The sequence below is a fragment of the Lactuca sativa genome, chromosome 1, assembly GCF_002870075.4.
Source record: "Lactuca sativa cultivar Salinas chromosome 1, Lsat_Salinas_v11, whole genome shotgun sequence".
NCBI lineage: Eukaryota > Viridiplantae > Streptophyta > Magnoliopsida > Asterales > Asteraceae > Lactuca > Lactuca sativa.
Genome location: NC_056623.2, coordinates 3,968,295 through 4,040,383, shown reverse-complemented (window position 1 = coordinate 4,040,383; position 72,089 = coordinate 3,968,295). Strand labels below are relative to the sequence as shown.

Sequence of the window (72,089 nt, the reverse complement as noted above, 5' to 3'; positions counted from 1 at the left end):
ATGACACTTGTCAATCTATTGGCACTTGTAATTAATATCATGACACTTGTCAATCTATTAATTCTCCATTTCAAATTTCAAATTTCAAATTTCAAAATTTAAATCATACTTTAATTACATTAAATTAATATTAATAATATTAGAATAAAAATAAAATAAAGTTTATACAAATTATAATAAAATAAAATTTATACAAATTATAAGATGATATATTTTACGTATTTATTTGAATCAACGATTATAATTTTATATATAAAAAAAATATTTTAATTAATAAGTTATTTAAAATTATTAATTAATAGTTTTGAGTTTTTACTTACAAAGTTTAGTTTTCTAACCGTGGTTCCCACGAGTTATAAACTATAATATATATATATATATATATATATATATATATATATATATATATATATATATATATATATATATATATATATATATATATATATATATATATATATATATATATATATATATATATATATATATATATAATTTATTGTTTTGATCGAAGAAAACTCAATTTGTAGCGCACCCCACAGCCGACAACCTCCACAGTCGGCACCGACTTGCGATCCATCCGTGTCCATGATGTATTTATGTCATGCGCCTTAACTTTAACTACTTCTAAATGCAAAATAGATACAAAAGATATTGTATATTCTTATCCTTATAAAAATTTATTAATAACATACGTCGTACTTGTATTTTTTTTCATTTAAATATCTGCTTATCGAATATCTGGCATATATGCGGTCCAAAATCCCATTCGCTGGATTCTAGTCCGATCGACCAAAAAACATAACCTAAATTTTGCCCATTCATTTTTATCCGAATTTTCGGATCTTATATTGGATCAAAAAAATCAAAATATATAAGTTAATCCATTATATTCGGCATTAATCATTATAATGGTGGGTGTTACATTATCACCACACTTCCTATCACGTTATATTCACTACTAACCAGTATAGTGGTGAGTGTCATATCATAACCACATTTTCGACCACTAAAATGAGATATTTACCGGTAAATACATCATTCAATCTCATTTTTTAATTAAATTTAATTCAAAAACAAATAAATTACATATAATTTTTTTCGTACTACTTTTTCATTAAATTAAAATATCACATTACATTAAAAAAAATTACATTAATTAAAATAAAATTAAAAAAACCTAAAAATACCAACCATAAACTAAAATAAACTACTCCGTCTTCCTACGTCGAGCTCCAACGAACTCTTTCATCGTGATAAAAAGCTCCAAATCTTCGCCTTCGAAGTCGTCCACTTTCATTTTCAAGATTTTCATAGCAGTTTTTGTTTAAAATGTCGTTTGTGCCTTTTGAAATGACGTTTGCACTTCAATCATTTTTTCCACCTGATTCATTATCCCGGAATTGTTCTGTTGAACTTGCACATATCGATCAAATTTGTCTTCAAAATAATCCACAACACTAGATCTTGTAGAGGCCGAACCCACTTTTTTTTACTTTACTTCCTCCAACAGGCCAACGAAGAGGTTGCTCGTTTTCAAGATCGAGCGGATCATCGTTGATGTCGATGTGTCTTCGCCCGCCCGAATATTGGGAAGTTGCATTCGGGTTTCTTGAATTCTTTGAATCGGAAGAGGTTTGTGAAGTTCATTCTATTTGTTGTATCCATTAGAAGCATCTTTCAATTTTAGTCGCGATTTCACATACGGAAAAGCTTTACGGGTTGACGTTATTTTTTCAAATTGGTCCAAGGCCGTCTTGAAGACATCAAAATCATTTGACCCGCTTTTGCGTCTGTTTTGGAGGTTGTTGTAAATTCCTCCAAATTTTGTGTATTTTAGTTGAATATCGTGCCATTTGAAGCTAATTTGATCAGGATTTCGAGATTCACTTCCTATTAACGCATAAGACACGTTTCGAACTTTCTCTTAAAAACAATTGAAGGTTTGATTATCTCTTTCAATTGGATCTTGGGAAGCCGAACCCCACTGTAACAACGTAAATTTCAAAATAAAATTTTCATTTTTCATCAACCAAGTTCAAATAAAAACATTCTCAAATATTTCCAACAGTAGTTTTTGAAACATAACATATCCCAAGATCATAAAAATCAAACACTCTCACTAATGTGTACGAGTCACGACGGCGCCTTCCCACGGTCCTCGCTAGTACCTGAAACACATAACACGACAAATGTAAGCATAAATGCTTAGTGAGTTCCCTAAAATACCGCATACAACACATACGCCACTTGAGGCTATAATACGACCCTCCGGTCGACGTGTCTCAGCGGGACCCTCCAGTCCTGTAGCTCGTTGGACCCTCTGGTCCGGTCATAGCTCGTTGGACCCTCCGGTCCGGTCTATAACATCATACAACATACATATATCACATAACACATAATCTCATACGTAACACATAAGACCCTCTGGTCAACACATAATACCACTCTAGGTAACGTATAGTGAGAAGACTCACCCCAGGTGTCCCGGTAAGTCTCTGACTCGGTATAAATGTGATCTAGCCTCCACCTAATCACATAAAGCAAATACTCTCATAAATATAACTATACTCAAACCTTTCTTAACACCCTCAGAAGGGTAAAATACCATTTTACCCCTCTCTTGGCTTAAAGGCCTCACTGTTGACCAAACCCTAAAAGTCAACCATAAGTCAACGGTCAAACTTTAACCCGAATCATCGAGTGCACTAGGGTGACTCGGCGAGTCTACACGTGTCTACTGACTCTCTTAGTCCCTCTTGGCACGTCGAGTCCTTCCCCTTACTCGACGAGTCACACCAGGCATGAATCGCGGGGCCACCCCGACTCAACTCGCCGAGTCTCAAGAACAACTCGGCGAGTTCCGCTTTGAACTCCAGTCCCCTAGCTCTCCCTGACTCACCGAGTTATTTCCCCAACTCGGCAAGTCTACTCACTGAGTGATTTACGGGAAACCCTCATCCTACTCGCCGAGTCTGATCTTCGGACTTGGCGAGTTCATGCCATGCACAAACTCCATAGACCTCCTTAGGTCAGATCTGTTCCTTTAATCCATAGATCTGACCACCCCAAGCATGATAATCACGTAAAGTTCATACCTTGACACTCAAATAGCATCTAGATGGTCTTACTTGGTGATTTAGTCCCAAAATAACATCCTAAGTTCATGACTCCCAAAATAACTCCAAAAAGGCCCAAGGGTTAAGGTCTCTGGACTCCTTTGAGTCCAGATCCAAAGCATGAACTCGAGAAGGGACCAATTGCTCCACAATCTTGTTGGAATAGTGTCTAAGGCTGCAACTATATTAGGCAAGTATTTGATCCGGTTGTGCATGGTCCTTTTGGGTTGCCTTCACCATAGCAACTTGATAGGATGATTTATTAAGAGAGAGTAAATATTATTAATATATTATGAGAATAATATAATGAATAATATATTTGTTATTTGATTAATATAAATCATCGAATTAATTAGAATTAATTTGGTGACTTAAAGAGATTAATTAAATAAAGGGGTATAAACTGTCAATTGGTTGATAGTTAAGCTTTAGACTGTAAATCCATTGGGATATGGTATGGACGAATTCTAAGAGCTTTTGGATAGCTAAAATCGTCCATATGCTTATCTATGGAATGGATTTGGATAGCCTTAAGAGAAGATTATCCAATTAGGGTTTAGGTTGTAACCCTTAAGGAGTCTACAAGTATAAATAGACCCCATGGCATAAGGAATTCGACACATCTCCTAAAGTAAGAGAACTCTGGTCGAAATTCCTCCCCTCTCCTCTTTCCCAAATCATCCTCCTTGCATTGGTGTTTGTAAGCCATTAGAGGAGTGACATTTGTGACTCTAAAAGCTCCAAGACCTCAAGATCAACAAGGAACTCAAAGGTATGATTCTAGATCTGTTTCAATATTGTTATGTAACCTAATTAGTCATTAGAAGTCTTGGATTCAAAGCATGTTTATTAGAAAGCCTAGATCCAAGCATTAGGGTTTTGCATGCGCACATAGGAAAGTTCTTATGGCTAAAACCCATCAGTGGTATCAGAGCCTAGCTTGGTTTTCTTTAAATTGTTTCTTGATTAACTGAAACAAACCTGCAAAATTCGATTTTTAGGTTTCTGAGTCACTGACTCGGCGAGTCCCTAGGTGGACTCGGCGAGTAGGCCTGACTCGGCGAGTCCCCTTGTGCACTCGGCGAGTCCAGGCGTCAGGAATGACCAGATTCGGGATTTCTTTGTGTTTGTCTTATGGAAACTTACCTTAATCATGATAGATCAACCTAAATCCGATTTTATGATATATATGACTATTATCTTGATCTAGCAAAAGATATTTATCAACTAATTAAATATTTAATTTCCTTATATGATAATTAATTAATTATTTTAATTATTTTGGTAATTATCTTTCAAAGAAATCTTGAATAAATCAAATATAGATAATTAGGATATTAATTGTTAATTGGAATTATTTGTTATTTGATCCTCCATGTTTTAAATGTTTAAAACCTACCCTCATGTTTTGAAATTTATTTTTGTGATTAAAAGTTTTAATTTAGACAACTTAAATTTCAAACCCTAGATTTTAAAAGTTTTAAAATACAACCCTATACTAATATGATATTACTAGAATAATATATATATATATATATATATATATATATATATATATATATATATATATATGTATAACTACATGCTAGTCTTACCGTTAGTAGGCCTCATTCACGAAGCCGATCTATAAGGTGGGTATAAGGTTGCGGCCTATAAAATGGCGCTTAATGGGTGTACACTCACACCCACCGCTTGCTTGATTGGTGGAGGGTCGTTAGCCGAACGGGTAGGATAGAGCAACCTCATCCTCTCATTAAAAGTATAATAAGAAATACAAAGTAACTACACATATTTTTTAAAATTTCCCAATCCTAGTTACTTTAGGAAAAGTGAATTGATGCAATCCCATGAAATTACACTTTGCACCTTGCCAAGATGTTAGTGGAGCGTGTGTGGTTTACCGGCACACTAATTGGTTCTAAGCGAAGGTGGCAAAGGGTGATTCATTGTTTATCATAGTTCGATGGAGCGTGTGTGGTTTACCGGCACATCGAATAGGTGATTGTTACAATGAAGGCACCATGTGAATTTGCATGGTAATTCACACCCGCTTTGTGATCCTCGGCATCCCAGTCACAAACAAGAGGGGCATATCGAGATTTAAACATGCCATTGAATAGTTTCAATGAATCTCATCCGAACCTAGGAATTCTCAAAAACACTTAGGACTAATAGTTTAAGTTTTGTGATGGAGAATTAGTGAATCATCATTCACTTACCTTCAATTTATTTACATGTTAGATTACGGCATCCCTTTTCTAGTATGTAAATGTTATTGTTGGATCCTAGCCCTAATTTTCTTATTGGGTGATAATTAGGGATTCTTATTCTAATCTATCTTTGTCCTTTTCTAATTGTAGATGTCGAACGCAAACAACGCTGCTGCTAGTTCCTTCACGTTGATGAGCCTTTGCCAAAAGGTCACCTTCGATGGAACGAACTTTAGCGAATGGATAAGATACATTCGCACCATTGCTTGCTATGAGGACAAGGAGTATGTCCTTGATGAGAAGCTCGAGAAAATCAACACCGAAATCGCTACTCCCGCCGAAATCACCGCCTTTGAAACTCATGAGCGAGATGCAACGAAGGTACATTGCATCATGATCGCCACCATGAACTCCGAATTCCAAAAGTCCTACGAGGACATGTACCCGTACAAGATGCACCAAGACTTATTGGAGAGATACCATCAGAACGCGAGACAAGAGCGTTATGAGATTTTCACCAACATGATTTCCGCGAAGATGGGTCATGGAGAATCTCTTACCGTGCAGTTGCAAAAGATGCAAAGGTATGTCGACCGCCTTCGTAAGTTAAATGTTGACTTCGGTGAGGACTTGGCGATCGACATGGTGCTTCACTCTTTGCCTTCGATGTACAACCAATTTAGGATGACCTACCACATGAACAAAGAAGAGGTCACCCTAAGCAAACTCCAAGGTCTCTTGAGGGTCACTGAGAGCAACTTCAAGGACAAGTCTGTTGCACCTACTCCCAATCCGCCCGCTGCTCCTGTCTTGGCTATTGGTCAAGGGAAGGGAAAGAAGAGGAAAACTTCATCGAAGAACTATCGCAAGGTGAAAGCCCGAGATGGTACCTCTTCTAGTGGGACCAAAGTTGATCCCGCTAAGCCCTGCTCTAACCCGAAGGAGGCAGAGTGCCACCACTGCCACAAGATAGGACATTGGAAGAGAAGCTGCCCGGATTACCTGCAAGCAATCAAAGAAGGAAAGATCAAGCCATCTTTCGCAGGTATATACACAATTAAATCTAACGATTCTAATCATGTTATTTCTTGGGTTCTTGATACCGGTTGTGGTTATCACATTTGTTCTAATGTGCAGGGACTAAGAAGAAGTAGGGATGTGGAGCAAGGAAGGATCAATCTAATCATGGGGAACAGAAGATCGTCGCCTGTGACCAAGATTGGAGTGTATTCTTTAGTGCTTAGGAATAGTTTGGTTTTAGATTCGAACAATTGTTGCTATTCGCCAGAAATGGCTAGAAACATCATTTCATTTCATGGTTTATATAGACAAGGATTTAGATTTTCTTTTAATAATGAGAATGGTTCTATTTTGGCTTATCTAAATGGTGTCTTTTACTTTGAAGCTATACCATGTAATGGAATATATGAAACCGTTATGATTGTTGATAACTTAGGAAATGATGTTTTGAATATTGATTCTTCCACTAGTATGGATAAAACATCCTTGTGGCATTGTCGTCTTGGACATGTCAACAAGAAACTCATAGCCCAACTCCAAAAGGATGGAGTGTTGGAGTCATTCGACCTTAGGGAAGATGACACATGCGAGTCTTGTTTGCTTGGAAAGATGACTAAGTCACCCTTCACGAGTACATGTGAAAGGGGCGAGGGTCTATTGGACCTTATACATACCGATGTATGTGGACCGTGTAGATCAACCACGAAGGATGGGAACCGCTTCTATGTGACTTTTACCGATGACTATAGTAGATATGGGTATATCTACCTAATCAAGCAAAAGTCAGACACCTTTGAAAAGTTCAAAGAGTTCAAGAATGAAGTGGAGAATCAATTGGGCAGGAAAATCAAGATGCTTCGATCCGATCGAGGAGGAGAGTACCTAAGTCTTGAATTCCACGATTATCTCAAAGAGTGTGGAATAGTTTCACAATTGACGCCTCCTAGGACACCGCAGTTAAATGGTGCGGCAGAAAGGCGTAATCGAACCTTATTGGATATGGTTCGCTCTATGATGAGTCGTGCTTCGCTACCAATCTCTTTTTGGGGGTATGCCTTAGAGACTGCCGCCCATATCCTTAACCGAGTCCCTACTAAGAAGGTTGCCAAAACACCTCACGAGATGTAGACAGGGAAAGCTCCCTCGTTGGCACATATCAAGGTTTGGGGTTGCGAGGCTTTCGTAAGACGAGATACTCACGACAAGCTTGAACCTCGAAGTGAGCGATGTATTTTCATCGGCTACCCGCAGACATCCTTTGGATATCTCTTCTATAGACCGAAGGAAAATGTTGTCTTCGTTGCGAGGAGAGGAGTTTTCCGAGAGCGAGAACTCATAAGCCAAGGAGACAGTGGGAGGCAAATCGACCTTGAAGAGATTCAAGAGTCGATAGATGAAGGAACCTCTACCGCTGGCACTCAACCCGAGGAGGAAACTCCGGTTGAACCGATTGACGAATCCTTACCTCTTAGACGTTCCGATAGAGTTAGAGTTCATCCCCAGTTTTATGGCTTTCATATTACTACCGAAGGGGACACGTATATTAGTGATGGTACACTAGTAAACCTTGATGAACCTAATAGCTATAAGGAAGCCATGGCAGGCCCGGAGTCTGCAAAGTGGAAAGAGGCAATGGATAGCGAGATCCAATCCATGTATGATAACCAAGTTTGGAATTTGGTTGATAATGTGCCCGGACGTAAGACCGTTGGGTGCAAATGGATCTTCAAGAAGAAGACCGACGTGGATGGGAACGTACACACATATAAAGCGCGATTGGTCGTGAAGGGCTTTACTCAAACTCCTGGAGTTGACTATGATGAGACCTTCTCACCAGTTGCGAAGATTAAACCTATTAGAGTGATGCTAGCAATTGTTGCATTTCATGATTATGAGATTTGGCAAATGGATGTCAAGACCGCTTTCCTTAACGGAAAGTTGGCTGAGGATGTTTACATGGCTCAGCCAGAGGGGTTTGTGGATCCGAAGCATCCGAATAGAGTGTGTAAGCTTGAGAAGTCCATTTATGGACTTAAGCAAGCGTCTCGCAGATGGAATCTTTGCTTCGATGAGAAAGTCAAAGAGTTTGGATTTGTACGAAGTGAAGACGAATCTTGTGTATATGTCAAAGCCAGTGGTACTATAGTAAGCTTCCTCGTTCTATATGTCGATGACATATTACTCATAGGAAACGACATCCCGACTCTGCAGGAAGTTAAGTCCTGGCTCGGGAAGTGCTTCGCTATGAAGGACCTCGGAGAGGCTTCTTACATTTTGGGAATAAGGATAGTAAGAGAAAGAAGTAAGAGACTAATTGGACTTAGTCAGAATACTTACTTAGAGAAAGTACTAAAACATTTTAGTATGGAAAACTCAAAGAAGGGAGAACTACCGATACAAAGTAATGCCAAATTGAGTAAGACTCAAAGTCCAAGTACCGAAGCTGAGATAGCGGAGATGAGCCGAGTACCATACGCTTCCGCAGTTGGCTCAATCATGTACGCTATGACTTGTACTCGCCCTGATGTAGCCTTCGCTTTGAGCATGGTTAGCAGATATCAAGGGAATCCTGGCAAAGCACATTGGATTGCGGTGAAAAACATCCTTAAGTACCTTCGGAGGACGAAGGAATGGTTCTTAGTCCTCGGAGGGAGTGATGACTTGAAGGTGCGAGGGTATAGTGACGCCAGCTTTCAGACCGACAGGGACAACTATCGTTCGCAGTCGGGCTGGGTCTTTACCCTAAATGGAGGAGCAGTGACATGGAAGAGTTCCAAGTAGGAAACCGTAGCTGATTCAACGTGCGAATCAGAGTACATTGCAGCGAGCGAAGCGTCGAAGGAGACAATATGGCTAAAGAACTTCATCGGTGATCTTGGAGTCGTACCTGCCATAAAGGAGCCCATGGAGATTTTCTGTGATAACGAAGGAGCGGTTGCCTTAACCAAGGAACCGAGGGATCATGGTAGATCAAGACATATCGACAGAAAGTATCACTTCATTAGACATCGTGTAGAAGAAGGACAACTCGTAGTGAAGAGGATATCATCAGAAGATAACCCAGCAGATCCGCTTACGAAGGGACTGAGTAGGGTTAAGCACTTGCAGCATGCTAGGAGTATTGGGCTGAAGGATGATATTAGCATAGATTAGATAGTATTAGAAACGTGTAATAGATAAATGTAATTGACATTTGATGATTAAATAAAGGATTTTTATTTATGAGTAATGTTACTGTCTTATGTTAATTGTTTAGCTATTGTTTCACTTTGCATGTTTTGACTTCCAGAATAATTGAGTTTATTAGGAATAATCGAATTATTCAAATGGTCCACAATCGTTCATATGTTGGGAGTAGATATGAATGAAGATTGACATGAATTGGTGTGTAGAATGTCTAAATGGTGTTAGACATAGCAAAGGATTGCTGCTACGTTCATGAGTGCTTATGAACTAGTTTTGAGCATTGGAATAAACTCGCGCTTGCTGGAATCACCTTATGGAATACGATATAAAAGGTGATCGCAAGACGATAATATCATATAGTCTTAAAACCCAGATATATGGTTTATTATTTGTTAATTGATTGTACATTGATAATATGAAAACGCATCAGTAACTTGGTGTTATAAAATGTATTGTTGTGTATAGTTGGTTGATGAATAAATAAATGCATATAAGTCGAAGTTTATCTGTAACTTTTATCTAAGAAGGTAAAAGCGATATCTCGGCCGCTCGATGATTTGATTTGACTTATGTGCCGGGCCCGGTCAGAACTGAATTGATGTGTTCGATTAAGTTCTATGTCAAATAAATCAGAGATCGAGAAACCTAAATGCTTGACTAACCATTCCATAGGATTGTCAGCATGATATCTAACAAAGGACTGTACGTTCCCTTATCTAAAGGACAAGATTGATTAGATCAGAGTTGACAGCGTCTTTGAGAGCTACGATTGCAAACCGAATTGTACTTGTGAATATAGTTACTAGAATTATCCAAGTGAAAGACTGTTGGAATAGTGTCTAAGGCTGCAACTATATTAGGCAAGTATTTGATCCGGTTGTGCATGGTCCTTTTGGGTTGCCTTCACCATAGCAACTTGATAGGATGATTTATTAAGAGAGAGTAAATATTATTAATATATTATGAGAATAATATAATGAATAATATATTTGTTATTTGATTAATATAAGTCATAGAATTAATTAGAATTAATTTGGTGAGTTAAAGAGATTAATTAAATAAAGGGGTATAAACTGTCAATTGGTTGATAGTTAAGCTTTAGACTGTAAATCCATTGGGATATGGTATGGACGAATTCTAAGAGCTTTTGGATAGCTAAAATCGTCCATATGCTTATCTATGGAATGGATTTGGATAGCCTTAAGAGAAGATTATCCAATTAGGGTTTAGGTTGTAACCCTTAAGGAGTCTACAAGTATAAATAGACCCCATGGCATAAGGAATTCGACACATCTCCTAAAGTAAGAGAACTCTGGTCGAAATTCATCCCCTCTCCTCTTTCCCAAATCATCCTCCTTGCATTGGTGTTTGTAAGCCATTAGAGGAGTGACATTTGTGACTCTAAAAGCTCCAAGACCTCAAGATCAACAAGGAACTCAAAGGTATGATTCTAGATCTGTTTCAATATTGTTATTTAACCTAATTAGTCATTAGAAGTCTTAGATTCAAAGCATGTTTATTAGAAAGCCTAGATCCAAGCATTAGGGTTTTGCATGCGCACATAGGAAAGTTCTTATGGCTAAAACCCATCAAATCTATCCTCTAAAGGGGGTTAGAAAACCCTAACTCTAGGAAATCAACACCACAATTAAAGAAGGTCCAAAAAATACCTCAAGATGAAGTCTATGAGCTCTGAAATCACCAGAATCGCACCTCATTTAGCCTCCTCTTGGCTTGGTTTCCTCCTTCTTGCAATTTCACACACAAAATGATCATAAATGGCCTCTCCTTCCTTACAAACGCTCTAGATCTCTTAGGGTTTCTCTATGGGGTTTGGTAGCCGCAAGTGACGTCCCTAAGGGACTTTTAATAGGTTCCAAACCCAGGAAATTAGGGTTTCATTAAACAGCGTGGACTCGCCGAGTCCGGCTGTGACCCCGGATACGAATCTGCGACCATACTCGGCGAGTTTAAACACCAACTCGCCGAGTCCTCTCACAACTTCCAAAAATAATGAATAAAGTATTATATCTGGGAATCCAGATGTTACAATTCTCCACCACTAGAATTAGACTTCGTCCTCGAAGTCTTACTCTGCAAACAACTCTGGATGTTGCACCCGCATCTCACGCTCCGGCTCCCAAGTCAACTCTGGCCCTTTCCATTGCTGCCACTGGACCTGCACCAGAGGCACATCCTTGTTCCTCAAAACCTTGATCTTCCGATCCCTAATTGCCACCGGTCTCTCAAAATAATTCAGGCTCGCATCCACCTGAATATCTTCTAATGGCACCACTGCCGACTCGTCGGCTATACACTTTCGCAGCTGCGACACGTAGAAAGTGTCATGAATCGGACCCAACTCTACTGGTAACTCCAAATGGTAGGCTACCCTGCCTACCCTTGCGATCACCCTAAAAGGACCAATATATCAGGGCCCCAACTTGCCCCTCTTCCTGAATCGAATCACTCCTTTCCAAGGAGAGACCTTCAGGAGCACGAAGTCGCCGACCTGAAACTCGAGCTCGGACCGACGTCTGTCCGCATAACTCTTCTGACGACCCTAAGCGGTCAACAACCTCTGTCCGACCTACTGAATCTGCTCTGTCGTCTGAAGCACGATCTCGGTACTACCCATCACACGCTGCCCTACTTCTCCCCAACAAATAGGGGTCCGACACCTCCTCCTATACAACAGCTCAAAGGGCGGCATACCAATGCTCGAATAATGCCTGATGTTGTAGGAAAACTCTTCCAAGGGAAAATATGTGTCCCAACTCCCACCAAAATCCAACACACATGCTCGGAGCATGTCCTCGAGCGTCTGAATCGTCCGCTCACTCTGGCCGTCAGTCTGTGGGTGGTATGCGGTACTAAAATGAAGTTTCTGATGGGTTTTGAGCATTCTAACACTTCCTAAATGTACATGCAACCCTAATAACCTTGGATCTATGTTTGTCTAATAATCATCCAAAGTTGTTTTCCAAGGTTATGAACCTATCTAGCATACATGGGGTATAATTTTCTTTGTATAAAAGATAGAACTACATACCTTGTTGTTGAAAGTGTTCCTTGAAACCTTGTGAGCCTAGCACCTCAAGTGTGATGCCTCAAATGCTTCACACAACACCAAATGCAAAGAATAAACTTGAGAGAATACTCTAACACATGGAAAATCGGCCAAGCCCTCTTATTTCTAGTGTATCCGATCTTGGGGAGAGTTACATTGCTTATATAGTGTGTTGCATTAGGTAAACCCTAATGCTCCATGACTCTTCATTTCTTGATCCATGGGTTAACTCCATGGAGCATCTTATGGGTGGAACCCAACTTGATAATCCATGGAGCCTCTTAGCCCACTATATAATATATGGAAGATTTACATAATCTACCCATATATTTAATTAGTTCTCTTTTGATCACTTAATTAATTCTAAATTAATTCTTGATCAAAACTAATTAAACAATATTATTAATATATTAAAACTTATAATATATTAATAAATCGTATGTATTATTTCTCTCATTTAGTTTATCCAATTGCATGGTGCCATGCAACCCAAATGGACCATGTTGGGTCGGGTCAAGTATTTACCAGAAATAGTTATGGACTTAGACACCTTATCCAACAGTCTCCCACTTGGATAATTCTAATAACTATAACTGCAATACTTCAGGAACCGATCGGCAATCGTAGCTCTTTCAAGATCTCTCGCAACTGAGAAGATGTTGATACACCATTTAAGATAAGTGATCACATAATCCTCTGTTCTAGATATCAGCCGGACAAATACATGGAACAATGTCTTACTTATTGTCCAACAGTTTGTTTCCCGATTTCCGATTTGTTTGGCAAAGAACTTAATTGAACACATCAACTTAGTTTTGACCGGGCCCGGTACATAGGTCAAAACAAAATCATCGAGGGGCTCAGATATCAGCTTCTAATCCAAGAAGGAACAGATAAACTTTGACTCATATGTTTGTTCTACTACTAGTTGAATTATACACAAAAGCATGTTTTATAACATCGAGTTACCAATGCGTTTTCGTACAATCAATGCATAATCAATTCATAGGCAACAAATCATATCTCTAGGTTTGAAGACTTATATGATATTACCGTCTCACAATAACTCGAGATAAAATTCCATGAAGTGATTCCAGTGAGCGTGGGTTGATTCCAATACTCAGAACTTATGAGCACTCATGAAGTGTTGTCTTATATCCTGACACCTACAACCAACTTCATGACAGTCTTACTTCATATCTACTTCCAACATATGACCGACTGTGGAGGTTTGAATAATATGTTATACCAAACATAATTATTCTGGAAGTAAAAACATGCAAAAGAAATTATAGTAAACGATTGACAAAAGATAGCAACACTTTACTCATGAATAAACACAACTTTTATTCATCATCAAATGTCAATTACACTTTACAAATTTCATAATTTATCTAACTACTAAAACTTATATCATCCTTCAGCCCTATGCCCCAAGCATGCTGGAGATGCTTAACCCTACTCAGTCCCTTCGTGAGGGGATCTGTTGGGTTCTCATCCGATGATACCCTCTTTGCCACGAGGTTTCCTTCTTCTATGCGATGTCTGATAAAATGATATTTTCTATCGATGTGTCTGGATCTCCCGTGATCCCTTGGTTCCTTGGCTAAGGCAACAGCACTTTCACTATCACAGAAAATTTCCATGGGCTCCTTTATAGATGGTACTACTCCAAGGTCTCCTATGAAGTTCTTCAGCCATATAGCCTCCTTTGCTGCCTCGCTCGCTGCTATATACTCTGATTCACAAGTGGAATCAGCCACTGTCTCCTGCTTGGAACTCTTCCAAGTAATTGCTCCTCCGTTTAGGGTAAAGACCCATCCCGACTGAGAGCGGAAACTATCCCTATCAGTATGGAAGCCAGCATCACAATACCCTACAACTCTCAAGTCATCACTCCCACCGAAGGTAAGGACCCAGTCCTTAGTCCTCCGTAGGTACTTGAGAATATTCTTTACCGCAGTCCAGTGAGGCTTGCCAGGATTCCCCTGATACCTGCTAACCATGCTCAAGGCAAAGGCTACATCAGGTCGAGTACAAGTCATAGCATACATGATCGAGCCTACTGCCAAAGCATAAGGCACTCGACTCATTTCTGCTATCTCAGCCTCAATACTAGGGCTTTGTTTCTTACTCAATCTGTCGTTACTCTGTATGGGTAACTCTCCTTTCCTGGAGTTATGCATGCTGAATCACTTCAACACCTTGTCCAAGTAGGTACTTTGACTAAGTCCAATTAGTCTTTTACTCCGATCTCTCAAAATCCTTATCCCTAGAATATAGACAGCTTCTCCTAGGTCCTTCATAAAGAAACACTTCCCAAGCCAGGACTTAACTTCCTGCAGAGTTGGGATGTCATTTCCTATGAGTAGTATGTCATCCACATACAATACCAAAAAGCTAACTATACTCCCACTAGCCTTGACATACACACAAGATTCATCTTCACTCCTAGAAAAGCAAAATTCCTTGGCTTTCTCATCAAAGTAAAGATTCCATCTGCGAGGTGCTTGCTTTAATCCATAAATGGATTTCTCAAGCTTACACACTCTATTAGGGTACTCGTTACTGACAAAACCTTATGGCTGACTCATGTAAACATCTTCAGTCAACTTTCCATTAAGGAAAGCGGTTTTGACATCCATTTTCCATATTTCATAGTCATGAAATGCATTTATGGCTAACATAACCCTAATAGACTTAATCTTGGCTACTGGAGAAAAGGTCTCATCATAATCCACTCCAGGAGTTTGAGAGAAGCCCTTTGCAACCAGTCGATCCTTATAAGTGTGTACATTACCATCCATGTCGGTCTTCTTCTTGAAGATCCATTTGCACCCTACAGTCTTACGACCTGGTACATTTTCAACCAAGTTCCAAACTTGATTGTCATACATGGATTGTATCTCGCTATCCATAGCCTCTTTCCATTTAGCAGACTCAGGGCCTTCCATGGCTTCCGCATAACTGTTAGGTTTATCCAGACCTACTAGTGTCTCATCACTAATAAGTGTCTCACCTTCCGCAGTAATATGGAAACCATAGTAATGCTCAGGTGCATTCCTAACTCTCGTGGAACGCCTCAGAGGTACGGACTCGTCAATTGGCTCAACAGGAGTTTCCTCCTCAAGTTGAGGGCTAGGGTTTGAAGTGCCTTCACCACTTAACTCTTGAAGTTCTTCAAGGTCAATTTGCCTCCCACTGTCTCCTTGGCTTATAAACTCTCTCTATCGAAAGACTCCTCTTCTTGCTACAAAGACCATATTATCACTAGGTCTGTAGAAGAGGTAACCGAAGGATCTTTGTGGGTAGCCGATAAAAATACACCTCTCACTTCGGGGTTCTAGCTTATCATGAGACTCGCGCCTCACAAAAGCCTCGCAACCCCAAATCTTGATGTGGTCTAGTTTGGGCACTTTATCATTCCACATCTCGTGAGGAGTTTTGGCAACTTTCTTTGTAGGGACTAGATTAAGGATATGGGCAGCAGCCTCTAAGGCATACCCCCAGAATGAGATTGGTTGCGAAGCTCGACTCATCATGGAATGAACCATATCCAACAAGGTTCGATTACGCTTCTCAGCTACACCATTCAACTGCGGTGTCCTGGGAGGTGTCAATTGTGAGACAATCCCACATTCCCTAAGATAGTCGAGGAACTCTGAACTAAGATACTCACCACCTCGATCGGATCGAAGCATCTTAATTTTCCTGACCAATTGGTTCTCGACTTCCTGTTTAAATTCCTTAAACCTTTCGAAAGTCTCTAACTTATGCTTGATTAAGTAGACATACCCATATCTACTATAATCTTCAGTAAAAGTCAAATAATAACGATTAGCATCCCTTGTGGCATGTTTGAAGGGTCCACACACATCTGTGTGTACAAGGTCCAACAAACCTTCAGCCCTCTCACAAGAACCTGTGAAGGGTGACTTTGTCATTTTTCCAAGTAAGCATGATTCGCAACTATCATCTAACTTTAGGTCAAATGAATCCAAGACTCCATAATGATGCTTTATCCAAGTTATTATTATTAGGAGAATCAATACACAAAACATTATTTCCTAAGTTATCAACCACATATACAGTTTCATACACACCATCACAAGGTAATGCTTTAAAATAAAGAATATTATTAAAGAAAGCATTAATCGAACCAACTTCATTATCAAATGAAAAGGTAAAACCTTGTTTGTACAATGCATGAAAGGAAATAATATTTCTTGCCATTTCTGGCGAATAACAACATTTATTCAAATCTAGACTAAACCCACTACTTAGCGATAAAGTATAAACTCCAATCTTGGTGATAGGTGAAGCCTTCCTGTTTCCCATGATCAAGTTTATTCTTCCTTGCTCCACATTCTCACTTCTTCTTAATCCCTGTAAATCAGAACAGATATGAATACCACAACCGGTATCAAGGACCCATGAGTTAGAATGGGGTGAGTTATTATAGAAGATAGTGTAAATACCTGCATGGTTGGGTTTGACTTTCCCATCCTTCACATCTTGCTGGTACTTTGGGCAGTTCCGCTTCCAATGTGCCTTTTCATGGAAATAGAAGCATTCAGCCTCTTTTGGGTCAGAAGAAGGAGTGATGAAACCTTTCTTGGTTCCACTTGAAGAAGATCCTTCAAGGGTCCTAGCCTTGGTACCCTTCGAAGAACTCTTTCTCTTCTTCCCTAGTCCTTTCCCGATTGCCAAGACAAGGGTGGAGTTGGTAGGAGTAGGAGTAGTAACAACCGCCTTACCCTTAATACCACTTTCCACGGTCTTCAAGAGTCCTTGAAGTTTGCTGAGAGTGACCTCTTCCTTGTTCATGTGGTATGTCATGCGGAATTGATCATAACATGAAGGTAAGGAGTGCAAAATGATATCTATTGCAAGCTCCTCGGGGAAGTTCACATTAAGCTTCAACAAACGGTCCACAAATCTTTGCATTTTCTGCATGTGGCCCGTGATGGGTTCACCATCCTTCATTCGGGTTGTTATCATGGAGGAGATGATTTCATACCTCTCTTTTCTTGCACTTTGATGGTATCTTTCCATCAAATCTTGGTGCATTTTAAAAGGGTAGAAGTCCTCGTAGGACTTTTGGAGGTCGGCTGTCATAGTGGCCATCATGATGCATGCCACCTTGGTGGCATCCCTTTCATGTGCCCTAAAGTCGGCGATCTCTTAAGGAGTGGCAACTATCTCATCAATCTCCTTAAGCTCCTTATCAAGGACATATTCTTTGTCCTCGTAGCGGGTAATCATTCGGATATTTTTGATCCATTCATTAAAGTTGGATCCATCGAAAGTGACTTTCCCACACAAGTTCATTAGAGAAAAGGAGCCATTAGGATTAGAGCCAGAAGCAGCGGTGTTTGCAGACATCTGAAGAGAAGAAAAGTTTAGTTTAGAAATAGAGATAGTCCTTAATAAAACACCCAAATGTAGTATTAAAGCTAGGACCCAATCACAATATATTATACTTAGAAGAGGTATGTCGTAATCTAAGTAATAACATATTTGAAAGGTAGGTGAATGACGATTCACCAATTTCCACCAAAGACGAAATATTAAAATATTTAATTTGGTTCTTAGAAACTCCTAGATTCTTTTGAGATTCAATGAACTTTTCAAAGACATGTTTCAATCTCGAGTGTGCCCTCCAAGTTTTGTGACTGGGATGCCGAGGATCACAAAACGAGGTGTGAAGTAACCATGCAAATTAATTGGTACCCTTAATGTATACCCCTCAATCGATGTGCCGGTTAACCACACACGCTCCATCGATATTATGATAAACATTAAGTCACCCTTTACCTACCTTGTTAAGTTCAAGTTAGTGTGTCGGTTAACCACACACGCTCCACTAACGACTTATACAAAGTGTAAAGTGTAATTTCATGGATTAGCACCTTATTCACATTTTTCCTAAAGTAACTAAGATTGGGAATTTAATAAAACATTTAGTTACTTTATAATTATCATTATACTTTTAATGAGAATCTATAAGTCCTTGTCCTACCTGTTCGGATAACGACCCTCCACCAGTCAAGCAAGCGGTGGGTGAGAGATGGACACCCATTAAGTTGTCATTTTATAGACAACAACCTTATACCCACCTTATAGATTGGCTTCGTGAATGAGGCATACTAGCGGTAAGACGACTTTGATCTTGAGGACTAGGGTTGAATTTTAACTTATAATATTATAAGTATAAGGGTTGAATTTTAACTTTTAAAATTCTAAGGGTTGGAACTAAAGTTTTAATCAAGGCTTTACTTGTTCCAAAACTTGAGGGCAAGTTTTGTAAACTTTCAAAACTTTTCATTTCTTGTAACTTATGAAGTTAATTGAGTATTAAAAATGAAGACTCTTCATTTTTATAACCCATGTGTTCTTTTAATGGTTTTAAAACAAAGTGACTTTTGGTTTTCCATAACTTGAGGACAAGTTATGGACTCCATTAAAACACATAATGAATATGAACACTTTCATGAATTAATCTACCACATAGGTTACAAACAATTCCTATGATCATCTAAACATCAGAAGATCAAGAACATGAATATGAACACTTTCATGAATCAAAAATTACACTTAAAAACTTGTAATTTTGATGATTTGTCATTGTAAATGGATTAACATGAACATTACACCAACTAAAACAAGTTTTAAAACACCAAAACAGTTTAGGGTAATGTTCCTAGTCCATTTCCAGCAACAAAAATCGAAATTCTGAAAACTGCAACCTCTACTCGTCGAGTGCAAGAACAGACTCGACTAGTAGCTTGCATTTGGTCATGGGCTCGTCGAGTCCCCCCATGGACTCGGCGAATTCGTACGGGCAGAAAGCAGAAAACTCGATTTTTCAAGCAGTTTGCACCAAAATCAAACAAGCAAGCCTAGGCTCTGATACCACTGATGAGTTTTGAGCATTCTAACACTTCCTAAGTGTACATGCAACCCTAATAACCTTGGATCTATGTTTGTCTAATAATCATGCAAAGTTGTTTTCCAAGGTTATGAACCTATCTAGCATACACGGGGTACAATTTTCATTGTATAAAAGATAGAACTACATACCTTGTTGTTGAAAGTGTTCCTCGAAACCTTGTGAGCCTGGAACCTGAAGTGTGATGCCTCAAATGCTTCACACAACACCAAATGCAAAGAATAAACTTGAGAGAATACTCTAACACATGGAAAATCGGCCAAGCCCTCTTGTTTCTAGTGTATCCGATTTTGGGGAGAGTTACATTGCTTATAGAATGTGTTGCATTAGGTAAACCCTAATGCTCCATGACTCTTCATTTCTTGATCCATGGGTTAACTCCATGGAGCATCCATGGAGCATCTTATGGGTGGAACCCAACTTGATAATCCATGGAGCCTCTTAGCCCACTATATAAGATATGGAAGATTTACATAATCTACCCATATATTTAATTAGTTATCTTTTGATCACTTAATTAATTCTAAATTAATTCTTGATCAAAACTAATTAAACAATATTATTAATATATTAGAACTTATAATATATTAATAAATCGTATGTATTATTTCTCTCATTTAGTTTATCCAATTGCATGGTGCCATGCAACCCAAATGGACCATGCCGGGTCGGGTCAAGTATTTACCAGAAATAGTTATGGACTTAGACACCTTATCCAACAATTTTGTACCCAGTTCCTCATGAAACTTCTTCAAGAATCTAGAAGTGAAACGTACATCTCGAACTGAGACAATCGAGATCGGCACTCCATGTCGCGATACCACCTCTCTCACGTACATCTCTGCCAACCTCTCCGCGGAAGAGCTCTCACTGATAGCCAGGAAGTAAGTGCTCTTCGTCAACCTGTCCACAATCACCAAAATTGCATCGGCACCTCTCGCAGTCCTTGGCAATTTGGTGATGAAATCCATGGTAATCTGTTCCCATTTCCACTCGGGAATCTTTAACGTCTGCAGCTTACCATGTGGACGCTGGTGCTCGGCCTTAACCCTACGGCAGGTCAAGCATCTCTCTACAAACCATGCGACATCCCTCTTCATACAGGGCCACCAATACTCCTTTTTTAGGTCCAAATACATCTTAGTGGCCCCGGGATGAATCGAGAACTTCGATCGATGAGCCTTTTCCATCAAAATGGTACGCGTTCCGCCCACCGACGGTACCCATATCTGACCCTGAAATGTCATAAGCCCCCGGCTATCGGTAACGAATTCCGATACCAGCCCGACAACTCACTCTCTCTTCTGGCTTTCTGGCCTCAGCCTGGGCCCCACGAATAGCGTCCAACACCGGGGTCATCACTGTCAATCTCAAACAAACATCTTGCATCGGGGCGCCCTACGACCTACGGCTTAATGCATCGGCTACAACATTAGCCTTGCCCGGGTGGTACAGGATCTCACAATCATAATCATTGACCACATCCAACCACTTCCTCTGGCACATATTCAGGTTGGGCTGATCCATCAAATACTTCAAACTCTTGTGGTCCGTGTATATCGTACACCGAACCCCATACATATAATGTCGCCAAATCTTGAGGGCAAACACTACCGCTCCTAATTCCAGATCATGAGTGGGATACCTCAACTCATGAGGCTTAAGCTGCCTCGATGAATATGCTATCACATGCCCCCTCTACATAAGCACCGCTCCCAATCCGGATATCGATGCATCACAATATACCAAAAAATTCTCCATCCCCTCCGGGAGGGCTAACACTGGGGCTTCGCAAAATTTCTGGCGAAGTGTCTCGAACGAGGTCTGCTGATCCGGACCCCAAGAAAATGCAGCACCCTTCCGGGTCAACCTGGTGAGTGACACGACGATCTTGGAGAAATCCTTAATAAATCTCCGATAATAGCCGGCCAAACCCAGAAAGCTCCTGATCTTGGTGGGTGATCTCGGCACCTCCCATCTCATGACCGCCTCAATCTTGTCCGGATCGACCAATATCCCATTCTGGTTGACGAGATGCCCCAAAAACTGAACCTCTCGTAACCAGAACTCACATTTGGAGAACTTGGCATAAAGCCTCTCCGATCTCAGAACTCCAAAGATCTCCCTTAAATGCTCCTCGTGCTATTCTCTAGACCTCGAATACACCAAAATATCATCAATGAATACGATCACCGACCGATCCAACATCGGCCTGCACACCCTGTTCATGAGATCCATGAACGCAGCTGATGCATTGGTGAGCCCAAAAGGCATCACCACGAACTCGTAATGCCCATAACGAGCTCTGAACGCTGTTTTTTGGATATCTTCATCCCGAACCCTCATCTGATGATAACCCGACCTTAAGTCTATCTTGGAAAACCAAGACGCTCCTTGCAACTGATCGAAAAAATCATCAATCCTCGGCAACGGATAACGGTTCTTGACCGTTAGTTTGTTCAACTCCCGATAGTCAACGCACATCCGATGTGAACCATCCTTCTTTTTTACAAAAAGGATTGGCGCTCCCCAAGGTGAGCTACTCGGCCGAATAAACCCCTTCCCCAACAGCTCCTGAAACTGCGAGGATAACTCCTGCATCTCTGGCGGCGCGAGGCGATAAGGCGCCTTGGCGATAGGAGCTGCTCCCGGAACCAAATCGATACGGAACTCCACTTGCCTCTCGGGAGGCACACCCGGTAGTTCCTCGGGAAAAACATCTGGAAACTCGCACACTATCGGAACCTCATCAATCGAACTTGGCCTCCTAACGGCCACTCGTGTGTCTGTCACATAGGCTACGAATCCACTGCAGCCTCGCTGTAAACTCTGCCTCGCCCTGGCGGCTGAACAAAACGCCGACCCATATCGGGTTCCTCACCGAACACTGTAAGTACTCCCTCACTAGGGTCTCGAATCGTCACCAACTGAAGCTCGCAGTCTATCACAGCTCCATATCGGCTCAACCAATCCATACCCACTATAACACACACATCCCCCATCGCAATCGGAACCATATCTATCGGAAACTCCACACCGAAGATCTCAAGGACACATCCTCGAATCACATCTGAAGCATACACTGCTCGCTCATCAGCTATGGAAACTCGCAGAGGTCGATCCAACGCCTCTCGACGGATACTAATGTGCTGACTAAATGCTACGGAAACAAATGACCGACTCGCACCCGAGTCAAATAATACCAAAGCAGGCACAGAACTCAAAAGAAAAGTACCTACACACATCATCATATAAGCATAATAACTCAACTCAAATAAAAGATGAATATAGGATACATTCCAGCCACAACATCGGGCACCACGCGGACCTCCTTCGCGGTCAACTAGAAAGCCCTCCCATGAGCCTTCGGTGCCTCGGCCTTCACTGGCTGAACCTCGATAGCCCTAGCAGCAGGCGCAGATCCCTGCGCTGATCCCTGAAGTAGCTGAGGGCACTCGGCCTTCTGATGGCCGGTCTGGTTGCAATGAAAGCAAACCGAAAATCCCTTGGGGCAATCCCTCGCGATATGCCCCTCCTTCCCGCACTTGTAGCATCCTCCAGCCCTGCACGACCCCTCGTGACTCTTGCCGCACTTCCCACAAGTACAGCCCTTCGCACCTCGAGATCTCGAATTGGCGGGTCTAGCCCGCTTGGCTGCCGGCTAAGACTGAGCCGATCGCCGATCCACCCTCTGTGACTCAGCCTCCTCCCTGGCCTGAGTCTCCAACTCAATCTCCCTCTTCCGGGCATTTTCCTGGAGCTCAGCAAATGTCCGATAAGTCGAGTTTGCCACGAACTCCCGAATATCTCTCCTCGGAACACTTAGATAACGGCTCATACGAGCCTGCTTAGAAGACACCTGCTCAGGGCAAAACATCGCCCTCTCATGAAACTTCCTGGTAATCACTGCCACAGAATCAGTACCCTGCTTGAGGGTCAAGAACTCCTGAATCACCCGTTCCCTCTCCACCGGAGGAACATACTCGTCTCTGAACATAGCGGTGAACCTCTCCCAGGTCACCTCAGAAATCTCTGCCAAAGTGAAATTCGCCGTCACGAACTTCCACCAATCCTTCGCTCCCAAGCGGAGCTGGTTCAGAGCGAACCGTACCCTCAAGTGCTCTAGACAAGAACACGTATAGAAACATCCCTCGATGTCATAGATCCATCTTATCGCAACAATCGGGTCCTATGTCCCATCGAACTCTGGTGGCTTCGTGTTGCTGAACTCCCGAAACAACAACGAGTCACCTCCCTGAGGTCTAGCAGCAGCAACAGCAGCCGTAGCTGCAGCTGCCGCAGCCTCAGTCAGTGCTGCATACTGCTCATCAAAGGTCTCAATCAATGTGGTCTTGATGTCCCCAAACATCTCAAGAATCTCAGCCCGGATGGCAGCAGCCACCTCCTCATGAATCAATCGACGGATCTCCTCGTCGCTGACACCACTGCTCTCAGGTGTGTGTCGAGTCCCAACCATGATGCTTCTGAAATACAATAATAAATATAAGAGACTCGATCGAGCATACTCATGCTTGATGACGCAACCCTACTCGTCCTCCGTTGTCCAAAGGATTCTTACTTGGAATGCCCACTGATCCGGTGTCTTCAGTAGCATGGGCCCTATACTACTGACCATACCGCATCAGCATTCACCCCAAGTCCTCCTCCTTGGATCCTGGATCACAAGTACTCTACTCTCATCATTCATTGGCTACCCTCCGATAGACCTCTCATGAGCTCCTAACTGCTATCTACTCGCTCTCAAAGCAACTCAACAACAGAAATCTCCTAGGCTAAGGCATCACAGATCAGTCCACTCTAGTCCTAATATGAATACCTAGCCTACTCTAGCATTCACAATGTAACATAGCATATCTCATAACACATAATGTAAGGGTACTTTTGGGGATTCACTGTTCGGGCGTTGGCTGATCGTACATACGGCTCTGCTCTGTTTGTCTCAAAACTCTTTTTACTATTTTCAAAAAAAAGTTACTTCATTATCAAAATTTTTCCTCAAATCCTCAGTTTGAGTTCAGATACGCCCAAAGATGCATCCGAATCCCTCAAACCAAGGATCTGATACCAACTTGTAACAACGTAAATTTCAAAACAAAATTTTCATTTTTCATCAACCAATTTCAAATAAAAACATTCACAAATATTTCCAACAATAGTTTTTGAAACATAACATATCCCAAGATCATAAAAATCAAACTCTCTCACTAGTGTGTACGAGTCACGCCGGCGCCTTCCCACGGTCCTCGCTAGTACCTGAAACACATAACACAACTGTAAGCATAAATGCTTAGTGAGTTCCCCAAAATACCGCATACAACACATACGCCACTCGAGGCTATAATACGACCCTCCGGTCGATGTGTCTCAGCGGGACCCTCCAGTCCCGTAGCTCGTTGGACCCTCTGGTCCGGCCATAGCTCGTTGGACCCTCCGGTCCGGTCTATAACATCATACAACATACATATATCACATAACACATAATCTCATACGTAACACATAAGACCCTCTGGTCAACACATAATACCACTATAGGTAACGTATAGTGAGAAGACTCACCCCAGGTGTCCCGGTAAGTCTCTGACTCGGTAGAAATGTGATCTAGCCTCCGCCTAATCACATAAAGCAAATACTCTCATAAATATAACTATACTCAAACCTTTCTTAACACCCTCAGAAGGGTAAAAGACCATTTTACCCTTCTCTTGGCTTAAAGGCCTCACTGTTGACCAAACCCTAAAAGTCAACCATAAGTCAACGGTCAAACTTTGACCCGACTCGTCGAGTGCACTAGGGCGACTCGGCGAGTCTACACGTGTCTACTGACTCTCTTAGTCCCTCTTGGCACGTCGAGTCCTTCCCCTTACTCGACGAGTCACACCAGGCATGAATCGCGGGGCCACCCCGACTCAACTCGCCGAGTCTCAAGAACAACTCGGCGAGTTCCGCTTTGAACTCCAGTCCCCTAGCTCTCCCTGACTCACCGAGTTATTTCCCCAACTCGGCAAGTCTACTCACTGAGTGATTTACGGGAAACCCTCATCCTACTCGCCGAGTCTGATCTTCGGACTCGGCGAGTTCATGCCATGCACAAACTCCATAGACCTCCTTAGGTCAGATCTGTTCCTTTAATCCATCTGACCTTCCCAAGCATGATAATCACGTAAAGTTCATACCTTGACACTCAAATAGCATCTAGATGGTCTTACTTGGTGATTTAGTCCCAAAATAACATCCTAAGTTCATGACTCCCAAAATAACTCCAAAAAGCCCCAAGGGTTAAGGTCTCTGGACTCCTTTGAGTCCAGATCCAAAGCATGAACTCGAAAAGGGACCAATTGCTCCACAATCTATCCTCTAAAGGGGGTTAGAAAACCCTAACTCTAGGAAATCAACACTACAACTGAAGAAGGTCCGAAAAATACCTCAAGATGAAGTCTATGAGCTCTGAAATCACCAGAATCACACCTCCTTCAGCCTCCTCTTGGCTTGGTTTCCTCCTTCTTGAAATTTCACAAACAAAATGATAACAAATGGCCTCTCCTTCCTCACAAACGCTCTAGATCTCTTAGGGTTTCTCTCTGGGGTTTGGTAGCCGCAAATGACGGCCCTAAGGGTCTTTAAATAGGTCCCAAACCCAGGAAATTAGGGTTTCATTAAACAACGTGGACTCGCCGAGTCCGGCTGTGAACCCAGATAGGAATCCGCGACCATACTCGGCGAGTTTAAACACCAACTCGCCAAGTCCTCTCACAACTTCCAAAAATAATGAATAAAATATTATACCTGGGAATCCGGATGTTACACCCACACATCCGCTAGCTTTTCTTCTTTTTTCTTTTGTCCATGCCACCCATTCTTGGGTAGTAGTGGGCCGCGCTGGTTTTTTTTCCTTTATTTTTTTTTGGTTGAGGTGATAGTGAATGTTGCGTTTCCGAAATGAAATCCGATGAATGAGGTGATTGTGAAAGTGGTGGTTGTGATTGATATGGTTGTGATGATTGTGGATTGAATTGTTGTTGGAATTGTCGGAATTTTTGAAATTTGTGAAATTGTTGCTGAAAAGTTGGGAAAGGTTAGTATTGTTGTTGGAAAAGTGGTGTTTGTTGGATAGGGGAACCGTTTTGAAGCAAATTGACAAAACCACTTTGAGATGATCCCATGGTTGGGAATTGGCGAGAATTGGTATCTAACGCAAAAGCGTTATCGGGTTTGTGATTTCTAAAGTGTGGGAGGGGGGTGGGTATTTTAGTTGGGATTCATTTTTGATGGTTGTGAAAATGTTGTGTGTATTTTGTATACAGAGAAAAAAAATGGTGTAAGAAATGAGGGTTAAAAGTTTGGTATTTATAGGCAAATATGTTGTTTAAAAAATTAAAATATAAAAAAAAATTAGCCGTTGAACGGCTATTTCCATTCCAAATCAAGAGATGCCCTGATTGGGCGTTTGTTTTTTTTAGTATGCATCACAACCCACAACGAGCACGCCCGACCACGAATGGTGTTGAAAATTCAACTAATAAACACGCGAGGAAACTGACAAATAATATTGAGAATTATATTTCGAATAATTGCGATAACAAATCCAAATATTATTATGCTTACCAAGTTTCATCTAGAAACCAGATCAATCATTCTCGAATAGATCTGATTATATGAAAGGTAGAAGAAGAATGTCATGTTGTTGGACGAAATTAAACGCAAGATAGGAAGATAAAACCGACCTGTCGATGGCTGATTGGAAACTGAAAGAAAAAACGCAGAGAGAGGGAGAGAGCTTCGATTTTCGTGAGTGGTCAATATAGCTCCTAGGAGGAGTATTTATAAGTGTTGAAACCCTAGAAGGCATGAAACAGGCCCTTATAGGCGGCCCCTAGAAACCCTAGGGCAACGAATTGCTCTCCAAGCAAGCATACGACTCCTAGGAGGAGTATTTATAAGTGTTGAAACCCTAAAAGGCATGAAACGGGCCCTCATAGGCGGCCCCTAGAAACCCTAGGGAGACGAATTGCTCTCCAAGCAAGCCGTTTCCTGATCCTTCTAGAATCCTCAAAGTCAACAACGGTCAACCATTTGATCGGATCAGTCAAACCGGCTTGATCCGAACTCGTCAAAAATAAAAGCTCCTCGGTTCCCGACGACCGATGCGTTTTGTGCTTAAATCGCGCACTCGCAGCGTCAGATAGTGCTAGCTAGGCGCACGTGTGGGCTTGACTCATTCCTTTGATTCACTAAAGCCTTTAGTGGCTTATTAAGGGAATAAGCTTATAAATTCATTAAAAGTTTTTTCCCCCACCAATATGGGATAGAGGAAACTTACCAACTTGCAACCTTTCCTCTTTGATTTCCAACAAATGGTCGGGATAGTATGCACTCCGTGATTTCGTGGCCATGTCGACCACGATGACTTTCGTCCAATGTATAACGTATGGTCTAACCATTTGATGACACAAAATTACCTCCAGCTTTTACTTATAGTCTTATATTGCATGTTAAATTCTATTTATATTGATGGTGTACAAACTTTAATTAAAGAAATTGTCGACACTTTTGATTTAAGAAAAAAGAAACCAATTTTGCCCGAAATCAAGTTGTTAATTTCAGCTATATTTTTCAAAAGTTATATTTCATGTATTGAATGAAATATAAACAACAAAATAATCCAATAAACGGTTTTTTGTAGAGGGGGCGATGAATGAATGATCATAATGACAACTTTATTATACTTAGAGTAAATTACACGAATCGTCTCTGGTGAAGGTGTCAAAATACACGTTTGGTCCCTATTTTTTAAAAATTAACTCGGACCATCTTTGGGTTAGATTTTTCTTGCACGCCGCACATAAGAAGACCATTTTGCCCTTATATATTTATTATTTATTTATTTTCTTTTTATTTTCTATTTATTTGTTATTATTTAATTATTTATTAATTTGTTTACTGTAAAAGAAATGGCCAATACATTTGATAACTTCTCAACCACCTCCCACCACCATCACTTCCGGCCACCATCGATCTCCGACAACCATCAACCTACGACCACATGTGATCTCCGGCCACCAAATACCTTTGACAAACACCACCATTCATCTTGAAAATAAAAAAAGAAACATGAATATAAACCCTAAAATCAAATTCATATCCTAGATCTAAAAACTCATCAATCCATACCCCAGGTTCGTCTCCTCTCCATAGTTCAGACAACCACCACAGATGGATAAACAACACCACCATCGGTCAACACTAACACCACCATAGGAGCAGCAGAAGTTGCAGTGGAGGTTCAAAAACAAATCCTAAATCGCCGTCACCATCTAAAGGTTCGAAACCCAAACCCTATTTCCCCGTCGCGGTAAGGGTTACCACTTACTAGAGATTTAAGGAGACCAGAGAAGAATCGATGGCGATGCACAGGTGAAGAAGAAGGCGGCGAAGGTGCAGATTCAGCTATGGAGCTTCGATTCCGACTGTGGAAACAATGTCGGATTGGAGGCCGATGTACCTCTAGTGGTGACGACTTCACCGACTCTCTGACTGCAACAGAGCCATCGATTACGAGGAGCACGCATGTGCGAACTAGGTTTTCCTTATTAGAACAGTAGGTTTCAACCTCAGGAATGAGGGAAACGTTGAAAGATCGCATGAGCTTCTTGTTTCCGACTTTAGATGAACCTCCAATGGGTAGATTTTGAATTCATAGGGGAGGTGGCGGTTGCCAGAGTTTTAGAGGTGATGGCGGTGTGTGATTTTCTTCATGTTTAGAGAGAATACGGGATACAACTTGGGGGGGGGGGGGGGGGGGGGGGGGGGGGGGGGGTGACATGAAAGTAGAGGATAAGGGGTGGTGGAAGTGGGACCTATTTTTTTTTAAATTAAAAAAATAATAAATGTTATTGGATTAACGGAAACAAGGGTATTATGGTCATTTTAAATCTAGAACGGACTAAACCTGTAACAAATTCGTCTTTGAGGAATGAAGCGTGTAGGTTTTAAACTAATGAGGGATGATCCGAGTTAATTTTTGAAAATTGGAACCAAACGTGTATTTTGACACCTATACCAGGGACGATTCGTGACTTGAGGATGCTAGTAATGACAACAAACTTTCTAGCCCAGGTAGTGAATAGAGAATTTATATGACATCAAAAACATTTAGCCACATGAATTTTAATGAATTTCAAAACCCAAGATAATTTGGCTTCGTGGGAAGAAAGAAACTGCAATTTCTAATTCTAGCTCTCATGTCCCATAATTTTACTAACCATTAAGCTTCTATTGCGGATTTTTTTTCTTCTTTTAATAGTGGACCAATATTGGAATGAATGTCAAGATTCACCTCGAACCACGAAAGTATGCGGTTTTTTTTTTTTTTGAAAAAGAATACTTGGATGACATAGAATTGATACAAAAAGCTGTTTCATGTGGACTTCTAGCACCATGCGAGCAATCCATTCTCTAAAGAAGAAATTACACTTGGATATCGCCTCCAATGACCGAAATAATGAAGGTGACCTTCTCAGTGAAGAATTAAACATCGTCCAACAATATTAAAAACTATATTTTATTTTCTAATTTTTTTTTTTTTTTAAATCCGGTTTATATGCGATCCTAATCCAGTTACACGGGATCCTTTATTTCAGGCCCAAATTAGGATTTTTGAAAAATCCAGTTTGGTCATTTCAGATTAAATATTTAAAAAATTCTGGCATGTGTGCACCTCTACCATGACAGCACCAGTGAAACTAAAACATGATGCCTAACACATTGAGGTGTAAACATGAGACAAGTATGACAAAAAATTAAAAAAAAAAACATGATCTTCTTGTTTACTATAACGTCTTTTTTTCTTTATATCTATAAACAACTGGCTAACATGTTCTTAGTACAAGATAATCAGATACAATGATTAAATGTTTTTTATATTCACTTAGAAGAGTTTAAAAGAATAAATAAATAAATAAACCAAGGAGAAAGGGGTTTGAGAGAAATAAACCAACCCTGCCACTGCCAGCAATAATGACAGAGCACAGTCAAAGACCTAACACTACAAGTCAACCAACCACCGAATAAAATCTTGAAGTGGTTGGACTTTCACAAATGAGTAACATGTCACTATTCAATGATACCCACAAAACTCTATATATTATTAATTCCATTGGTTGGGAAGCAAATCCATTAAAGATACCATCAATCTTGCCATTTGATGATATAACATGAACATGATGAAAGAATAAACTAATTAAACAAAATAAAAACCGAGATCTGATGTTGCTCTATCAAATGATAACTTTGACCGTGTATTTGTACTACCAGAAGAGGCCAAAAGTCATTGTCTGACACATCTACATCTACTAACCTAAACAAACGTAGAACAAATAATAAGACCCGAGGGAGTAACTATAAATAACCCATGAAAAAATGGAAGTTGGTTTGGGCCAAGCATGCTAAGCCCACATTGGGCCAAAGTGTTAGGGCTGGTCTTCAATGGGCCGTGAAATTTAAAAGAAATTCCAATTTGTCACGAGCTAATAATATTTTGAAGTTTTCCATAAGGCCTCCAAACCTAAACTTTGTGAAATTATACTTTATCCTCTAAAAGTATATATATAAAAAAAAGTTGGCCCACATCCCACAGTTTTAACAAAATTCATTATGGAACGGTAGCTTTTGCTGTTATCACATTTGGGCACACTAAGTACTAAACTCTCTTTAAATATTATTTAGCCGCCCATATTGTGAAAACTTTATTACACTTTGTTCCAAACTACTTTAAAAAAAAAAGTACAAAATTCTCTTTCTTTAAAAACTTACACCACGAGTAGGGAGCCCACCACAAACGAATCACATTAACACAGCCAACATGAGACAGATAAATCATAATGTATCAAAAGTATGTATAGCGATGTCCAAGTTTGAACCTTGTATTGGATTCTCACCAGCTTACCAGGACGACAAGCATGCACACACATACTAGAAATACATAGTGGTGCCTTGGAGGGTTAGATAATAGCATTTGATCCAATATTATTTATAATATCTACATTACCATACTTATGCCAATGTATTTAATATCTCCAATATGATAGCATTAATTTGTTCTAAGTCGATAATATTTTGTAACTTGTACAACTAAAGCACTTATTATATAGCTAACAATAGCTGGTTCTGTATGGTGATCCAAAAACACTCTTTGATGCAAGATCTTTGGCGTGGAACCTATTCCACAAGCATTAAAAAAACATAATATTGTTAGACACCCACCCCTTGAATCTTTCTTGTTTTCAAAATTTAGTTTCATAGATAATGACCAATAAAATTAAGATAGATTAACAACTTAAACTCGTAACTAAAGAATATAACTAGAAACGATCTTCAAGTTAATTAAAAGTTATATGATGATGTGAAAGAATGAGGGTTGAGTTGAGATATTACCTCTAGTCAAATGCATAAGGGTCGTCTGCATATGGATTCAGTGATCCTTCCGAGAACAGATCGCCTATATTGGCAGGATTTGGCTGACTCCCTCCCTTCATTTTCTGTTCAATTTTGCATTACAAATGTTAAATACATACAAAAAAATAAAAAGGAGAATAAATTAAGCGATGAAAGATGAATGGAATAGTATTACCATGATAGCATTTCTAGGGGTGTTGACTTTTGGTGTTTGCCTCTTGCTTTTTCTTGGATCCTTCAAGAAGACGCCATCAAAATATCAATACAAATTGACAATAAGCACAGATATGAGAGGAGTAGGCATCATATACCTGAATCATGATTGTACTTTTTGTCTTTCGGCGCTTTGTGATTGTACCATGGGATGTTTCAACTTCATACTCATGATGAGTTACCTGCCAATGCCATCCATTTCCCATGAGAAGGAGTTGACTTGACTCAATTCAATTGACCCAAGTTTAGTAAACCGGAAAAAAATGAAACTACAGATTTACCTTTTTACTATGCTTGGGAATACTAATTACACTTTTGTCTGGTTTCTTCAACATCTTTGGGACTGGTGTTTCTGCTATGTTCACATAAGCCAAATCCTACATTCAAGGGAAAACATATCATCATAACAATAATTATGTGTCTATAATAATAATAATAATAATAATGTATGAGATACATACCTTTCTTGAGGTGGCTTCTTGGTCTTGTTGGGGCTCATCACTCATTACTTTCCATTGCATCTGCAACAAAGCCTTCTGCCTCTCTTCCTGTGACAAACAGCACCCATCTCATTGAGAATGAAAATCATAATGAATCACAACGAGTATACAAATAACATACCTTGGTCTTCTGGATATTCAGCTCCTCTTCAAGATGCTTACAGTCTTCTTCATGTTGAGACCTCAGTTCCTTTAACTCTGCTTCATGTTGATTCTTGAGCAACTTTGTTTTCTAAATAATAATAAAAAAATGTCAAGTTAGCAGATTAGAAGCTTATGTATGCTATGCATTCATCAAGGTCCCACCTCTTTGAGTTCATTCTCAGCCTGGAGTTGCATCCTTTTTAACTCTTCAGAGTGATTAGATTTTAGACTTTCTTCCTTCTTATCATTCTCCATCCGAATTTTATTAATCTGCAAAATGAGAATGAATAACGTTAAGCTACTATTAATATTACTTGAGCTGAATCATATTCCACATGCATACCAAAGCAGTGTGTTCTCTCTCTATCTTCAACAATTGCTGCTTCGCTTCCTCTTTGCAATCTGAAACCTTCTGTTCACTTTTCTTTTCCATATCTATAACTGCTTTTTCAGCCTGAGAATAAATCAAAATAATCAAATACAATTCAAGATCAAACACATCAATGAACAGAAGATATATATATATATATATATATATATATATATATATATTAAATGACCAACCTTTTCTTTCTCAATAGTGATGCATTCCTGCTTCTCTGTTTCATACTTCTTTCGAATAACATTAATAGCCTAATATAATATAACCCATTGTTAGTTTGCCTCATCAACTATTAAGTTTGTTGACATAGACACATGACAATTGACCTTACCTGATCATTTCTTTGAGAAATTTCCTTCAAATGCCTTGAAAGTTCCAACTGTTTACTTTCTAACATCTGGTTGTATTGTTTCTTAGCTTCTGCCAATTTATCCTCAGCTTCAACCAGTGACTTTTGAGCCTACAGCATCATATAATGTTTATATGGCATGAATGTTAAGATAGAATATAAATAACAGCTATAGACGTGTAAAGAAATAAAACCTCTGTTAATTGATCTTCAATCTGTTTCTCTTTTTCCTTTAGTTCCAAAACAACCTGTTCCTTCTCCTGTAGCAAGCTTTGAAGCTGATTAAGTTGTTTCTCCTGTGAGTCTTCATTCTGTTCATGATTCACCACCTCCTTTTGCAGATTATCTATTTCCTCTTCCTTTTTTTGTATCTCTGATTGAAGGTTTTTGATAATCTCTTTATTCTCAGTTTCGGATTCCGAATGCTTCAACTGAAAATCTTGCTGCATTTTTAACAAGACATATTGATTAAGCATTATATGATAATCCAGAACCTTTGTAATAGTCGGATACATCCTTACCATTTGCATCTCTGATAATCTAGAAGCTTCAGATAAAGAACGAATTTTGTCCTCCAATGTGATGATCAGGTTTTCCATTTCAGTCTTCTTTGAAGCAAGAACTTCTGTTTCAGACTCTAACTTCAGAACCTTCTCTTCTGCTATGCGGCATTCTTCTGCATGCTGGGCTATAGTGGATTGTTGATCATTCTGGAGCTCAGTGATCTTATTATTCAACTCCTGATTGACCATCTGCAATGCATCTTTTTCTGATGTGGTATTTAAAAGCTGACCATGAAGCCAATCATAACGTTGTTGTGCCTTTTGTGTTGCAAGCCTTTTTTCCTCTTGTAACAACTCAAAGCAAGAATCAACAAAAGCATTGGCTTTAACAACCTTCTCACAAAAGGCTACACTCTGTCTATCCAAATCTGCCAGTTGAGAAGTCAACACCTTTACAAAATTCTCTAGGCTCTGGTTCTCCTGCATTGCTTTGTCTAAATGCTCAGCAAGCTTCTTGTTACAGGCTATAAGATCCGTATTCTCTTTCTCTTTTCTTTCATTAAGGTTCTGCATGTCATTAAGCCTATCTTCCTTTGATGTTAGCTCAAGTTGCAACTCGCTCAATTTATAAGTCAAACTCTCTATGGTTGATTCATTAGCTGCTACAGTCTCTTCAAAGTTCTTGATTAGACTATCTGCAAAATATATACATATAACATATATACTGAGATGGAAACAAGTTGAAATCTCTATTTTGTCCCATATCCATACTTCGATTAAAATAGAACATGCTTCTACATCCTATCTTCTTAATACACAATACCCTTTTCATCTGTGAGACTGAGAACTTTGCACTGTTCATCTTTAAGTTGTTTCTCTACATTTTCCTTGCTGACAACAAGTTCCTCCAACTCCTTTTCACCTGCAAGCACAATTCCACAAATCCAAAGAATTAAACTGAATTATGAAAAGCACACAAAGCGGCCCTTATAGGATCCAATGTAGTGAATCTTAAAGCAGAGAGATTTAACTTACGGTTCCTAATAGTTTCTTCTGATGATTCCAGCTTCAGAGACAGAGACTTCATTTGTCCATGCAGATTGTCAAGTGCTAATGAAGTTTCAGACAGCTTATTGGCAAAAGAGACTTTATCTTTCTCACCTGTGGAAGAAGAACCATGATAGTTGCATTCATAATTGTCTCATGATAATGTAGGAATCAAGGATCAATGGTGAACCTCTTACCATCCTGAACCTGATCGGATAAAAGCTGTAAGGTTTCAGTAAGTTGATCACATAAGGTCTTTGTAGAAAAGAATTTCGACTCTAGTCCTTTCCAAAGTTTCTCATCTTCTTGATGCTTCACTTTAAGCTTTGCATTTTCATTATAAGCATTCTGTAACTTTTCTTCCAAAGCATGAATATGCTCTGATAACTTCTTCAGCTTAGAATTCTGCATCCATTGCAAGTCTTTGATCAGAGTAGGTTTCACACCCAATACATCGATATAAGCACAATATAACACACACACGCACAAATGTGCATAGGGTTTCATGGAAGCCTTTATGTACAAACAGCTTATGCATAGTAATGATGAAAAAACATTGCCTCTAAAGGATATTGTTTGGGTATCAACAGCTACCCCTAAGGCTTGGTTTTTACTAAGGCTTTACATGCAAAAGGGGTGGCAACCATCAACAACATGCTCAAGAAGGGTGGTTTATTCCTAGCTGGTTCTCTATACACGAACAATATGGAGTCAGCAGAGCACTTTTCTATGGTCTATCCTTTGGTCTTCAGAATTTGGACTAGTATTCTTGGCTGGATGAACTGATCATGCACTCCACCCTCCTCCCTAAATTTCATCCGAGGTTAGGGAAATTAAAAGAGCTGTCTGGTGAAAAGAGAGGTGCACTAAGCAACAAGGCCCTGGGCATCGTATTAAAATGGTGCAAGGAGCAAGATGAAAGACTTTCTGTTCTCAGAATTTCAGTCATGGTTTTAGCCATTGTTTTTCAGGTTTAGGATGTACGATGTTCTTGTATCTATAGTAAACTCCATGAATAAATCTTCTCCCCTTTACTTCACCTCCTATTTTAATATAACACTTTTGGTTCAGCATTTTCCTAACAAAATACACACACACACACACACTCCTATGCGTTAGTATACTATTGTGACTTTGATCTTCTTAAACTAATCATAATCAATGCCCTCGCCATTCAATTGGACTATAGTTATGGGACATAAGCAGCAGTATATAACTATAAATGCACATTAACTATAATATGATTATGGATAGGAATGTCTCTGTTTGTTTCTACAGGACTTCATCTAATGTAAGCGACATTATTCATGAAAGAACATAATATTATAAGTAGAATACAACTAAACTGGAGCACTTACAACAATCAAGCACAGAAATAGACATACATACGTCCAATTGAGCAATAAGAGACAGAAATACATAGAGCAAGAACGATTAAGTATACCGCCAAGTCAAGATCTGTTTTCGCGGATGCTTGCTCTTTGACCAATTTCTCTGCAACAAAAGGAATCAATCGCATAATATAAAATAATTTATCTTTGAAATCATTAGAATCAATAATCTCAGTCTCCGTAATGAAAAACCTGCAGTGAGCTTCAAATTAGCAAAACTTCCTGATGAATTCGAATAGGAAGGTTGTCGTGTAGAGATCTGGAAACTTTTTGCAGTTGCCGAACTAGACGATCCTAACGAAGATTTGAACTGATCGAAGCTCTTTAAGCCTGAAAATCCTACTGGCTTGCTCATTTTAGGATTCAAACTACACGATTTCACGGAAATGTCTAAGGTTTTATGATGATCAACAACTTCGGCAACTGGAGTTCTACGAATCACTAACTAAGAATCGATGAAGGAAAGCTTCAAACAATCAGTAGAGAAATCGTACGGAAACCCTAGAATTTGTGCAAACGATAACTTGTTTGCAAATGAAACAGGCGCCAAATAATTTATCCTTCTCTGGTATTTATAGGCGTCACAATGAAGGCGGTCGTACCGGTAAGTCGGTAACGGGTGAAGTTGGGAGCCCACACGCATAATATTTGAACCTTAACATCATTTATATTTTTTTTATATTAAAGTAAATTACAGTTTTAGTCCCTGTGGTTTTTCCTTATCTGCATATTTTTTGTCCAACTTTTGATATTTTTTTACATGGCTGGTCTCATTTCAAAATATTATTAATTTTGAATTAATAATTTTTTATATTAATACGTTATAAAACATTTTAAATATTTGATAAAATGTATACATATGAAAACTACATCATATCAATAGTCTTTACATACAAGATTTTACATAATAATAAAACATACTCTTAAATTATATGTAAAAAAAGTTAAATATAATTTTTAATTTCGTACTTTTTTTAATTTAAAAATTGATTATTTAAGCATATTTTTAATTTTGATCATTAATTATTATTTCAAACATCAATATTTTTTCCACCGCAACATTTTGCAAATTTATATGATTTATTTAGTAATTTAAAAATCTATTTGTTAGTTGTTACTATTAAAAAAGAGTTTTTGATTGAAATTTTTTTAGTTTAACATTTTGATCTATGTTTTCTATATTTAATATTATTATACTTAATGAATTTAGATAGGCACCGTTATAATGCCTCTAAATAGAGAGTAGCATGTTTGGGGTTTATGATAAAATCTATATTCATATTCAAGGCATGGCGATGATAATATTGGTTTTTTCTATAATTGTTTCAAAAGGAGTTTATTATTAACCAGTTAGTTCATCGATAATAAGGTTTGTTTAAAATGAATCATAAGAAAACCCTTACGTTTGCAAAACATTTACGGTTTTACCCTAGTTATGTCTTTTTTTCCATTTATACCTCGCAGTTTTCATGCAACTTTGTTGATTTTACTTATTTTTATCTTTTTTATTTCATTTTCCCCTAATAAGTTGAGACTTAAGAGGGTCAGAGGGTAAAGCTATTGGCCCAATACATTATGGGCTGCACGTAGCCTATTGAAAACTTTAATGGGCTATAAGTTCAATATCTCAGTGAAGTACAAAAGTAGTAATGTACAATATATCCATTTCTTGTTTTTTCACAAAAATCGTTGCTTCGAATTATCTAGAAGTTAGGATTATTTTCAAAGGTCATTTTCAAATTTATATGATGCACACGTTTCCTTAATTCAGTTTTATTAACAGGTATTATATGTATTTAGATTTTTATTTAAACATTTATATAAAACTACTTATCGGGTCATACAGACAACACAAATATATAAAACTTTAACAAGTTAAAATCTCACAATTGTGAAACCAATCTAGAAAATGGCATACTGTGAAGTCTTTCAACAGTGATCCCCCAATGTATATGTTAAAGTAATGACTGTCTACCACTTGGTATTTAAATTAGAACCTATGCAAATTATAGGGAATCAAATGAAGGAGCAGCATATAGATTACAAAATTTATGCTGCATATTGTAAGCAACGACTTATATAACATTTTGGACCTCAAGGTCAAGAAATAGCTATGTAGCTTGATTCTTTGGTTGAAGTATCAAGTATCAAGTATCAAGTATCAAGTATGTATGTTGTTAATCTTTGTTTGAGTTAACTGGGGTAGAAGTGGAAGTGGAACATGATGAGATGTCTATTCCTGCAACCTCCATTGCATTGCAGACCCATTCTGGAACATCACCTTTTGGAAACTACAAAAAAAAAAAAATCGCTTTCAATATGTTTTCTGAAATATAAATTGATGGATTAAAAATGCATTTAGTGAAGTGATGCCAAAAGTACACATACCATTTTCCTCAAGAAGTTGCATACAAATCTGCAGGAAAAAAAACACATTGGTGGCAGATAAGAACTTGTCTCCCAGATTCAAAAAAATACTACCCAAGGGAAAAACTGCACAAAAAGTTAAAAGGAAAACATACTCTGGAAATGTTCCTTCTATAATTGACGAATGAAGATTTCTACTAAGCTGCAAATTAAAATGGTTTAATGTTTAATTATGAGAAAAAGATAATGAAGTTTAAGAGATACTATAAATTATCAGAAATTCATTACCTGCAGCATGTAGTATAAATTGTGATAAGAGAGAAGCTGAGAACCCATGGCATCTTTTGTAACAAGACAATGAAGGTAGGCCCTTGTGTATTTTTTGCAAACCTACATTATTAATTTATAATCAACAAAGGAAATGAAGAACATGGGAAAATCAAAGATATGATCTTAATTTATAGTAATTCATAAGCATACCATACACTCGCATGTTGAGTCAATTGGTCGGGTATCCTCAGCCATTGACTGGTGTTTTAGTTTTAAGACCCCCTGAAATCAAGACATGAGAGTGATGATAAGCTTTTAAGAGCCAGGGGCAAAATTGTCAATGAAATAGGATACCTCAGGCACAAGAGCAGTGCCAAATCGAGCTGTACGTGTAGGATATACACAGTCATACATGTCAGCACCCAAAGCACTGCAAACTACAATATCAAGTGGATACCCAACACCCTGGCAAGATATAATCAAACCACTATATTAAGTTAAGATATACCAAACAATGTCATTTTAAAAAAAAAAAAAAAGGTGACATAAAGTACCATAACATATCGGGGTTTGCTTTCAGGAAGTGAAGCTGTGCATTGTGCAACAACACGCCAAAATGAATCTTTATCTTCACCCCCTGCAAGCCCACCAATAGCATAGCTATTGGTTGGTTGCACAAGTAAAATCCATATATTATTATTATTATTATTATTATTATTATTATTATTATTTTAAATAACAAAATCAATTTTTAATCAAATAACATTCTACTTGTGCTGTGTTGGTGTACATACCCAGGCAAATTCCTTTCCACCAAACCTTGGACACATATATCCCTGATAAGTAAAAGTTAGTCTTTTGGTGATAACTAATTTATATATGAATGGAATGGACTATGGAGTGTTACTATTATTAATCACCTTAAAACAGGATCTAAACCACCCTGTACAATTCCAAATAAATTCTGCTCATTTGGTCTCTTATGAGCTGCATATCAAATTATCAATAAAAATAAAATTGAAAATTGAAAATATTGTTGATATTAAAAAAAATGTACCTGCTATGCACCTGTCTATCCAACGCAAAGTTCGATGCATGGCTTCTTCAATCCTCGGACCTGTAATGGTGGTTTTCACTACATCATCAAGAGCCATAATAATGTCTGCTCCAATTCTGTTCTACAAAAGTAGATGGATATATGCAATACACCATAAAACATGAAGGTTAATTACCGAAATAACTATATATATTTCAATTTCCACATTGTCAACTTATTTCCACATACATCATAGGTGTTAAGTTTAATAATCACTTAAACTTACTTGGATTTGGATTGATTCTTCAGGGGTTAGGAGCATAGGCTTTCCATCAACTGGTGACTGCAGAATGAATTATCAAAGATTAGTTATGGAACACTAAATTCCATATAGAGCTTGTAAAAATGTGTGTGTGTGTGTGAGAGAGAGAGAGAGAGAACCTGAAATGTGACACCTTCCTCGGTGATGTCAGCTAAATGCAACAGTGAGACCTGAAAGTGATGCACACTAAAATTTTATAATGACAAAAAAAGAAGATTAAATTCCATTAGGTAGATAGAAATTATATGATAAGCAATGAATTATGTTGTTGAGTTGGTGATAAAGAGATATATGAGAAAGAAGAATTACCATCTGAAAACCACCAGAATCAGTGAGAAGTGCCCTGGGCCAGTTCATAAAACTGTGAAGGCCCCCAAATTCATCAATTAGCTCAGAAGTTGGACGAAGTGCAAGATGATATGTATTTCCAAGTATAATTTCGCACCCAATCTCCTCCAGTTGAGGGGTTGTCAAACCTTTTATTGTCCCTGTCTCCAACCATAATTAAAATACAACAAGTATTAACTCAAGAAAACTAATGAACGTAAATTTAGGTCAAAAGTTGCAGCTTGATAAATACTATCACACGGAATGAAATTCAAATGCTCTAACCTTGTGTTCCAACAGGCATAAAAAGAGGCGTGTGGCAGGTGAAGTGAGGGAGTGTCAACCGAGCTGCACGAGCACGATTGAACCTCCCAAGAACCTATCCAAACCAAACAAAAAAAAAAACTACTAGATCAACTTTCAAAATTCCCATACAAAGTATTGTTCTTTGAATGAAAAATTAACTATTGATCACATTTTCAATGCAAAAAGCCACCAGCGGAGCTTTTAAAATCAAAATTGGACCCTTGTGTTGGGAGATTAAAATGGATTTTTAGTTGTATAGCTACATTATATTCATGTGTACATTATATCATTGGAATCCGATTCCTCTCATGATTCTTTGCACCTTTAAACACTCTACGATAGCAATGTGGAATTACAGGTTAATGAAACCTTTACCTCGAAACGAAGAGCCATCATACAACCCTATCTACCCTTTATAGCAAGTGAATATTACAAACTGAACTACAGAACAGACAAGAAAAGGGAAACACAGCAGGGATGTCAGAATGTCAGATATCTGATTTGTAGAAAAAGACACCGGAGATGATGAAAAGGAGCTGACGGAGATACGAAGAGAGAAATCGTCAGTGAATAGACGATGGCACTGCGGCCAGAAAGACGAGCGCGTGCCCTAATTCAATGCAGAATGTAGAATAGATTAGGAAGGAGGCGCCGGCAAATTAAAATTACGTGGTTTATATACCGTGTTTTCCCAATTCCGTACGTTATTATTGCTAGGTTGAGCTAATTATAGAAGTAGCCCTTCAAGTTTCTATTTTTGTAGTTTTTATAACTTTTAACTTTTTCCATCTTTAAAAATATGCGTATCATATATACGGGGGGAAATATTAAAGTTTTTGTATATTATTATTATTATTATTATTATTATTATTATTATTGTATTAAAAATATAAACAAGTGTACTAATTTTAAAATTCGTTATTATTAATATTTTTAATAATACATGTAAATACAATTAAAAAAATATTAAAGAAATTTTTTAAAGGTGAAAGTGGTGGTGATGGTAATGTTTTAAGCATTGAAATCATGACTATATGTTTGTATGTTCTATTTTTTATATAATCATTTCACATTTCTTATTATTGTTTTCAATTCAGAATATTAACACTTAACAATTTAAAAGAAGTTGTCTACTTGTAAAATTTAATGAGATTTAATGATATTTTAGGATACTAATATGACAAATGTCATAATTTAAATGAGTATGAGGATTGGTAGGATTAAAAGGTAAGAGGATATTTAATTTCTCGTAATGGAAATACCCATATAACTTTTACATATTAATAGAATTAACATAAGTTTAAAATTTCAATTTGGTCAAATTACGAATATATTACTCTTGTTTTGTGTGGGTCGGAATATGTAAATTTTTATTAGGTATGAACTACCCACTACCAACTAACCTCCATAAAATGTGTAACCATAAGTACCCAGATGTGAGATAGCCACCCGGACAGATCATTCTACTCTAGAGTCACAACCAAACAAGGAATAAGCAAGAAAGCCTAGTAAGAGTTCTCAGGATATCCTACATTACTACATACAGTCCCTAGGGCACTCCACTAAATGATAGCCAGTAAGTACAGATAGACACACAGATTTAACATATCACTACAGCATAGCAACATCCTATATACCATGATACAGATATAATAGATCACTACAGTCTAACAACATCCTATATACCATGATATAGTTCTAACAGGTCACTACAACATAGTAACATCCTATAGACCAGGATACAAATCTAACAGATCACTACAACATAGCAACATACTAAGTACCAACAATCTAAGGAATACATGACCGTATATACTCATATGTGAGAAAGACACCCGAATATGTGATCCTACTTTAGATACACAACCAAACGAGGAAAAGGCAAGAATGCCTACATCAAGAGTCCCCAGTCTATCATACATGACTATATACAGTCCCTATGACATCCTTCTACTAAAAGATAACCAAAACTAATGGGCTGACATTGGTGCCTTCGACCCACGGGTACAATGAGGCAAAACTCACCTGAAATGAAAGAACCCGAAAAACTGAGACATGTTTCTCTTTCTGCGATACGTGCTCCCGCGAATTCACTAATCACCAAAACCAAGTAAAACCTTAATTAACAGTCCAAAACCCTTAATTTTGAACTAAAGTCAAAATTGGTCAAAATTCAACGGTCAACGAAAATCAACAAAGTCAAAGTCCATGGCAGCTGTGTACGCCCAGCATATGCGACCTGATCTTATTTCTCCATTAAGTACTTTATCACTTGAGACCTTTTGTCTAGATTTCAAATCTAGACTCAAAACATCGACTTAAGTCATAAAGTTTCCACCTTAATGAGTTTCTATGGCTAGAAAAGGTCCAGAAGCCAAAACTTTAACTTATGAATCCATTAAGACATCATAACTCTTGCATGCAAGGGATCGAAGGACCAAGATCACATTTTTATGGTTCCTAATAGCTTCATAATGGAAAAGGTTTCCAACTTTATCCATTAGAATGGTCCCAACAAACAAGATTTAGTCATTAAGTCTCAAAGGGACCAAAATTGTATCTTTTTCAACTTAATCCATTAAGTCCAAGTCTCCAACCTTCATATCTGAATCAACATGATGTTTAGATGGATAAAGTTTCCAACTTTATCTATAACAAGGTCACAAACTTTCAAGATCTAAACTTTACGCACTTAAAGTGACCAAAAACTCATAACACCCAAAATTAGCTAGATCTAACAATTTCATCATCAATATTCAAACTTTATACCTCCAGAAGAAAGATCAAGGTGAACAACGTCTGGATCTACAAGCTCCAATGCAACCAAAACTTCACCAATGAGCTCCTTCTTCTCCAACATGCACCAACAACACTCTAAAGCACTTAAAAACACCTTTTTTTGCTCACAAGGCTCAAACCAGGGTTAGGGTTTCAAAGGAGGATGTTGAAGGGTGGAGGCTGAGAATAGAATGGGGTTGGGGAAGTTAAGGAGCTAAAGTAAGGTTCAAACCACGAAAATAGGGTTTGGGTTTTGATCGCGTACGTCCAACGTACGTGGCTAACCCAAAATCGTCTTAACTTTAAACGGTCGTAACTTCTTCGCTCCAACTATGTTTTCGACGTTCTTTATATCCACGGAAAGGTATTGAAGAGCCCCCACGATATTTTCTAGATATCTTGGAATAAAAACTTCTCGAACAAAAATACATTTTTCTTGCAAGAACCCGACCTATGACTTTTTCCTTTTTACCCTTCGGCCCAAAACACAATTCAAGGGTAAAATCTCTTAACTATCATTACCTCCTTCCACAAGGACTAAACTTTGCCTCCTTAAGACCCAAAACCTTACACAATCGACTTCCGACCTACGAATCAAAAATTACAAGAAACAGGATGTTACATAAAATATGATAAAATACCCTTTGCTTGATTACGGTTAGATAAAGTAGACCCCTCGTGTTTGACATATTTAAGGACCGCAACAACTTCTACAAACAAATTCAACAAAGTTACAGTTGTTCTAAAATGTGAACCTCATCTAGAATTTCCAGCTCGAACAAGAGAAATATCTTGATTCAACCCTCTTCATGTTTCAGTTTCACCAATACCAATTTTGGTTGCCACTCTTTCTTTTCGCATCTCTCGTATCATGTCTTTTCTCTTACAAGACCCACAAATGACAGTAACCTCCAAAGCTAGTTGTTCAAAGAATTCTTCAACATCATCATGTTTCTTTGCAACTGCCACAACCACCAATTGAAGTTGGTGTGCAAAAAACAATGTATATAATGTGTGGAACTGATTTCATTTACAATCAAAGATTTCAAACCGTCGAATGCACCACTCATATTACTTTCTTCATCATAACCTTGCCCCCTCACCTATATATTTGAAAAATTAACAAAAAAAATATAAGACATAAAAAAATAATTAATATCATATTAAAGGAATAAATATTCTATGATTTATCCCCTGAGCGATACTCAAATTGTTATTGGAAAATACGGTTTTGTTGGTGGCTTTAATAGTCAAAGAAGATGTATCCAACACGTGAACAACTCCAATAAATCTTTTCATTACATTCCTAAGTCTTCAACATATCTCAAAACTACAGTCAATTGTTTTTTTTTTTGAAACATCACTAGACTCATCAACTAATATACTGAACACATCTTTACCAATTTCATCACAAATAGACTTGATTATCTCTTTTGAAAAACAATTGACAATATCTTTTTGAATCGTCGGAGAAGTCAACTTTTTATTTTTCTGAACATTTTCTACAGTAACTTTAAAAATATTCTCATTATCTTCTCTAATAAAAGATAATACTTTAATGAAAAGTCCTTTATTATTAGACTTTTCCGTCTCATCGTGTCCACGAAATGGTAATGCATTTTTTAATAAAAATCTACAACTACGGATTATAGCACGTAATCGAATTTCATAATTACTTTGTTCAAGTTCCGTTTGCTTATGCAAGACTTCACCAATATATTGGTTTTTTCTCAATAGCAAATCACACTTTTCTTGGGTCTTATGGTGATAACTTTGAATATTACCCATATGTTTCCGGAATGAGTTTTTTTTACTCCAATTGTCAAAGTCTTCGATTATAAATGCATCTCTTCCACCTTGTTCCCCTACCATGTCTCCAAACAAGTAGCAACAAAAACAATACGCTTTCTTCTTTTTTACGTTATACTCTAACCATGAAAATCAGTAAACCATTCCACAACAAAATGTATTGGCTTATTACTAAATAAGGTAAATTCAAAATTATGCCCCTTTGGTTGACAAAGGCCCTTTAATCAAATATGCCCTCCATATTTCATCATTTTGATTAGGATTATAAGATGTAATCTTTGGCCCATCCCATGGGTTCAAAGGAAAACCATTCAAATCAAAAGATTGTGTTACTTTTGGTTTTTGAGTATGTTCATTAGATTGTGGTTCTTGTGGTTATGGAGTAGGTTCATTAGATTGTGGTTCTTATGGTTTTACAGTAGGTTGATTAGTTTGTGGAACTTGCATACTTTCATTAGCCATTTTTTTTTGGAAGTTCCTTCACTATTTTTGTCTCCAAAATCTAAATGTCTTTTGAAAAAAAATTAATAGCAACCTACAATCAAAATATATGAACTATAAACTTGATTTCAAGTTTCAACAACAAATAACAACCTACAATCAAATTATCACGATATTTCAACTATAAACTTGATTTCAAGTTTCAACAACAAATAATCAATCATTATTAACCCTGAGCCCCTAATTTAACAAAACTAATTGGTAATTTCGAATTTGTCAACATAATGACAAAAAATTGGATTTTGAATTAACCTAACAACAGATAATAAGATTGAATATTTTTTTATACTTAATTGTTTCATTATGTACTTTGATGAGTTTGATCACTCACCACCAAAGGAGGTCGCCGGAATAAGCCACTAGCAGGCAAATATGCGATTTTAGCGAGGTAGTCAGGCGAAGAAACAAAAGACAAGTCGACTTCTGATTTCTGAAGTCGACGATCACAAGACAAAACACGTCCATTTTTTTTCATTAAACTAATTGAGTGTATACCTCTTTGTTTCAATAACTAATTGGCGTGGGCTTAAAATTTTTGGACTAGTTTGTATTTTGGACCATTTAGAAATAACCTGATTTTTTTAGGTAGCCTATTTTTTATCCAAAGTATAATCGCAACATAAAACGAGTTTTTTTAAAAATATTTACACTACTAATATTTTTTTGAGGGGCATCCTAGGATACCCCGGGATCCAATGTGCCTCCGCCTATATTTATAACCTGACTTAGTCCGGAAAAATTCTTAACCGACATAGACGGGCCTTGACAACCGTTATAAAACTTGATACATTTTAACCGATTTGAAGAATAATAATAAACTTATATTAAAAATACAAAAAAAATGGGTATATAAATAAGTTTTTTAACTGGTCTCTGAGTCGGTTGGGCCTCGAAAGCGAGTAGTTGATATAATCGGTCGGGTAAGGCCACAACTAGGCGTGCACAAAAAAACCGGTTCAGGAACCAAACCACCCCATGAACCGGAAAACCGGTTCATAATGAACCAGTCCAGTATGAATTGATCCGGTTCAAGAACCGAACCACCAGTTCCGACCAGTTCGTGTATATAGATAGTGAAACCGGTTTAAGACCGGTTTACGATGAACCGGTTTGGTTAGTGTAAAGTCACAACTCTTCCTTAGCATGGTAAACTTTTCTTTGCAGCAACCCACGTCAAGAACAAATAATATCTTCATACAGAAACACATCTATTTCTTGTTTACTTGTTCAGAGGAAAGGCAGATTCGTGGTTTTATCCCGTATCTTGCTTTACATTAGGAGTAAGTTTGAAAAGGTGGGTATGATTTATTAGACCGGAGGGTATGGGAGGGAAACTTTCCTCACTTTTCTTCCCTCACCTAAAACCCAAAAAATGGGTGGGAAGCCCTTACCTCATTTTTTTTTATTAAATAAAATTATTTTTTTAATGATTTATAATTTTTAGATTAATATTAAACATAAAATTTAATTAACAATAAAAAAACATTTCATTAATTAAAATAAAAGTTACATTAAACCTAAAATTTAAAAAACTAGAAAATTAAATAAAAAAAAGAAACACACAAACTAAAAGTCAAACAAACCAAGAATGACCTACGGAAAAATATTTTTTCAGAATTTTTTCCCTCTTCTTCATCACGAGCTGGAGAGCCGGCCTCGAGAGATGATCGACGTTTTCCATCAAAAACTTCATATCCTCCATTTCTTGTCTCTCCGTCCGCTCCTTTTTACTTGTTTCTTCTTTTTCTCTGTCGAACGTCAAACGTTCGGAGAAATTAAGATTATATCGATCAAACGACGATGTTATTTTCTGCATTTTGTCAATGTCCCCGCTGAAATCAGATACACCCGAAGAAGTCCCTTTTCCCTTTCTCTTCGCTTCATCCCTACCCATTGGGCGGACAATTTCTTCTAGCTCGAGTTCGTCATCCTTATTTAAATCTAGACTGACCCGAGCATCGGAGGAGGTTGTGTAACCACTAGAGCACGTTTTCGTTCGCTTTGATTGTTGGACTCCAAAAATAAAATCTTGCTCGTATTTTTTCTACTTAGTACATCGAACCAATAATTTCCAACAATCGTGCCACTTGAATGGTTTTCCGACTTTTTCAAGGTAAAACTGCAAAGCTTCTTGAAGTATTTTGTTCGTCCCCTTGGCCGCTTTTCCGTTGGGTTTTTAGGTTGTTGTACAACCCGTTTATTTTTTAAACCCCCTTTGCTATTTCTCGAAACTTAGAATTCAGTTGATGTTTCGTACGATAGTCGTCGCCTTTTTCTAGCTCCTCTCGAAACCGTTCTAAAATACGAAACCAAAAATGTTCTCCCGGTTGTGCGTTTCCTTGAATCGAATATTCAGAAATGTCAGCCCAAACTTTGACCAAAACTAGCTCTCCGTGTGGAAGCCATGTAGTCGGCTTTTGTCTTCTCGATTGTGCAACACCCTCGCGTGCTTGTTTTTTTCCCTTTACGTCTTTGTGGAGGTGCTGTCGGTTGAGTTTTGGGAACCATTTCTTCTTCTTCCGAGTCATCCAACTCGTCGACAAGTGGGCGTTGTTGGTGGGTTTGAGTTTGAGTTTGAGTTTGGGTTTAGGGTTGATGTTAATTTGGCGATTGTTGATCCGGAAACACAACAAAGTTTGAAAACATTTGCGGCGAAACATTTGGAACTTGCATCGGATAATATTGTCCAACATTTTGTTATTGGAATTGTAGTGGAGATTGAATTGGAGCATCGAGTTGGGGGCGATAAACTCCTTGTGGTGATGAATCGATAGCAAAAATGTTTCGAGAATGGATGTTTATACTCGAACCATGACTTTTTATCCTTCGAACGGAAGTTGAGGTTTGATTGTCGGGATTCATTTTTTTTGAGAAGAAAGTAAAGAGAGTAGAGAGTTTGTGTGAATTTTATTTGATGGTAAATAGTTGTGTATTTATAGGTGTGTAAAAAAAAAATGAATTTAAATCCATTTAGCCGTTGTAGCAAAAAAAAAATATATTTATTTTTTTACCGTTTAATAACGGTTGAATTTCAAAAAAAAAATTACACCCAATCGCAGCCAGAGAGAGAACGCGGGAGAGGCTCTCTTCACCCTTCCCCGCACCGACGGTGCGGTGTTCCGCCGGGCGGGAAGACCCTGCAGGTCTACCCCGCTCCCATTCCGTCCAACCTTATTTAAATAGACAACATAGCTAGAGTAGGAGGTGTTGACGTGTTGCATTCAGTTTTCATTTGCTGTAACTTGTTTTCTTTCATTATTTTAGTAGAAGCATGATTTGCTAGCTTCAACTTTTTAGCTTATATCACTAGCTTGGTAGAGTTTCTTGAAGAACACACCACTGCACTATAACCAACACTCCTATCTTCTTCGTCAACCTCCGACCATGTCTTAATTCAATCTTCTCAATTCAATTTACATATACACACAAGTGCACAACACCCACTGTTTCTTTTTCTTTTTTTTTTTTTAAATGTGAATTCATCCATTTTGATCTAATTCACCAAAACAAAAAAAAGTCCACAGACATATAACCCAAGCTAACCAAAAACAAAAGTCAAAAGCCCAATCCGCCGATCTTTTTAACCGGTTTCCAAAACTCATATATTTTTATTGACGAACTGGTTTAGCCTTGAACCGGTGTTGACTTTGTTGACTTGAGCTGAACCGGTTTGAAAAAAAAAAAAAAACGGTTTGTACACCACTAGCCACAACTTAACCATGACTGTGTCCAAATTGTTTAACAATCCCTTTGATCTTTTGCCACCTGAACTCCAAAAGGTTGATAAAGTATTTATATGGACCCTACATGTTAGATTTTTAAGATACCTTTTGTTTAGAATCTCGTAAATCAATATAGATCATCTCATAGTCATAAAAAAGGTTTAACATTTTACCTCTAACACAAAATAACATCATTTGTCATAAATTAAAATATTGTTGCAATTAATGGTTCTGACTCCTCGCGTACAAACATGTTCCTAAATGAAAATGGTGGTTATCCCCAACATGCAAAATTGATCGCGTCATAATTAATGACCAGAGAATGAAATCATCATGACCCCCGTATGATTCCACCGATCTCCATCGTTACATTCATAAAACCCTACAATACCTTCCATTGATCCAGGTAAATTCGTCGTCCATGACGCATTTCGTTGATGAAACAATTGCATTGTTTGATTAATTGTGCCAACACATTGTTATTTTGTTAATCGGTGCAGGATTTAGTGATTTTGTCGAGTAGAAGTAATTTAGGTTATTTCATTCGGTTAGCATGCTGCACGCACAGTCGACGATTGAGGAGCAGTTGATATTGAGAGCAATTAAGGAGGAATGTTCTTGGGAGAGTCTCCCTAGACGTCTCCAGGCGAGTTTGAATTCTAGGGATGAATGGCATAAAAGGTTCGTTTAGTTAATCAGTTAATGTCGTTGCAGTATGTTGCTAGCTTGTTTTTCTTCCTTTAGTTGCAGCAGAAACTCGCGTTTGTTTAATTATTGATTAGATTAACGGAATAGGTGATGTGTTCAATTGAATTTGAGTTTCTGATTGCACTCACTAAAATTTGGTACCCCTTATTCAAAAAATTGTTTACTCCCGCAATAGATGCTTTGTTTACATGATCACATAGTTTACAGAAGTTGTTTTATTATCCTTCTAGTATTCCTTCAGTACTGACAAGTTAGGGATAATCCTATGGATTAAACTGAATGATTTTATTGTTTCTCAATGACTACTAATGGACATGATGAAATTCTGGTTTGAAACTTGGCCAAAAAGGGAGCCTTGCATTGCATTATAACTGTATTGTTGTGCAGGATAACTGAACATTGTATAAAGAAAAGGCTTCAATGGCGCACTTCTTTTGTGCGAAAAGTATGCAGAGAAGGCGAATATTATGAGGACATGATGCGTTATTTACGCAAAAACTTAGCTGTAAGTATTACAGAGAGCTTCATAGTTTCTATGTTTTTTCACACACAACCTTAATATTTAACAAATTGTTTAGTCTTGTGCTTATATATTAGGTTCCCTTGATTGAGGCATGAAGTTGATGATGTTTTTTTTTCTTGCAGCTGTTTCCTTATCATCTTGCTGAGTATGTTTGTCGTGTAATGAGGGTCTCTCCATTCAGATACTATTGTGATATGATCTTTGAAGTCATGAAAAATGGTAGTAGCCCATTGCATTGAATTATATAATTTTTTTTTGTACCTGTATACCAACACTATTACTATCTCTATTGGTGGCATTAGATATATTGCATTGCTTCTATCACATTGATATGCAGCATTGCATTTGATTTCCAGAAAGACTGATGTTTATCTTGAATGCAGAACAGTCTTATGATCGAATTCCAAATTTTAGTGCGGCAGATGCCTTGAGACTCACTGGGATAGGCAGAAATGAATTTATTGATATCATGAACAGGTGCAGATCTAAGGTATGAATTAATTTCTAGTATTTTGGTCTCAAACTTCTGGCATTACATATCGATATATGATTCTGTTGAGGTGCGTATATCATTTTTTTCCCTTTCATGATATATACTCTTAATTTGTTTCCTTGTATGTAATAAACATATTTGACATGTTTTATTTTTTTCTTGAAATGGAAGCATATTATACTAAATGTTCATTAAGCTACAATATCTGTAAGGTAGCTCTTACCTGTGATATTAGGCTATGATTACTCGTCATATGAACTTATATAGAAAAAGAAATGTTGTGAGTACAACTTCCCTAGATATTCTTGGAAACATTCACGGTTAACAGAGATTGTTGTGGTATGTTGACTTCTCCTACACATTATTAGTGATTATGATTTATGACTTAAAGGTTGTATATATATTAATGAAGATGAGGCACTTACAAAGAAAGTTGACAATAAAGATGCCCAACACCTTTTTCTCTAAATTCTTTGTAGAGTTGATATAGACAGATGATGCCTAGAAACAAGTCCCAATATCATATATCATCCTACTGCTATTTAGTCAGAAACAATTGAACTTTCAAAGGTTAACATCACTTGTCTCCATTACAGTATGTAAAATTTATGTCACCGTTTTGAAGTAGCAAAGTTTTTTATGAAATGAACATAAACGTATAATCTGAGACTATTTTAATGTATTAAATGCACTCATTTTAGTTTTGAATCAATGAAGTCCAGTGAGGTTTGCTAATCTCAGACATGTATATGAATGAGCGTTCCGACATTCCCTTGTAGCTTTAGTGTTCTTGTTTTGCAATAACAGTTTAAACATCTTGTTTTTTAAAATCTAATTATTCATAATAATTTTGGAGCTATTTAGAAAATAATGTGGAAGCTGAACAAGTCAATAGCTAGAGAATCATTACCTACACACCCAGTGGACATCACAATCGAACCTTGGTGGGGAGTTTGTCTTGTCAACTTTACAATTGAAGAATTTAAGGTGACATCACATCTCTATTATAATGTGTATATTTTAGGCGCATTAACCAAATATATCGATATGATCTTTAAACATTCCAAATAATATACTATACATTTTCTAATTTTTGATTATGATATAATAACGATGATCTTCTCTTACTCTGATTGCAGAAGCTTTCAGAAGAAGAAATCGCAACAATTGATAAAATATGCAAAGAGGAAACAAATGCATTCATGCTCTTTGATCCTGTCATCATCAAAGGTCTTTACCGAAGGGGACTAGTCTACCTTGATGTCTGTGTTTATGCCGAGGATCGATTTCAAGGTAAAAAATTATATTCCAAATCAAGACTTTTTATGTTTAAAAAAAAAAATAAGGGGTAAACTGTAAGATATAATTGACATGGTTAATATTGTAACAGTATGCAAGCTAGAAGGGTTTGTTTCAAACAGAGAGCAGTCATATGAAGATCCAATCGAGGAGTAAGAGAATTGGTCTTTTTTTTTTTTTTATGAGTAATTAATTAACTTGTGCAACAAGAAAAGTGAAGATCCTGATGTTGGGAAGTTGACTATGCAGGTTGCTTTATGCTGTTTTTGTGGTTTCAAGTGAGAGTTCAACTGTTGCTGAATTGGCGACTACATTACAGGTGGAACTGTCTCAACTTCAGGCTGCTGCTTCTTTTGCTTGTAGGTTGGCATGGGCAGTTAAAATAATTGACCCTGGATCGATTCTTCAAGATCCAAATAGTCCTGGACCTTCTAGAAATGTTGTACTTGGTGATGAAGATGACTGTTCTCGTGCCAGTGTGGGATCTGTAAACACATCTGTTGATGGCAGTGTTTTTCAACCTGATGGGTCGGATGCCCATGGACCTACTTCTGGTTATGCCCGTGTTGCTTTTGTTGTTGATGCAGAAATAACATCATATCTTATGATGGGCTCTGTTTCACCAGGTAACTCTGTTTTATCTTCTTCTTCTTCTTGGCTTGGTTATATGCAAGAAATATCATGGTTTTTTGTATTAAATGGGTTTTGCAGGCTTAAAGTCACATGCAGTAACATTATACGAAGCAGGAAAACTGGGTCATGCTAGCATAGAAGATCTCTGCAAAGATCTCAGTTCATTAGAAGGAGCCAAATTCGAGGGAGTCCTTCAGGAATTCGCCAACCATGCATTCAGCCTCCGATCTGTTTTGGAATGTTTAACATCTGGAGGAATGCCTCCCAGCAAAGGGAAAGCTTCCATGGATTCTTCAACCAACGAAGACTCTGCTTCTGTTTCTGGACATGCAGGTGTACCGGATGATTCCGATTCCACTGTTACTGCAACTGAAGATACTAATGATTCCGATTCCACTGTCACTGCAACAGATGACACTTGTGAAGGTGAGGGTTCCAAATCGGATCATAATTTTGAAGGATCTGATGCAGGAAAAGCAATAACTAAAAAAATAAGAAGATATCATGTCGATATCATGCGATGTGAAAGCTTAGCTACTCTCGCACCAGCAACACTAGACAGGTTATTCCGTCGTGACTACGAAATCGTTGTCTCAATGTTACCGCTTCCTCCTTCTTCTGTACTTCCCGGACCTAAAGGTCCGGTTCATTTTGGTCCGCCGTCTTACTCCTCCCTGACACCATGGATGAATCTCGTACTTTACTCAGCTGTTCGTGGTGGACCGTTATCCGTCGTCCTAATGAAAGGTCAATTCTTAAGGTTACTTCCCGCTCCATTATCAGGTTGCGAGAAAGCCCTCGTATGGTCGTGGAATGAAACTTCAGTTTCAGACAAATTCGACGGGGGTTTAGTCAAAGGAAACATACTCCTCCATTGTTTAAATTCACTCTTGAAACACACAGCTGTGTTAGTTCAGCCTTTAAGCAGGTACGACCTTGATGAATCTGGAAAAATCACCACCATGGATGTCCCTCTGCCGTTGAAGAACTCCGACGGTTCATCACCTGATATCGGGAAGGAATTAGGGCTTGATACAGACGAAAGCTCGAAACTCAATTTTCTGTTAAGCGATTTGGCAAGTCAGATAGAGCTATGGTCAGTCGGTTATATTCGTTTGTTGAAGCTGTTTAAAAGCGACCCCAACTACAGTTTCGCACCTGATGATAAATACGAATGGGTTCCGTTGAGTGTGGAATTCGGGATTCCGTTATTCTGTCCGGATTTATGCAAAAATATATGTAAACGAGTGGTTTCCTCTCAATTACTCCAGACGAATTTGTGTACAGAGCATCATAATGCGATGCAAGAACTGAGGAAAAGGTTACAGAAGATCTGTTCGGAGTATCAAGCAACTGGTTCGACTGCAAGGATGCTTTATCAAAGAGATCATCAACCCAAATCCGATCAACCAAAAGCTCCAAATAAACTTCTTATGACTTACGCGAGTCAGAGATGGAATCCACTCACTGAACCTTCTTCTCCTATTTCTGGAACGAATGATCAACAGAGATTAAAGCTCGCTAACAGGCAACGTTCTGGTACAGAAGTCCTCAGCTTTGATGGCAACATTTTAAGGTATGTCATAATAATTCTCTTCTTATTTTATATTAATAGATGTGTAATTATTCTGAATGATATTGCAGATCCTATTCGCTTGCTCCTGTTTATGAAACTGTGATGGGTATGTTTGAAGAGGCTACTGAATCAAGTTCAAGTAGTAGTAAATCAGATGATATGGACAGCAGAGAAACTATCCTGCCAGGTGTCAATCTCCTATTTGATGGATCCGAGTTGCGTCCATTTGATATAGCTGCGTGTCTTCAGGCTCGACAACCAGTATCTTTAATAGTGGAAGCTTCAATCGCATCTGCTGCATCTTCTGGTATCAAATAGGAGCCACGTGTCAAACTGTATATACAACACTTTCTCTCTATGCTGACCTGGACAACCCTTTTTCGTTTCTTTTCTTTGTGCTTCAAATTTCAATGCTTCTGGCTGCTGCTCAATTATCAAAGCTAAGGTATGTATTTACATTTCTTACCACATTATTCAACACCTAAAAAGTAAAAACCAAAACATTGAAATAACTCAAAAGACGTTAATGCCCTCTTAATCCTTGTCATCAAAAATAACCCCTAAAATGTTGGTCTACACATCTCTGGTATAAGTATAACAAATGAAGCCTTAGTACTTTAGTATAAAAATCCTTGCTGTTTAACTGTTGGAACGATTCAAATTCTTAATCATTTTAACTATCATTATTATGAAAATGTGGGGAAAAAAATCAAAAATCAAAAACAAAAAAACAAGAACATGTGGTTTGGTCGGTGTCTAAATGTAAATGGTGTACAAAACAATGTACTTGGTACTTTTTATCCAAAACTAGTCACTCTTGCAGAAAGAAGTGTCTTTTCACATTTCACAATGATTTTCTTTTTTTAATATGAAAAATCATGTACGTTGGTTTTACTAGAAATATAGAAATATATTAAATAAAGAAGAAAATTTTAATTTACTTCTCTTTACTAATATAAACAATGTACTTTATCTTTTAACAATAATACATAAGTAGTTATATTTTTTTTACCAATAATACCAAACTAGTTATATTTTCCTACCAATATAGGTTGTGTGCTTTAATTGTTACATATTGCTATTATCCATAAAGAAATGTAAGTACGTTACTATTATGTGTTAAGAATTGCAAATGCGTTGCTATTGCATGTAAATATATGCAAGTATGTTGCTACAATTTGTTATATATTGCTATTATTAGTAAAAAAAAAATCATAAGTTTGTTGCTATTAGCGATAAAGTAATATTAGTACATTGGTATTACGAGTAAAAAAAATATAAAGTACATAGCGTATATTAGTAAAATGATTAAAGTGTTGCATGTGTATTTCTGTAAATTATCATCCTGTGAGTTATATAATTTTGAATATTTTGTATTTTTATGCAGGGCATACGGTTACTAGTCAACACAGGACCCATAGGTTACGACGTTTGCCAACAATTATGGGCTTAAAATGATAGTTTTAGCTACTGGTTATTTAAAAAGTTAAAAAAAATGTTAATATAGCAAAAGGAGTAAAGTTTTCATCATCATAGTATATATACTTGTTGATTACAATGTTGTTGTTTACATACATATATAAAATTAAAAGCATACTAGACTGATATAACCTTTGTTTATAAATTATAAATCATGTTTATACTTTGAACACAAACAGTTGTTCTTGAAATAATTAAAAGAAGACAAAATGATTTAGCAGATTAAAAATAGTTATTGAATGAAGGAAGGAGAATGCCTAACATTAACATGGGTCATGTGTAGGAGACATAGTGATTAATATTAGCATAAGCATCTCCATGTGCATCATGATTCAAGTATTAGGGCGTGTTTGACTTAACTTTTAAAAGCTCAAAAGTTCTTTTCCAAAAAGTTACAAAAAGTCAGGAAATCCTGACTTTTCCAAAAAGTTGTTTTTCCTTGTATTAAAACTTCAAAAGTTACTAGTTTGCCAAACATCTTTTTGTTTTTTTTTTTTTCTTTTACAAAAAGAACTTTTGGCTGTGAAAAGCTAAGCCAAACACCCCCTTAATATCATTTCAGTTTAACTAATTTTTTATTATGTTGTCTCATATCTTATATGATTAATTTAAGTTGGTAAAATAACCCAATTAATAGGAGTTTAAGAATATATGAAATTTCATCATAATTATATCAACACCATAAGTTAAGGCACAATGATAGAGTCAATGTTTCTTTTATATAAAAACTGTATTTGATCTGTTGGTTATCACACAGAAAATGATCCTCAGTTTCTTGTGAAACGACCCAGAAATAATTAGGATCACTTATCTAAATAATTAAATACAATATCCTTTTCTATTTTGTATAAAGATATGTAATGTGATAATTTATAAATATTAGTATGTCTTAGAAAAAACGTTATTTTTCGTGGGCGCCCAAACTCCAACACTCCATGGTCACAGTCTGGCATGTCCCGTTGTCTTCTTTCTACCAATTTTTTGTCCGTTTGATATTAAATATAACATGTCTCTTATAAAATGATTAAATTATTTATTAAAATTCAAATATTAACGAATTGTAATAGCCAATAGGATATGGATGGTAAATGTTACGACAACTGGAACAAAAATCTAAAAATAAGAACAGATAAAATGGTTATTGAATTGACATGATTAAAAATTTACAACGAGAATTACCAAACACATGTTTATTTTCACTTGTCGTTCTTTTGCCTAATTTTATTTATATTACCACACACACACATACATACATACATACATACATACATACATACATACATACATACATACATACATATATATATATATATATATATATATATATATATAGAGAGAGAGAGAGAGAGAGAGAGAGATAGAGAGAGGTAGGTTCAAATGTTTTTCACATCTATTGTGTGCTAGAATGCACCAATAGGAATTTAATATTAATTATATGTATATTAAATTCTATCTATACTTATAACTCGTTTTTATGGAAACTAATTAAATTCGTCATTAATGTCAACAATAATATTCTTTCAAAATAAATTCATATCTAGAAGAATGAGAGTGTATTGCAGTAGAATGAGAGTGTATTCTAGTAGAATACACTCTCGTTCTTCATATTCCATACAACTTTATTGTATTTTAAGTGATTGAGTCTTGAAACAAAGTACGAACTCATATATAAAAACCTAGATGCAAATTCATTCTGAAAGAATGTTATTGCTGGCATTAACAAGTGATTTAATTAGTTTTCATAAAAAGAGAATTATAATTATGGATATCATTTAATATACACAATAAATGTAAAAAACAAAATAACCTAGCCCTATATATATATATATATATATATATATATATATATTGAAATGATAACCAAAAAAGATTAAGAACCATGAGAACCACTGTTGTCTATCAATATCCAAAAAAAAGAATGACATTATTGTAAATACTAATACACAAGTTGAACCTAATTTCATATTTTATTCCATCGGATCTAAACTTACATCTGATAAACTTAGATCTAATACAAACTAGATTACTCTCTTCTTTCAATATTGTCCAAGAACAAACCCCCGTCTCTTATCTTCTTCCACCTGTGATGGAACCACCATCACCACAACCGCTGACGGCGACCCTACCACCCCCGACGAGCCTACCTCTTCCACATCCAATCACCTGCATAATCGAATACCTCCATTATTGCCTCCTACCATAATATTTCATGTTAGATCTGGTATGTATGATCTCACATCTAAAGCTTTACAGTCTGGATTTACGATTTCCACCACCACCGTCATCTAGATCTGCAAACTCTTGTCCAGATCTATGTTTTCCGTCACCATCACCGTCTAGATCTGGTCCGGATATATGATTTTCTCGCATCATTGTCCAGACCTGCGAGTTTCCGGCAAGCTCGAAGAAGTTCCAGCAAGGATCCACCATAGCCACCGTCTGATACACATCAAATATGTTTTCCATCGTTAATATTGACATCGGAGCATTACAAATCAAAAATCACAACCATCATAGCAACCTACAGGTGCTAATCTGAACTCCGTTTTTTGTTCCAAAACTTTTGAAGTTATTTTTTTCTATGATGTGTTCCATCAACAGTGAAATCTTTCCAGATCCATATTAGATATGTTTTTCTACCACCTCCTCCTCATATCCTTGTTATCTTTCTCTCTGATATGTTCTCAGGTGATAGAGTTTAGAAAGGAAAGTCAAAGAAACAAGATGCACATAATGTGTTTGATTAAATGCTACATTGAAGTTTTTTTAGAATTTAAACAGTGAATATGGTAAATTAAGTTATGAATGAGTGTTTTAAAATGTTAATATACTGTAAATTAAACTTTAAATGTTAGTCATAGTTTTTCTGTTACTAAGTCATTAATCCATGTTATTTTCTTATTTGTTATAATATTTGCATCTCATTTTTATACATACTTTATGTTTTATGGTTGTTATGTTGTGAACTGAATTTAGAATGTGTGTTATTATGTTAGTATTTTCTTAAATAACGTGAATTAAGTTTTTTAGTTGTGAATTGTGATGTTTTAATGTTTCAACTATTGTTCAATTATGTTAAAGTTAGTTTTAACTGTGAATGAATGAATTGATATGCTTTTAAGTAATGAATACTATGAAAGAGAGTCCTAAACTATTTTTGTAAACTGTGAATGAGAATCCTAAAATGCTCTGTTAAACTATGAATTTGTTTGACGCACACAAGATATTTGATGATTTGATTGCCCCATCATTTGCCCTTGGCTTTCAAGTTGAACACTTTATCCATTATATAAAACCTCAAATCCTCCAACATGGTGATAATTGTCTTCTTCCTAGCATCAATAACCACAACATTGAAACTTTCATACATTCCATTCTCCATAGCATCACAACATCTTCCAGTTTCATAGTAGACTCTTGACCATGTTTTGGGTCTCTGTCCATCAGATACTTATGAGCACTTAGGTCTAGATCTTCAAGTTCTTTCATGGAAATCTTAAAATCCACCTCAATTGTTGCTTTACAAGCCTTCCAGAATATGGTTTCATATTGGGCACCACTATACCTTTTTCTCAAGTTTTGGCTAATATGCTTAGCACACTGCATGTTCTCTACATATGGAAGAAGTTCTTTGACAGCCTCAATCAGACCCTGTTAAAAATTGTAAATTATGTCAAAATAATTATGCAACTAGAATAGGAAATGAAGGATAAATAAGTAATTACCTTGCAGGGCCGGTTCTGAAGATTCAAATGCCCAGGACGAGATGGATAAAAAAAGGCCCTTAGGCCTTAACGTGTAACAAATTAAATTACATAAACTATTTTTTTTATTAAAATGACGATAAACTTTATAGCAATAAACAAAGCAAAATCATAGTATTGTAATGAGTAATTACATATCCTAACAACTAACCGACGATCCGTGAAGCTCTCCTATCATTCTTGATTGCAAATTGGTTGATCAATTCTTCATAGTCTATACTATCTAAGATTTCGTTCTCGATAGATATCTGTTTCTAATAATCTATTTCAAAATCATTCAATGATTTCATTCAACATTGTGAATCATTCAATCAGATTCAATATTAAATATGATAATATGACATAATGACAATACATGCAACATAGTGATAAACAATTCAACATTCATGAATAACATTCAAGAATCTAATTATCTAAAACAATGAACATTTAAAAGATAATCTATTTAATCTAATTATCTAAAACATTCAAGAATCTAATTATCTAAAACATTGAACACAATTAAACATACCATGAATCTGAAAAATTGATAATCTATTTAATCTATAATTCATTAAAACATTCAACTGATTCAAGTATGCAATATTGCAATTGAATTGACAATCATAATTTACAAACTCACCTAGAATAGAATCTGTTGTATAAGAGGATGAATGATGAATCGATGATTGTTGTGGCTGGGGCGTGTGACTGTTGCTGTGTTGCAATCGATTTTTTTTTAACGAAAAGTCAAAAACGCTCAATTGTTGCAATTCGTTTGGTGCTCTGCTTCGTGCGCTGTTGTTCCGATCATATTGGATTGCTTGGGCTGAATGATACATCATATAGACATATACTATAAAAAAAATTTGGGCCCCTAAAATTTTGGGCCCTGTTCCATTGCCCATATTGCCCCTGCCCTAAGTCGGGCCTGTTACCTTGAGTTGATAAGATATGATATTGTATCCATATCCTAAATTAAGTTCTAAGTCATCAATGAGTAGATCCAAAAACCACTTCCAGTTTTCCTTATTCACCACACACACTACTTCCCATGCAATGGGATAAATTCCATTGTTTGCATCCCTTCTAACAGCACATAACAGCTCCCCTTTACATATCCCTTTAAGAAAACAACTATCTAAACCTATTATCTTCCTACATACTTCCTTCCACCCTTTCTTCAATGTATCAAAGCAAACATAGAACTTACTAAAGTAGTTCTTTCCATCTGGCATATAATTCACATCAAGCTTTACAGTGCTACATGGATTTGATCTCCTAATCTCTTCTGCATATGACCACAACTTTGCGTAATGTTCAACAAGGGCACCATCTACTAGTTGCAGTGCATATTTCGTAGCTCTTCTACATTGACCAACACTTACATAAATACCAAAATTCTATGACACAACTATTCTAAGCTTTCTTACACTCATCTTTTGTCTAAGTAAGAACTCTCTTGTATAATGATGCCCTATCCAAACATAAGTAACCATTGAGCCTAACTTATAGTTTCTTGTACATTTCTGATCTGGCTATAAAGACTTGATTTGGAAGCTTGCCTCATCACTCATCTAAGATGCCCACAACTTGAATTTGCACTCACCCTTACAACACTTAAACAACAATCTTTTTCTATCATTTTTCTCAAAGCAAAGTTGGTAACCATTGGCAACAGCATAGTTGCATAACATAGATTTTAATTGAGTTGGATCTTTGAATCTCGTATCAAGTATAGAGTACTGTTTATTCCATGGAATTGCCTCATTAAAATAGAATCTTGTTGAGTTACATTTTCCTCCTCTTAACCCCATCATCATCTATATTGTTATCATTTCCCTCTTCCTCTTCAACACATAATTTATTCACAAACTCATCACCCTGTTTTCTATTCATAGTGATTATATCCTCATTAGATTCCACCTCCACATCTTTAAGGTTATCAATTTTGTTTTCATTTTCACCATCATCAATGCATGAATCATCACCAACTTCTTCTTCTATCTCAGAGCCAAACTAATTCTCCATTCCTTGACCATCATGGTCCACATATAGGGAAATAAAACCATCGACTCCAAAAGCATCAAAAGAGAAAGTAGCATAATCTTCATCGTTGTGAATAATAGTTATCCCATATAATAAAGGCTTACCTAGCTCACATTAGTATAGCTTGTTGATACTTTCTTGCATGAATCATTTGAGAAACGTGATACACTTAGAGTATGTCATTCTAGAAAAATAATGGTGAGTTTCACGTCCCTTTTCCATCGTTTTATAAAAATATACGGGGGGAATACATGTTATTTTATCACAAAGTGTTATATATTGTTGCGTTATAAATAATATTTTCACATGATATATTTTATATCGCTACTCTGCTCACTCATAATATTAAATATTATACTCTATCGTTACCTTGCCAAAATCATAGGATTAATAGTACGTCTGGTAGATACTCTGCCTAATTTTAAGCAAAGATATTATCCCTAGCCGTTATACTGCCCGATATACTATGAAAAGATTATACCTAGATATTATGTTGACCGATTTCCTAGGATAACCTAGTACCTAGAAATATTGCTGGTCAAATTTAAGGATATGCAACGTACTTAGCTGTCACTATGCTCTATATCCTATAAATATCAAGAACCTAATAATTATTATATGGATATGGTATTATATATATATATATATATATATATATATATATATATATATATATGTAACATCCGGATTTCAGGGATATTATTGTAAATGTTAATCTTGGGTTTCAAGGGGGGACTCGACGAGTTAAGGGTCCAACTCGCCGAGTCGAGTTGGGATCCTTCTGGGGATTTAATGAGTGGACTCGACAAGTTAGAAGAGGGACTCGCCGAGTAGATACTGGTCTGAGAAAAACCCTAAGTTCCGGGTCTGGAGCGTATTTAAAGGAACTTATGACCTTGGGTGCGCCTCATATCCTCTGTGAGAAACCCTAAATCACCATGGGAGCTTGGGGTGAGTTCTTATGATGAAATCAAGTGATTTAGTGAGTTATGTGGAAGGAAAGGTGCATGAATCAGGCAAGGAACGAGATGGAGGTTGTGGATCTAGCTTATCTTCTCATGGAGTTGCTGTAGAAGGTATGACCTTGCATCCTTTTCATCTAATTGTGATTAGACCTCTAGATCTTGGGAGTTTTAGGGCTTAATTCCCCTCCTTTTATATTTGAGTTAAGTGAGACATGATCTGAGGTGGGAAACCTCAGATCTGAGCCTTGAGAGGTCCTTAGAGGCTAGATGGTTCGGCTTTAGTGGCCCAAATGATGGTTGTTGAGCAAAAACCTTCATGAAGAGTGTGTTTTGGTGTTTTGGAGCTATAACACCGTGCATTAGCGTAGAGATCGAAACTTTACGGATGTATTAAGCTTTGGAATGATAGATCTATAGATTAGAGTGTTAGATCTGGTTGAAATCGTCTGGATAAGGAAAAGTTTGAATGGACTTGCCGAGTCAATGAGCCGACTCGACGAGTCAGCTAAGGTTTCATGTCTGGACTGAATCGCGATGTAGCCCGGCGAGTCGTGGGGTCGACTCGACGAGTTAAGCTGGATCTTCAAGAGACTTTAGGAAGGTGAGTGAACTCGACGAGTCACAAAGGTGTACTCACCGAGTCGGGCCAAGTGGGACTGTTGACTTGAGTTGACTTTTGTTAACTGTGGGGTCTTGGTTAACATAAGTAACAGAGACCATGGAGGGGTAAAATAGTCTTTTATCCACTTCCCAATTAGAGATGAAAAGAGTGATCTTCGGTTTAATTAGAGATATTTGCCTTATGTGTTAGGCGGTGGCGAGTTCGAGATTCGAGTGTGAGGATAGCTGCTTTCTGCTTGCCAGGTGAGTCTTCTCACTATACTTTACCTAGAGTGGTAATTAGAGTTATGTGACAGGGTATTTTGTATGCCATTTATATGATGTGATACATTGCATTATTTATATGTGATTTATGCTATGTATGTTACAAAGTTAGGACCGGAAGGTCCACAGAGTTAGGGCCAGAGAGTCCACAGAGTTATGGGACTGGAGGGTCCCACTGAGACACATTGACCAGAGGGTCAAACAGAGTTATAGCCTCGAATGGCTAATATGTGTTGTATGTGGTATTTTGGAGAACTCAGTAAGCTTCGTGCTTACCGTGTTATGTGTTAAATGTTTCAGTTTTTCCTCTCGGAATCGCGGGACGACACCGACTTGATTGTACACACCAGAGAAAGAGTTATGAGGATCCTGGATTATTAATGGAGTTGTGCTTTGTAATTGAATAAAAGAGATTATTATACGAGATCTTATGAACAGTATGCATTTTAAAAATGAAAAATTGTTTTAAATTTTCACGTCGTTACAATATATATATATATATATATATATATATATATATATATATATATATATATATATATATATATATCACAATAATTTTGAAATAAAACTATATCTAAAGGAAATGTAAGGATGGACAATGTACTTAACTGTATCATAACATATCAAAGATATCAAAGCAAAGATATATATATATATATATATATATATATATATATATATATATATATATATATATATATATATGAATAATTATGTAAAGAAATTATATATATCAAAAGAAATTATATACGTCGTCACTCCTCACGAATATTGGTTAGACATTATGTCGCATTTCTGCAAGTTTGGCTAGTTAAATATATCTATTTAATAAAATTAAATAGTAAAGTAGTTAATAAAGCAAAACATTTATGTGGATTAAGTTTGGATGGTATTCCCAACTTAATCTTGCATACGAAAGATCCCTCTCACTCTAAGATTATAAATATTGCTCTTTATGAGATAAAAGTATATGTAGTGTATGTATACATCTATAAGATAATTATACTACGAATAAGATTATATTATACTACATTTGGTAGGGTGAAACCTAAAGAGAATGGTAGTATGTGATAAATAATACGTAAAGTATCGAAATTAAAATATCTATAAATAGTAGAATACTATTAAAAGATACCCTGATAGTGAAAGTCAAAATAGTTCTACAACTTAATAAAGTTATGTATAAGAAGTATTTTCAAATATATAATATTCAAACTTGTGAACTCACCAAAATTACGTTGACGTTTTCAAAACGTCATGTATTCTTACGAAGCCATGAGACCAGAGCCTGAACTCCCAGAAGTAGCAGTTGATTGAGGAAGCAACCGAAAGACTACTTTCGTTTATTGTTATGCCTACCTGTTAAGGCACCCTTTTGTAATAAAAAATCTAGTATTTCATAAACATATTATGATGTAATATTTCTATCTCTAATGGAAGTGACGTTTATGTTTTATATTGTTTTGTACAAGTAAAACCCAAAATGCTACGATGTATCAATCAGATTCACTTGATGGTGCGGAATCCTAAGTGAATTAGAAAAGACGAAATATAGAATAAGAACACAATGGTTAATCTTTAATGCACACTATTATTGAATAGTCAAGTACATAAGATTCTTGATTACACTTGGTTCTCTTTTGTTTTCTCTCCAAATCACGTTCTTAGCTTATTGCCACCACAAAGTCATCTCTTACTCGTATCTAGGCTAAAATAACACTATTTATACCTAGACCTAATAACAAAGCCCAAGCCCAAAACCCAAACAAAACAATATCAAGCCTAAACGAAATCGCATGCGACTTCGGTCCAAACAACACCAAAACATGGTGTTTTCGGTCCTCGACCGAGAACTATAATAGCTTATGAAAAGCAAAGTATAAACCACAATTTTTGACCTAACAATCTCCCCCTTGGTTTATAGCTTTCTTTTCTTATGTCCTAACAATCTCCCCCTAGGATTGTAGCTTTCTTTTCTTTTCAATCTTTGCTTTGATCTTGGCTTCAGCTTTTGTCTTTTATTTCTTCACAAATTCAAGATGAACATATGAGTTTCTGCATGAATGACTTCATCTTGAACAGTTGAACTTTTCTTCAAAATTTGACTTTGAACGCACATTGGGCATATGAGGCATCTTGTAAAGGTTCTTGAAAATCAGCACTTTCAGCTTTGAAATACTTCAGAGAAAATAACAGAGAGACCAATGCTTATGGATCACTTTAGCAGGTTTATAAATAGCAGCAAATTGATTAAGGATGCTTCAATGCAATCTGTCACATAACTTCAAGTGCAACTTCACCTTGCTTCTGGGGTTGAAAGATTAAAAGTTGAAAAATAATCTCCACTTCTTGTTCCTTCGAATGAGAATTCTTTAATGATCACCGTTGCGCCTTGAAAAGTAACAAATGACTAAAAAGTTCATATGGATCACAGAATCATAAAGACCCTTCCCATCATAATTGTTCAAGGACCTAGCCTTGGCTCAAAAGGAGGCTACTCGCAGTATCTATGTAAACACGGAGGAACGCACTACAATTTGATGAGTATCGGAGAACTACTCATGGCCTTTTCGATGTCAGCCCCTATATATCCTAGATCTAAGATCTCAATATAGTTTTTCAAGTTAAACAAGTTAACTTGGCCCTTGGCGAGACGTTCAGCGATAATCGTGCCTTGCGAGGTGCATCGCCCTGGTGCCATGACATCTGTATAGTTTCAGACATTTAATTTCTTAAATACGACAATTCTTTGAAAATACTGCCTAGCTGACAATTTGTGTTGTTTTAATCCTTCAATTCATTGTGAAAATAGAGTTAAGTGTAATAACCATCAACTCCTTTCCAAGTTTCTTCTCTTTGCTCAAAAAATTCCGATATAGTCTCCATGAGTCTCTTCTTCTTTTTGAATTTGCTTTTTAAGACAAACAAAACTTTGAGATAAAAAATAATAGTAAAAATAAACTTAGCACACAATATAAATAACTAAGAAATAAAAATAAATTAAAAATACACTCAAAATAAAATATTTTTTTTATTTTTCTGAAAAAGAAATAAAAACAGAAATAAACATATTTTTGGATTTTTTTCTGATTTTTGTTTGATTTTTTAATTCTCCCCCAAAATTTGTGTATAGATGAAAAATATGAACAAATTTAACAGAAACAAAAATAAGATACAAAATGTAAAAAAAACATAAACTTTTGGGATCAAAGTTGTCAAGAAATTCAATATCGTTTATCAGCAGACACTTGCATGTTTAACTCTGGTTAATCACCAATATTGTGGTCCACTTAAACACAAATGACCTTTTTGCCAATTTTGGACAGATTATACGTGAAAATTCATTTGAGATCAAATTCCTAAATTGACCATTTAGCTGACGACGACCAAGGATATTGTTGTCCACTCAAATTCAGCAGCGAGATCTACAGACAACCATTTAAATAGTTCAATTTTAGGTGCACTAAAACGTGTTCCCCACTTCCCGACATACCCTGACAATCAAGAACTTCCAAAGAACTCCTTACTTTAGGTGAGTAATCAATCATTAAGAGAGAAGTCAGATTTAGAGATGCATATGTTGTATACCCAGGTCGGATCTTTTCCAATCACGCAAAGGGACAACATATGGCTAACTTTAATATAGGTGTTGAGAGGTAGAATGTTGCATATGTCGTGTACCGGGTCGGATCTTTTCCAATCACGCAGAGGAGACATCATATAACTAACAGACAGGAAAATTGCATAGATGAAGAGGTGCATAGAGATAGAGTTGCATATGTTGCATTCCATGTCGGATCTGTTCCAATCACACAGAGGAGGCAACATATGACTAACAGATAGAAATCAAGAAAATAATTTCCTACTACCTACTTTATCAGAACCCCCTAGTCTCCCTATCAGTACCGGAATTAAGGACATGAGTCTGTATGCCAACAAAGTTTTGAGCCACACTTCCAGTAGTAAAGTAACTTAAGCGTATTACGCAGGTTCCCTTTTTTACTTCACTGATCAATCTACCCAAGCATCAAATGATCAGTCTAGATGTATCTAAGTCCATTTAATCATGTCAAGTCTTTTCATTTGTCATAGTGTCCATTCCTTTCTTTTAGTCCTTTGTGTCTTCCAGCACGTTGAGCACATAGTATAGACAATTCACCTTTAGCACCTTACACTTGTTTAAACTGCCTGTTATCATTTATACTTAATATCACTTCCCAAAAACTTACGAAAGAAAACATATTTTTGTATTTTTGATTTTTTAAATTTTAAATTTTTTTTGTATATTTGATTTTTTTAAATTTTTTAAATTTTGATTTCTCCCCTTAATTTGAGCATGGGGAAGAAAGAAAATAAAATAGATGCGCAAATTAAAAAAATTGTCTTCAAACGAATCATTTTAAGAAAAACTTAGAAGTATCGAGAAGTAAACTCAAACCGCAATTCAACAATTGAAGTTGCATCCAGATAAGTCCCAAAAGCATGAACCAACTAGTAATCAATCGAAATCACTAAGCAAGGGCGGAATCAATGCAAAGTAAATCAAGAACAAATGCGTAATCAACCCAATACGCACGATTATATTGATGAAATCGTCTAGTACAATGGAGATCTTCACAATGGTTGGCCTTCACAATGATATGACAGAAAAGCTTAAAGAATTAAAACAACCAAATTCGATCTTGATGTTCTTGAACACGGTTGACACTAGATTAGCTCTGATATCAATTGTAAAACCCAAAATGCTATGATGTATCTATCAGATTCACTTGATGGTGCGGAATCTCAATCAAGTGAAATAGACAAGACGAAATATAAAATAAGAACACAATGGTTAATCTTTAATGCACACTATTGTTGAATAGTTGGGTGCATAAGATTCTTGATTACACTTGGTTCTCTCTTGTTTTCTCTCCAAATCACGTTCTTAGCTTATGGACACCACAAAAATGTCTCTTACTCCTATCTAGGCTAAAATAACACTATTTATACCTAGACCTAATAACAAAGCCCAAGCCTCAAACCCAACCAAAACAATATTAAACCTAAACGAAATCACATACTATTTTGGTCCAAACAACACCAAAACATGGTGTTTTCGGTCCTAGACCGAGAACTATAATAGCTTATGAAAAACAAAGTATACACCACAATTTATGACCTAACTGTGTAGTTCAATGTATGTTCAATATCTATGATCCAACATCCTAACGTCACACAACGCGACATTTTCGTTGCTGGCCAAGGGTGTGATATCCTTCTAATAATAATCAACCAAATATCAAGGAAACTTCGATCATAGACGGAGACCTTGGAACCTCTCACAGCATAGCCACCTTAATCCTAGGGAAATCGATCAGAATACCATTTGATTGAAGAGGCGCCTTATGAACTGAAACTTGCGCAATCAAAACTTTAATTTGGAGAAATGATCCACAACCTCATCCTCCTCTAAAGCTTAAATAATCCCTTGAAGATTCTCAAATAATAACTCCGACCAACCCAACATATCAGTAGAACTCTCCTACCTAAATCAGGAACATCTCGATGCCTCCTCGGATATACCCGATCTTCTTAAAACTGTGTTACATACCTAACTCACGACATAGTCTTCACCTCGGCCATTGAACCAAAAGAGCAGTCGAGTCTCAAACATTCCTTTGCTGTGAAACATGAATGATTTATTGTGAACCAGACTTTACCCCCTTACAACAAAAACCAACACTGAGAACACTATCCCTTTGTTTATCTATCCACTGAAACACATCCGATCTCTTCTCCCTTGAACATAGGAGGCTGGAAGAACATAATCCCGTCGTAGAAAACGACATCCCAAACCATTGGTCGACCACCCAGCCTTAGACTGTTATCCTTAAGGCGATCAACACATTCACCTCCTACTTAAGTCCTGCGACTCAAACTGGAACTACTTTGAACAAGGTCTCCGACACCTTCAGATCAACTAACTCATGCAGGTTTGCACCATTTAGGCCCAAGCTGTCATTTCCACTTAGGCGGGAACAAGCACCAAATTCATCCTCATCCAGAGCAACCATAACCAAAAGACTAACAACACGAGGATGTGATACAACTAACCATAGTGCTATACCATATTATCTGCCAACAACCAGGTCCCAATCAGCATTGTAACTTTTCCCGATCCACATACTGATCTTGTGCTTCCAGTAGTATGGGCCCATACTACCTTCCAAACCTATCCGTATTTGCTCCAGGAATCATCCTACAGTTCTATGTTACTACACTCGACCACAACTAGGTGTACCAATACACTTATACGCTTAAAAGAGCCACAAGCTACACTTCCTACATTATCACCCTAAGATTCTCCTCAACCACGCTTTTGCATCGCTATAAGTCTCTACTAATTGAACTATTGATGGGTATGTACAGTCATGTCACACCCCCAAACCAGAACGGCGGAAACGTTCGGGGGTGGAGGACGTCATATTCAGTATCATAACAGTTCATAGAAAGGAAAGTACACACCACCATATATACTAAGGTTTCCAAAATGTTTACATAATTGTATTCGTTACATGTTCAAAAGATAAATACATAAACATCTTTCAAAAGAAGTAATTAACGTCAACACCTTAATCCCCAAAAGTTGATTTCCAAACCTGCTTAGCGGTTCCCTGAGAATACAAGTTATTTCAAAGAAAAAGTGTCAACAATTAAGTTGGTGAGTTCATAAGTAGTGTTTTGAGAAAATGTACGTCATTCAAAAGTTCGTGTATGTTTTCCAGAAAATCCGATATTTTCAAATGAAAAGAGTTATGATTCGTTGTGTTGAAAATGAATGTATTAGATCCAGAAAATCTCATATATTCCCTAATAGCTGAGATATGATTTGTTGTGTTTTCTAAGAAAAACCCTTATTTTCTTATAAAAGTATGAAATGCATATGAATGTTCGTGTTATAAGTTGTAAATAGTTGCACCAGGAAAATCCCTTATTTTCCTATTAGTTGTTTGTTTTAGATGCAGGAAAAACCCTTATTTTCCTAACATAACTGGCAGTCTCTAAGACCGAAAATCGCAAGCAACCGACGTGCTTAAAAGTTGTGGCATAGTTTTATATAATAAAACTATACGAAGATCGCACTTGTTAGATGAAGACAAGTTTAATAGCTACTCGTTCATAAAAGCATAATACCATAATAATAGTATATCCGATGAGTTTTATAACCATACTAAACATAATATGCCTGTAGCGACGTTCTTCAGGCGTCGTAGCGTTATGACAAACTGTCACCCCAAAGGACGGACTGTAGCTAACAGTCAGGGCGCGGGATCATGACTTCCCGTATAGATCTATACACATTTGACACGTTCTCCGAACAGGAGACTCTGGTTATAGACAGGACTTGTAGCGATACCTTCTAGCAAAAGGCAGTATTTGAAGACATACATGTCTCACGGATTCTCAACTAAGTCTGTATTAAAGTAATAGTTTTGTATGCAAAGATTATGCTTTTTCACAATGTTTGACAAAGCATAAATCATAAGTTCTTTGAATGCATAAAATGATTTAGTAAAGAATGTTACCCTTGATATGATGTATTTATATGTAAACGTATAAATAAAACATTATTTCTATTTATAAAACATATTGTATCCCAAGAGGGTAAAGCTGTGTTGTGAGGTGTTTTGCATGATAATAACTTCATAAGATAGATAAAACAACAGTATGAAAAGTATAGCAAAAGATCGATGTT

General features: G+C 37.1%; 3 protein-coding genes across 4 annotated transcripts; 1 reads left to right on the top strand and 2 right to left on the bottom strand.

Moving 5' to 3' along the window:
• Positions 1–31,579: 31,579 nt before the first annotated feature.
• LOC111910763 (synaptonemal complex protein 1) lies at positions 31,580–37,181 on the bottom strand. The gene is made up of 18 exons (XM_023906585.3): positions 36,750–37,181; positions 36,611–36,660; positions 35,364–35,571; positions 35,155–35,280; positions 34,943–35,041; positions 34,138–34,814; positions 33,811–34,059; positions 33,599–33,727; positions 33,450–33,518; positions 33,229–33,339; positions 33,048–33,155; positions 32,863–32,973; positions 32,703–32,789; positions 32,523–32,618; positions 32,340–32,423; positions 32,204–32,263; positions 32,008–32,111; positions 31,580–31,791 (listed from the first exon to the last, which is right to left on the bottom strand). The coding sequence occupies exons 1-17, from the start codon at positions 36,910–36,912 to the stop codon at positions 32,010–32,012; spliced, it is 2,529 nt and encodes an 842-aa protein (XP_023762353.1). The 5' UTR covers positions 36,913–37,181; the 3' UTR covers positions 31,580–31,791; positions 32,008–32,009.
• A 1,217-nt stretch (positions 37,182–38,398) lies between these two features.
• Positions 38,399–41,826, bottom strand: LOC111910764 (uncharacterized). Of its 2 annotated transcripts, none has more exons than XM_023906586.3 (16): positions 41,727–41,826; positions 41,561–41,626; positions 41,165–41,258; positions 40,862–41,040; positions 40,672–40,722; positions 40,517–40,573; positions 40,252–40,372; positions 40,115–40,181; positions 39,989–40,030; positions 39,749–39,854; positions 39,549–39,659; positions 39,405–39,476; positions 39,213–39,314; positions 39,080–39,126; positions 38,946–38,973; positions 38,399–38,848 (listed from the first exon to the last, which is right to left on the bottom strand). In XM_023906586.3, the coding sequence occupies exons 2-16, from the start codon at positions 41,579–41,581 to the stop codon at positions 38,735–38,737; spliced, it is 1,212 nt and encodes a 403-aa protein (XP_023762354.1). In that variant the 5' UTR covers positions 41,582–41,626; positions 41,727–41,826; the 3' UTR covers positions 38,399–38,734. The 2 variants fall into 2 exon arrangements, with proteins under 2 accessions (XP_023762354.1, XP_023762355.1); XM_023906587.3 differs by having other exon boundaries at positions 41,561–41,621; positions 41,727–41,824.
• Positions 41,827–50,243: 8,417 nt separating this feature from the next.
• LOC111910765 (uncharacterized) lies at positions 50,244–56,868 on the top strand. The gene is made up of 12 exons (XM_023906589.3): positions 50,244–50,401; positions 50,496–50,676; positions 51,091–51,208; positions 51,349–51,445; positions 51,610–51,716; positions 52,584–52,706; positions 52,859–53,012; positions 53,110–53,170; positions 53,268–53,644; positions 53,730–55,227; positions 55,296–55,672; positions 56,615–56,868. The coding sequence occupies exons 2-11, from the start codon at positions 50,549–50,551 to the stop codon at positions 55,543–55,545; spliced, it is 2,913 nt and encodes a 970-aa protein (XP_023762357.1). The 5' UTR covers positions 50,244–50,401; positions 50,496–50,548; the 3' UTR covers positions 55,546–55,672; positions 56,615–56,868.
• Positions 56,869–72,089: the final 15,221 nt, after the last annotated feature.

Coding starts and splice junctions, on each gene's coding strand:
- LOC111910763 (XM_023906585.3), bottom strand. CDS start 36,912: ATGAGCAAGCCAGTAGGATTTTCAGGCTTAAAGAGCTTCGATCAGTTC. Junction 33,156..33,228: donor AGAGAGAACACACTGCTTTG/GTATGCATGTGG, acceptor CTCATTTTGCAG/ATTAATAAAATTCGGATGGA. Junction 32,424..32,522: donor TTCCCAAGCATAGTAAAAAG/GTAAATCTGTAG, acceptor TGGCATTGGCAG/GTAACTCATCATGAGTATGA.
- LOC111910764 (XM_023906586.3), bottom strand. CDS start 41,581: ATGATGGCTCTTCGTTTCGAG. Junction 40,723..40,861: donor ATTCTGGTGGTTTTCAGATG/GTAATTCTTCTT, acceptor CATCACTTTCAG/GTCTCACTGTTGCATTTAGC. Junction 38,974..39,079: donor ATAGAAGGAACATTTCCAGA/GTATGTTTTCCT, acceptor TTTTTCCTGCAG/ATTTGTATGCAACTTCTTGA.
- LOC111910765 (XM_023906589.3), top strand. CDS start 50,549: ATGCTGCACGCACAGTCGACGATTGAGGAGCAGTTGATATTGAGAGCA. Junction 51,209..51,348: donor ATTTACGCAAAAACTTAGCT/GTAAGTATTACA, acceptor TTTTTCTTGCAG/CTGTTTCCTTATCATCTTGC. Junction 53,013..53,109: donor TGCCGAGGATCGATTTCAAG/GTAAAAAATTAT, acceptor ATATTGTAACAG/TATGCAAGCTAGAAGGGTTT.